Here is a 54558-nt window from a genome sequence, read left to right on the forward strand (position 1 = left end):
AAAGGAGTTGACTCAGACGAGTCAATGTTTGGCACAGTAAACTTTTCATTGACATGGGAAAGAGAACAGAGTTGTTGATTGACTTAGTATGAGGAAACCCGGATTCAAATGAGAATGCGGCCAAAGTAAAAGGGAGTTGACTCAGGTGAGTTGATGATTGACCCAAGGAGTTTTTAAACAATGGGTTAAAACTTTCAAGTAGTCTAAATGCACCTATCACATACATGCAAATCACCTGCCTAAGCTGGAAAAATAGAAAGAGATTTGCATATTACTGAGCTGAACAGCCATCAATTCAGTATAGAAGGACTTAAGAGCCATCAATTCAGATTCTCTGTATTTGTAGACATATACTCAAATATTACATCCATAAGCATGTCAATGTGTATTAGTTTCAAGAGTAGAGCTAAGAAAAAAGGGAAAGCATTTCTCATAAAATAAAGGAGGCACTAATACGGTTACAGGGAAGATAGCCAAATAATCAGCTTCAAACTAAATGACTACATTACACTATTTCATCTTTAAAAAAAAATTACACTATTTCAAGGGGCTAATTTTCAACAGAATATCAAGCAATAACCGCGGCCCAAGCAAGACCGATGCCGACCAGAGTTTCTCTGCACAGCCAATATAGCATAGGAGGAGAATCTCGCCAACTTCTGGAAAACCAACCCAAAATCTGAAGTAGATTTTGAATCAGTTTTCAAGATGATTCAAGGGCTCAGCGAACAGGCTCCAATCTGTTAGTCTCATCCAGCTGCTAGTAACAGGTTTAGATTTATTTTAAAATTTAACCTTTACACAACTCAATCATTTTGATAACCATAATGGGGCTCAATTTGTAAAAACCTTTTCCTTAGTTTCAAATTCAGTATAGCACGAAAAGGCAATGAAAATCAGTCACAAATATCTGTGTAAGGAATTTCTTAGAATGGGAAAATCTTATTAATTTTAAGTTATTTATGTTCTTTTGAGGTGTGTAAAAAAATATAAAAAAGGCAAAAAAATATTTAAAAATACGATCTTTGAGATTTTGTTTTTCATCTTTCTACTTGATTTTAAAACCATAATAAAAAAGAAAAGACTTGAAACCATCAGGATATTGACATTAAGGAAAAAATTGCGATACTATCGATTATATACCAAGTTATTAATGGATTTTCTCTTTTATCAAATTATTGCATTTTTGTAACATTTTGAAAAAAAAAAAGAAAAAGAACAGAGATTGTTACTATGATGAAAAATGGTTTCTTTGACAGTATTTGTTGTTATCAGTAGCAGAGTGAATGCATACCTGGTTGAGACCAAACGAAGCTCGCCCGAAAGCAGTAAATAAAAGTGAATTTGGCCGGATTAAATTATTTAACCATCTGGCTCTCTGGTAGCCAAATTCGAAGAAGCCTATCATAAAACGAGCAAGTAGCTACCAACGAACCTCTTTTACCTCCACCCTCTGTACATAATCTATCAGCCTGCCAATCAGCTCCATACGCAAGAGATTCATGCTTCCCATAACTCTCTACTACTTCGATATTTTCCCTCCCAATCCTCGCAATTGCAAAGCCATTGTGCATGCAAGCTGCCAAAACAAGTCCTGGTATATGAGGATGATGCTTGAGTCTCCACACTCCTCCCCCTAAACTGATAGAATTCTCATTAACGGGCTTTGATGTCGATCTCACATCCCATACCCTGAGGAACTCATCATAGCTCCCAGTGAGAAGTGTATTTGAATCTGTGGGGCTCTTAGCAATGCAGCATACACCCATCTTATGAGTCTTTGTATTTTGAAATGCCAAGTTCGAGGGACTTTCCCGCAAATCCCAACATCTGAATCTACAGTCATCGGAGCCAGTGTATAACAGATGTGGTTGGTGTGTATCAAAAGAAGTTGCCCAGACTTCAAACTCATGGGCTTTCCAGGTTTGTGATATCTGAAGTTGAGCTTCTCTAAGGGTGACTAAGGAGATTGAACCATCAGAAAGTCCAACTGAGATGGATGTGGCTAATGGGTTCCAATCCAGACAGAGGCACATGGAGGAACTGACCTTTTCTCCACCAATTTCTGTCAGCATGGCCCCTGCATAAATTATATACATCCAAGGAAATAAGAAAATGATGGCAGTGATAAAATGAAGGTGACATTTTAAATTAAATAAATATTGAGAGCCATAATAGATGACAGATTTATAAAAACAAAGAAACATCAGATAGTTGAGAACGAATCATGTAATTCTACGAAAAAACAAAAACTTCCTGTACCCATACATTAAATCCAATGGGTATTGAATTCATGAGAATACATACTACAACTGCATGGTACCATGGTAGCTTGCACTTTTGACTTTGTCAGAGGGTGCACCAACTGGTGCTATTGAGAAACAAAGCGGGACAATTTGTGTTTGGGCCTTCTGGTATGCAATAACCAGCATGTTGGTTTTGTATCGAGTATAAAATATAAAATTCTTAGATCAAGAGATAAATGTGTACTATTTTTTTAAAGATGTGAACAGAATTTGAATAGGAGTTGTTTAGACTGAAAATCTACAAAACCCAAATAATACAGTTTTCTGAAAATGTGCAGATTTGACAATACAATATTCTGACAAACATAAGCCAATATCCCTAATCTCTTCCAAAAAATGTGATGTATCAACTATTAAGACTATGACTCCCATTGTTTCAGAACTCAGACTCGGCCAACTTAGAAGGGAGTCGACTTGTGTGTGTTAATGATTGATGTGGTCAATTTTTCATTAACTCGGATGAGTTAAAGGAGTTTTGATTTACTTGGTAGGGAAAAACACGGACTCAGATGAGAACCAGCCCAGGTTAAAGGGAGCCAGCTTGGGTGGGTAGATGATTCACTACGGATTTTCTCAACAGTGATAATTCCAAGTTCTCAGCAAATAGGAAGGTGGTGATCAAGTCCAATATAAAGTACCTGAAGTTTTCCGTGGTGGCTATTTGATATCTCAAATAACACATTCAATGATAATATGTAATAACGGATTCTAGTTCAGAGGAATTCATGAAACGTCAACTATAACTAAAAGCTAGCTCTTTAGAACATCCAAAATTTTCAGAAGCACCATCAAAAGGTGCAGAATGAAAGATTTTTTAAGCAATCAACCAATGTCTCTGAATTAAATCCTTAATCCCAGTGACAACTGCAAAAGAAACACGGGACATTTTCGTTCTTGTGTTCTGAAATCTTTATGGTGATGGACTAAATTCTGTTAAATCATTGTCTGGCTGATTCTCCACCACATATTCAAAACTTATGATCTATTAAAGCCTCAAACAAAGAAAGTTATCGAAGAAGGCACCAGAAACGGATAAAGTACCTAAAGGCTATAGCAACTGAAACACATAAGTTCTGGTATCACAACAAGAAATTAAGACAATTAGATGATTTTGATATTAAAGTGTGGCATGAATTTTAAGCTAATTTCTTGAATCCGAAGAGAATAAGAGAAGGATTTGCATAGATCCACTTGCTTGGCTCTAGAGCACAGCAAACATGATCATCTTGAATCACTTGGCGGCCGTTTGGATATGCGGATTTTAGAATCTTGGATTTCCTCAAAATCCTGGATGGGAGAAGGAGACCGTCCGTCGTTTTCTAATTTCTAGCCCTTCTTTACATCGAGCTAGAGAGTAGGAGATCGTCTTGTGTTTCCAGGTTTTAGAAATCTCAGGATAGGGGAGAGATTTCTAAAACCTGGATTTCTTACTTAAAATCCAGGATAATGGATTGTAAAATCCACAATTTTACACCGCTTTCAAAATAAAACCTGGATTCTAAAATCCACGTATCCAAATAGCCCCTTAGATTCTCAAAGTGACCATAGCTGACAACTTCTCCACAAGAATCTTCAAATTAAAAATTTCCCAAAATCAGATGATCATGGATCAAGAGGCACACTTGGAAGGGTATGGGATTACAAAACTTCCTTCTAGAATGAAGAACAAGCCCATATTTGATGATATACTAATAACAAGTTGAGCAATAGCTTGCTCTGATCCAATGACAATAAAAACATTAGCTGGACTATGCTACGAGACTCACATAGCATCCAACCAGTAGTAGCCAGTATGGGACTCTGCTAGTACATGAGATCTATAACACAGCCAAAATTACCCAAAAAAAGAAAACACATTTATTCTAATGGCAAGATGGTAATATACAATATTGAAACAAGAAACAAGGATAAATGCCTATGATCATGTTGGACAGGGTTTTCCGGGAATTTTTTTTTTTTTGGGTAGAATGGTATCCAGGGATAGATGAACGGATAGAAGCTAGCATCTCACTAGTTCCATTTTTTAGAAGTTCAGGAGGCCTATAGCAAGCCGCCCCCCCCCGGCACCCACACACACACACAGAAAAAAATGATATTTGGAGAAGCTCTAAATAATACATCATGTAGAGCAGAAGAAACTTTTTCCTTTTTTTGAATGGTAAGAATTCATTGATAGAACTGGGAGGGTCAAAAGGTGCAAAGAAGAAACAAAAGTATATACAAACAATATACAAGAAGAGAACCGACTAGAAGGAATCAAGGTGGGAGAAAATCATATTACTCTAGGGCCACCAGGTGAGCTCCTCTTTTAGCCAACTTATCTGCAACTCCATTGGCCGATCTCCTAATTTGACGAAAGGAGATGATATTAGAGCCCACAATATCTGAAATCTCATTGAAGAAGTCCGCGAAACGGCAAGGACAAGAGTGAGATTCGGAGAACCACCAAATGACATTTAGGGAGTCACCTTCCACCATGACTCGATTGATGTCTAATCCCCCCCCCCCCCCCCCCAAAAAAAAAAAAAAAGAAGAAGAAGTTTGAAACCTTGATGAACTGCGCACACGCCTCACGAAGGCCCACCTCACTTAGTACTCCCCCAATGCCGGCCGATCCCAGATTGCCAAGACTAGAACCATCGAAATTAAGCTTGAGAAAACCCGAATCTTGGGGTTCAACACACCACACTCCATCCGTTCCACAACTAAAAAGAGGAAACAAATAAGAAGCTAGGGAGGGATTTTGCCCAAAACACCGTAAAAGCCATCACCTTAGAGGATAGGAAAGGAGCACTTTTCACCACACCTTTGAAAATTCTAGCATTTCTTTACTTCCACAGCACCCAGAGAACCGCTAAGAAGGATTTTTCCTTTCCCCTTCCAAGGAGAAAAGATCCAACTCTCCAACGCTTGTGAAAGGTCCAAGTGGAATACCCATGAAATACCAAACCTCTTTAACACACTGCCCCAAACTTCTCTAGCCACCTTACAGTGGATAAAAAGATGATTAACTAATTCTCCATCCTCGATACAAAGAGAACAATGATTGACGATCAACATCTTTCGTTTTCTTAGGAAGTCCACCGTCTGAATACGCTCCTCAATGGCGGCCCAACCAAATACTCCAACCCTAGGGGAACAGGGATGGGCCAAATTCTAGCAATATCAGGGGAGGCAACACAAGACAGGAGATGAAGGCAAAATGATTATACAGAAAACTCCCCAGAAGAATCCCAAATCCACAGCCTAACATCAGAGCCGTCCCGCTTAATGTAGCAGAAGAAACTATTATAGACTGAAAATTGTAAATATAAGTATAGTTTTAGTATTTAAATCACATAAAATAAAATCGATTGTTACTGTAAACCATCTAAAGTTTTGCTTTTACCTTGGAAGTTTTGCATGAAAGAAGAGTTGTAAACAGAAGTGGAAAGCAAAAATACCTCCAGCTCCTGACGCATCTGAACTGCACTGTAAACCATGAAGTCTCAAACAGCCGTCAGCATCAGCTAGGGCAAGTAAAGGATGCACGTCAACTCCACCCCTGTTCCATTTTATGTCAAAGACACCAGCTGTTTCTATGCAATGAAACAATTCCAGGCCCCTATCAATGTCAACAGAGAAAAGTGATATGCTTCCAGATCGACTAGGCTCAACACCTTCTTGCAGGGTGTATGTTGCTGCGGCAAGAACATGGTTGAACAAATAGTGAGGGCAAAACTCTACTGCATCGGCATTGCCATCTAGACAGTAATGTGCAACATCCATCCTATGATTTTACCCAAGATAAAAAATAAAAAAAATAAAAAAATTAGAATCCAACAGTATCAAAACTTTCATGGAATTGGCCATGTGTGAGTAATAAGCTACTTGACATTCATATCAATTACACTCAAGAACCACACATAGTGATATAACCAGCCTTTCACTAGGGGTTGGGCCTGTAGCTCAATGTTGAGGCATTGTTTCTCAACCTTGAAGTCGCAGGTTCGATCCCAGATTACCTTAAAAAAAATGTCACTAAACTAATCCATTCTTTAACGATAATTCAGAAGCATTACAGAGGGCCTGCGTAAAACCAAAGATTCTCTTTTGCAAAGCTAAAGAATGAGCCCGTTACAGAACATTAAACAATCAGCGTACATTCAACAGAAATTACTGCATCTACACAAAGAAGCACATGCACATGTTGGATTGGAAGCACAAGTTTGTTTCAGACGGTGATTCGAGACATAATCATGGATAGGAATCATTCAAATTTCATGCAAGGAAAATATCCAATAACTGAAATAGTTAGCAAATTTGATAATATTTCTTGTACAAATTAAAATCTGGAAAAGATCGATTTATTCATTAGAGAAATGAAGATTCTAAAACAAATCCATCTATAAAGAGCCAGTGGAAGCCCAAGATGCAAAAGGAATAGCTACAGGAAAAAAAATCACAAGCATGACCTAGTACAAGTATAGCATGCATAGACCAATGATCTTAAACAACGAGAAAATCATTGAGCTACTAGAAAAGCTTCAACAACAACAATGGAACCCAATGTTAAACATCAAAGGGAAGTTAAGTCCTACTTCATCAGTGTAATCTGCATCATTCCACTATAAGGGCCTGTTTGGATTGCAAGAACATTCTAGAAATGTTTGGAAAGGGAAAATATTTCTAAAATTTCTTACTTTTTTCCTCACAAAAAAATTGACTTAAATCAAACCCTATTTAATTTTTACTTAGAGGCACCTACAATTTATGATAATATCCTTCTAAATTAACCATAATTATATCATTTCCCACTAAATTATGGAAAGAAAAAAAATTTCCCAAGAAAATAATTTTGATCAGAAATATTTTTCTTGAAATCCAAACAAGGCCTAAATGACTCCAAAATCAGCATGCAACTAATAGAATTCAACAGAAATTGTTGAATCTACAATAAGAAGCTCATGCACTTGGATTGGAAGCAAAATTTTGTTTCAGACTGTGATTAGAGACGTTAAAATCCATACAGATCATTCAAGTTTCATACTTGAAAGGAAAATATGCAACAACTGAAATAGTTAGCAAATTTGATGATATTGATTGTTAAAAATAAAATCTTGCAAAATTTAGACATATTCATTAGAGAAATCAAGATCATGAAACAAAAAACCATTTATAAAAAGTCAGCAAGAAGAAGAAAAGAAAATGCAAAACTAACAAAAAGCATACCTGGAGAAATAAATTTCAGAGTGAAACCCTAGCCCTAAAAAATTTACAAGAGAAAGAAGAAGTGAGGAGGAGAAAAAAACCCTAGGGAAACGGGATTCCGTTTTGGGGGGAAAACGAGCATCAAAAGGAATGGAGCACAAATCTCCATCAAGCAATAAATACACTTTGAAAATGGTCAAATCAACGGAAATGTTAGGCCCGTTTTTATTTCCAAAACGGAATCCCGTTTCTGTTTTCAAAGTGTTTTTGTTAGATGAAGGTGGGCCTTCTCTCACTGGAGTTTGTACATGAGGGTAAGCCCGTGTATGTGAGTATTTTAAAAAAGGAAAAATTACATTTACACCCCCTCTAGTTTCTGACACATTCAACTCTAACCCTGACTTTCAAAACATGACAAGTACACCCCTGAGGTTTCAAAAAAGTACACCCCCTCCGTCAACGGTCCGTCAGTTTAACCTGACGAAAAGACTGAAACTAACCATGGTTAATATTTTGGGAACAGAAATAGTGAAATACCCTCATTTGCAGAGGGATTAGGGTTACGCCATTTTCCACTGCCGTCGTCGCACCTCCGGCCACCGTCACCACCTTCAGCCACCACCGCCGTCGCCATCTCTGGCCACCGCTGTCACCTCCACCATAGACAATGAAACCCCACCCCATAGCTACATCAAACCCACATTTCAAGAAAAACCATTGATAAAAAACAAAAAAAACCCTAAAATATTAGGGTTTATGGGCAAATCATGATAATGGTGTGAATGAAAACAAATAAAACTCCTAAATCGAGGCTTTATGTTGATAAATAAACAAGGGTTTGAATCAAACTCTAATTTTCAGTTTTCAAGTCTGAAAACCCTAATTTTCTGTTGGGGAAGACGAGGGCATTTTGTTCATTTCTGCCTCGCCGTCTACTCCGTCACATTAAAAAAACTTCAGGGGGTGTACTTGTCACATTTTGAAAGTCAAGGTTAGAGTTGAATGTGTCAGAAACTAGAGGGGGTGTATCTGTATTTTTTCCTTTAAAAAATTCCATCGGAAAAGGCATTTAGCAGAAAGTCTGTTGCATGAGAGAGCAGCTACCTCATGAATAGAGACACAATCTGTTGGAAAGTGAGCCTATGTGGCTGCTCTCTCATGCAACAGCCCATCCCCAAAATGGTTTCTATGATGGTCCTTAGCAAATCCCTTTTCGAAAAGTACTTCACGGCCACACTATAGGATGATCCAAACCGTCCATTTTATAGATCAAGACTAAATAGATTGTGCCCCCAAAAAATGTTAATCCCTTTTCGAAAAGTACTTCACGGCCACACTATAGGATGATCCAAACCGTCCATTTATGATCAGGACTAAATAGATTATGCCCCAATAAAAACATTTCCAGAACTTCGGCAACTACGATCTAACACGCTTCAGAAGAGAAGCTACAACCATTACCTGCATTCACCATGTCAGGCTAACCTAAGCGTACCTAGGGACTTATCAAATAAATAGGTTGTGCCCAAGAAATCATTTTCATTGCTTACAATACTTTTTTAAAAGAGGAATGCTAGACTCAAGGGAGTGTGGACCCCGATCCGAGGACGTGGCGGAGGACGGGTCTCCCTCGCATCCTTTAGATCTCCACATGTGAATGAGAGCTCTACCAAGGAACTCTCGAAATGGTGCCCTCACAGCATGAGTGGCAATATATATGAGATACATCTTGATTCGGAGACAAAGCCCTGAATCAAGATGTACCTAAAAATGAAGAAGAGTCTTCATCCAGGGAAGTCGGCCCTGGAACCCATAAAATATATCTGTTGCAAAGGATAACCAGAGATAACAGGGGTCCGTGCCTGGTTACGAGTTGGGAAGGTGTTAGGTATCCAACTCGCCCGAGCGCACTCGGTCTGTTATGCCATTTTTATTATTTTCGAAGAATTTTAGGCTAAAATCATGTGAAATGGGAACATGCATCCCTGAGAAATCGTCTACCTAAGCATGCATGACCCAAGGATGGGCAAAGAAAGCAAACAAATCATAACTCATCACATCTAATCATAACTCAACACATTTAAGAAAGCAGTAAACAACCACATGCACAGCTAAGCAGAAAATGGCAGATATGATGAGATAAGTAGGAAAATCATGAAAGAGCTACATCTAAGCAAATAATCAAGATAAGATGAATGAATAAATACTACAGCTAAGCATGTGAATGAGTATGTGAAACTATGCAAAAAATAATGCTAAGAAAATAGTAACTAATCTAACTAATCACATGCTAGAAAAGTAAGCAAGCTAAAAGTAAACACATAAGAAACCAAAGACAAGCACGCAATAAGTTAAAAGATGCAAGGAAAGGAAAAAATCGGAAAATCGACGGTACGCAGGGACCAGAAATGCCAGGGAAAAGAAAATGAGACATACGATAAGCTCAGGGAGAGATTCTAAAAGAATTAAGCTCAGCGATCCTAATCCGCTAAAAATCGAACAAATCTCAGTCTCGCGGTCGTCATAGCCTATCGTTGGGCTCAGCGAGGACAATCCCTGTGAAGGGGCCACGCTATGTCGTCACCCATCCCAAGACCCGATAAAACGTAAAAAAACTGATGAAAACCGGAAAACCACGATCAAAATCGGAAATGGAATGAAAAGATTGCTCTGAGTGACCTGGCAATCACCATCCTTGCCCATTTTTAGTTTTTGTATTTTTTTAATTTTTTGCTTTGAAAGATTTGAAAAGATTTATTTACAAAGTTTGAAAGAATTTATCAAAAAAGTTTTAAAAATTTTTACGACTGGACTTGGGATGACGGTCCCAAGTTGCCTACGTACCTCGTGGAAGAGGATCAAGCCAACGTAGTTCGAAACAGCTTTTTCGAAAAACGTTTTAATGGTTTTTAAGTTTTTATATTGTATTTGGATTTTTGTTATTTGATTTTATGCGTTTTTGTTTTTTATGCCTTTTGATTGAAGAGGGGTTTTGGGTTCAGGAGGTTCTCGTCCGTCGTCGCCTAAACCCGAGAGAAGTGTTCCTAAAATCGATGCAATCCCGAAAATCAAAGAGGATCCCTAGGAACATGCGAAGAATGATCCCGAAAGAAGACAAGGTAGAACCTCTGAACCCTATAAGAAGCGAAGGTCCTAAAGAAGGATGAATCCCTAAACCCCATGAGAAATCCTAGAACAAGGAGGACAAGAAGGGTAAAGGGGTTGGCTCAAGAAACATTTTGTCATCGCCATGAACCCCAAAGGAAGTTTTCGAAAATCAATGGAAAGATCAAACGGTTACATATAAATTGATGGAAAGGGTTTGCATTTCTTGAATCAAGGATCACAGGGTCAAAGCAAAGCTAGTATAAAGACAGATGAATGAGACAAAGAAACCTTGTGTAAAGACTAAAGCTCAATGGTGCCGATACCCAAAATCATCAAGTAATACTCACTCTTTAAATTTTTAAAAAAAAATGTCCTGATTGGTGCAATGTTCGTTGCAGTTCTCCAAATAATTTTGACAGGCCAGTTGAATAAAGAAAAGAAAAAACTGATTAAGTTAATATGATCATTAAGACAACACCATACCAATACTACTACTCTCTAAGAGTATTAGCATGAGCACTTCCTTGTCTTAATAACCACATCCAACCTACTTCAGCTCTTACCATAAGAGGTTCATTATGATTGCCTTGAAAAGACCTCAACAGAAACGATATGAGCTAAGAATAATTGACTGATTTTATGCAAACAACTTTTGAAGAACTAGCTTAAAGTAGGGGTATCAGTCTTATACTTTGTATGCAATTACCAAAGTCAGAGATACAAAATTGTAACAGGTAACTAATTTATCACAACTGATTTGAACTCTTGTAGAAATCAGCCATTTTAAAGGCCTTGAAAAGAGATATTGGTATGGCACCATCGCCTTTAATAAACACATGAGATTAACTTGCCCACAATCACCACAGATCATCACAAACTAGCTCTACTTGGGGTTTGGACTCCGATATGAAGAAGATAGAAACAAAACCTTTATCTTATACCATTATAATGAAGACCAAAGATAAAAAATGGTAATTCAAATTGAATGTGAAACAAGGTCTTCATCATATACAATGGTAATCCAAACCAAAAATGATTAACAAATCTATTAACCCTAACCCTGAAATCAGATTACAGAAGAGAAGCCAATGATCATAAGAGCTGGATTTTAATCCATGGGAAGAAAATGCACTAAAGGAAACTTGCAACAGAACAACCAAGGTTAGTTTTTTTTAGACAATCAAGACATAAGGCTTAATGTAAAATGTAAATTTAAGAGAATCTAAGAAAAAGAGTAAATATAATTCACTGAACCCATTAGAATTTTGATGGCATGGAGAAACACAGATCGCTAGCGATAACAACAAAACGCAAATCCAACTCCATAATAATAGGCATGATTCCAACCCAAACATGTATTGAAAGAAAGTAGTATAGATTACCTGAATTTGTGGATACCCTTAAATGAATCGTTGCCTGAGTTGTTCTTCGATGACCTTATGCTGGTGTAGTGTGGATTTTGGGCTCTCCCTCTCCCTCTGCTATCTCAACTCAACGAAATAGGGATCCCTCCCTCCCTATCTAAAAACCCTAGCCCATCTCCTTTATTTAGAGAAATGATAAATTTACACACACCCCTCCAATCCTCCATGGACAGCCACCTCCTAGTGTATTTATAATAAATCTTTTATTTTATGGGGAGTGATCTGGGATGAAAATAGGCCCTTAAAAATGATGTATTCAACCCCCTTTTCTTTCTCTAGACAGACCCTATCCAGTGCATTTATGATTCTCTTTTAATCTCAATGGGGTGACCCAGATAAGAGGAAACCTTAGGGAAAATGATATTTGCACAATTTGTAATGATAAACACACCAACTCCTCTTGTCTTTTCTTCATTTTTTCATCTGCTTTTCCTGAGATTTTTAAGGGGCACACTTGAGAACGGTGGCAACGCCTAAGTAGACAAGACAAGACAAGTTAGCGAAAATATCAAAATGAGGTTGCGATTAAGCATTGAAGCTTAGGAGTGCAAATAAGGAATGCAAATACCAAGAACTCAAGAGTGTTTTATAACCTTTTAGATTTTCAGTAAAAATTAAAGGGATAGGATGCGGGGGCAACTAAACGAAGGCTTTAAGTAGGAGTTTAGGATCATCAAGGTCTCAAAAAGATTTCAACAATAATCGGTAGAGGAGGATTTTTCAGGTTCTTTGCATTTTAGGCCTCGGGTCTTCAGGAATTTCGGGATTTTATTCGACTTCGGGAATTCAATCAGTTTCGAGAATTTATTCGATTTTTGGAAAAAGGGTCCAGTCAAAATGGGGTGTCTGCAGGGAGCCCTAGCAAAAATGAGATGAAAGATTGAAAGGGCTCCACTATTGGCTGCACATTACTCTAAAATGTAAAAGTCAACTAGTGTTAAATGGACTTTGGTAAGGTGATGTGCAGCCAGTTGAAGAGCCCTTTCATCTCATTTTTGCAAGGGCCCCTTCATTCTACAATTCCTCCTTTGAAAAATACTCAACTATGCGGGCTTACACCATATAAAAACTCCAACTCTATAGAACAGAGTGCTAGGATCATCCTATAGAAATGATTTCTTGGGCCCAAAATATTTATCTTGTGGCCCATCAAATGGACGGTTTGGATCATCATATGGTGTGGGTCGTACAGTATAATTTTTTTAAATATATGGGACTACAGTAAGGGATGGAGCCAATGGGGGTCCAGGGGGGGCAATTGCTCCCCCTGAAATCCAGTTTTTTTCCAAAATCTATAGGATTAAGAGTTTTTTATAAAGTTGCCCCTCGTCTATGAAAATCTAGAATCTTTCCATATTTGAAAAATGGTACACCACAAGACGATCAAAACCGTCCATTTGATTAAGGGAGTCACAAGATTTTACATGGTGTAAGCCCGTATTAGAAAAATTGTATTGTACGGGTTGCACCACAGGATGATCTAAACCGTCCATTTGATGGGTCAAGATGAAAATAGGTCGTGCCCAAAAATTCATTTACGTGGGAACATAATATGATGTACACCTCTATATATTAGAGGACTAGGATCATCCCATGTAATGAATTTTTGGGCACAGCCTATTAACGATCAAATGGACGGTTTGGATCATACTACGGCATGGCCTGTACAATACTTTTTGAAAAATACTAGACTATACTGTGAAAACTCTCTACTAGTTAATCATGAGATTTTATATGTTGTATGAATGTAAAGTAAAGTATTTTTTAAAAAGTAGGGCCCAATTCATAAGATGATTCAAACTGTTCATTTGTTGTGCACGATATAAGTAGGTTGCATGCCTACACCCCGTAAATCATCTCCGTAGGATGATCCTAACCCTCTGATCTATAATGGGATTGCCCGCTATAGAAACCTTTATAGATTGAATGGTTAGGATCATCCTACGGAGATGATTTGCATGATGCAACCTATTTATGTTGTGGCCGTACAAATGAACGGTTTGGATCATCGTATGAAATGGGCCCCATAGTATTTTTTTAAAAAATGCTTGACTTTACGTGCATGCAAAATATAAAATCTCGTATATTATTTGGATTTTCATAGTAGAAAGTGATCCTCTTGAGGGTCTTGGAATTTATTAAATCACCAATATTCTTGGGCAATGCATAGTGGGCCCTACTACTTCAAAATTTGAAGTGTAAAATGTGGGCTCCACCTTGTGCATCAGTTAGAGGGGAGTTGGGAGGCCCTTCCGATCAAACATGAAGTGTAGAATGGTGACAACCTTCTTTGCGACTTTGCCCCCCTAGAGCTAATTCCTGGCTCCGTCCGTGACTACAGTCAATAGGTGTTAACACAGTATAAAAATATGGGATTTAGTAGGGATGATCGCAAAAGGCATTTGCATGAGAGAACAGGCACACAGGCTCACTTTTCAACATATTCTGTCGTTTTCAAATGGTCCCTAGCAAATTCCTAAAAAAGATAGATATGGAGAGAGAGAAAAGGGTGCGCATTGCGCACTACAAGACGTCTTTTTTATCTATTTTTGGGAAGAAGTTAAATAAAAAGGGATTTGCTCACTGTTCACCGGTTTGTAAAATGGTTTTGCCGAAGCTAGTGAATTACAAATGCGTATGAGAGATGAGACATGAGGCCCAATTTTGACTTCCAACTCCCATATTGTCAGTTCTTAAATGCCTTCTGAACACACTCAAGACAGTGAAAGGAAATACGGAACTGTTGCCTAATATTATAGTGAAAAAACTTATGGGCATCAGGATAAGAGGAAGGGCCTTAAACACATTAGTGCTAATACCCTACATAACCCAAAGAATCCTGCATTTACCAACCGGGTTTGTATAAAATTTAAAAATTGCAAACCCAATACTACCAAACGAAGCGAACCGATGAACCGGGTAACCTGTCACATCTATATTGTGTCGTGGCTGTTTCATTCTTAAGCACCTAGACAGGTAACATGTCGCATCTATATTTTGTTGGGCCATGTTTGGCAACTGAAATTTTTTCTTCAACCAATTATAATTATAAGTTTATCAATTGGTGTAGAGGGGTAAGGAGGGAGGAGGAGGAAATTGAGAGGGCATGAGTGATGACTGATGAGAGGGTGAACAGTAGCGAAAAAATAGAAAAAATAAATTATGTTTTGAGCAAAGATTTATTTTTTCCTTGTTTTTCAGCCCCCCTCTCTCTCTCTCTTTCTCTCTCCACTGAATTAGCTAATATTCTATGGAAAAAAATTCATGGTCACCAAATATGTCCTTATTGTATTTTGGGTATTTTTGTGACAAAACCCTAGGCGAAATTATACACACGATGAATGAGGTCCATCTGGTAGTTGATCTGGTGTACCCGCCATTAACGAGGCCGGTTAAAACAAGGTGGTCTGAATGACATTTGACCCTAACTGTTAAAGTTTAGAAGATTAGATGTTGCCTTTCTCCAACAACTTAAGCTTTTGGAGAAGTTGGAAATTTAACATGGTATCACAGCCAAAGGTCTCGAGTTCAAACCTCCCAGATAGCAAAAATCCACATGCGATGGTGGGACCACATGTGCCATGTGATATTTTTGTGATAATGGTTCACGGCTCAAGGATAAATTCACCCCCTTTAGGCTTTAACCTTTCTATTTGCTTTGAAAACTTAACGAAGAAGTAACGTTAAAGGGGGGATTTTATGTGTCAAAGGGGGAAAATATCATTACGTTCTAGGTTTTTTAATTTTACCTTTATAACCTTTCTATTTGCGTTGAAAACTTAACGATGAATTAACATTAAAGGGGGGTTTTATGCTTCAGAGGAGGAAAATATCATTCATTTTTAGTTTTTTGACTTTTAAATCAAAATTTTTGAGAGGGAAAATCAGAAAGGCAAATTTGCAACTTTCATTTTTAGTATATTTTATTATTTTAAAAATACAAGTCGGGTTTTGTGTAGTAGGGTCAGGTTCCCAACACCCCAACCCGAACCCAACCGGGTTGAGTTTTTCCAACCCAAATCCAAACCTGGATTTCAGGAAACCCAACCCGACCTGACAAAAGATTGGGTTCAACCCGACCCGAGTTGCACCCCTAGCAAGTACCTTTTAGGAAGGAAGTTAACAACCCCATTCATTGAGTATTTTGTTTAACAATAGCAACATTCAATGAGAGAAGCTTTTAGATGTAATTCATTAACATTCCCCTCACAAAGCCTAATGAATGGCATTTGACCCTACCAACGTATACGAAAAGTGCTTGTTTCCTTTTGTCATTTATTTTCTTTCCATAGAAATTTTTTATTGAAAAACATTTTTTATAGAATTTTTTTACCGAAAATTTTTTAGGGACGATTTTTTTACAACTCATGCATAGCATCAACGGGGGCCCATAAAGGTAGGACCCATTATTCTACACTCATGTGGGGCCCACCATTTTACACGCATATAAGTAGGTCCACCATCTCAACCCAAATTCATCCATAAGGTAGGGCCACTTTTTACATGGGATGGGGTCCACCATTGTAGTTCGTGATCTCCACATAAGTCCATGCATAGGATGGGGTCCACTAGTTTATACCTCATGTTTTGACGGCGTGGCCAAATAATGCTAGTATCATAATAATTCTTCTATTAATGTGAGCAATTCGGGCCCACCAAATGGACGGTAATGATTAATGCGTGGAAGCATCCAAGTGTACGAGAGGATGAGCAACCTTCAATGACTCAATACTCAATACTAGACCTGGCAAACGGGTGGGCCGGGCCGGGTCAACCCGCGGGTCATGCGGGTGCGGGTCAACGTGTCGGGTTATCAAATGACCCGCATTTTTGCGGGTCAGAAATCTCGTGACCCGCGCGGCCCGCGGGTGGGCCGGGTCAACCCGCGGGTCACCCGCAAATTCAAACAGTGGTTAATTTAAATGATTTTTTTAATTTGGGAAAATGTTAAAACTTAAAAGTAGGGTATGGCCCGCACCGTGGGATGATCCAAACCGTCCATTAGATGGCCCACAGCCTAAATAGGTTGTGCCCCAAAAATCATTTCAATAGGTTGATCCCAACCCTCCGATCTATAGAGGGTTAGGATCAAGTGATCAACCCCCTAACATTCAGATCGGAGGGTTGGGATCAAATACAGGTCTTTCAAACATGTAGTTAAAAATTAAAATCAAAAGTTAGAAATTTTCACTATGAAGTATGTGTTGTTACCCAAGGAATACACAATGGAACAATCTCTCTCTCTTGGGTTCAAACATTCTTGACCCCACCACAGTACCAATAACAACAGCAAGCACATTCATCATCACATGCAAGCAGCACTACCAGTAGCAGCAGTTCTTCCTCTTTTTGAGTACCTTTGAACCATACGCAAGTTTGGAGACTTGGTTTTTGTTGTTTGTTGATGACCTGACCGATCCTCAACTTTCCATGAATGAGCATAGCAACAGAAAGTGCTGGAGGCACCATTGTCCCTCTCATTTGTTTCACTGCCTTCTCTTCTTCCATCTGCAAAACATAGACAAATGAATCAAAACCCCTTTAAGAAAACATAGATCTAATCGGCTAATCCACACAAACTAATTGATTCATTTGTCTTGGTTTTCTTAAAATACCACTTTAAGAAAACCAAGACAAATGAATCAAAACCCCCAAAAAAAAAAAAATTGGTAACCACAACTCAAGTCCACAATGATCTAATCGGCTAATCCACACAAACCAATCGATTCATTTATCTTGGTTTTCTTAAAATACCACTTTAAGAAAACCAAGACAAATGAATCAAAACCCAAAAAAAAAAAAAAAAATTGGTAACCAATGATATTTGGGTTTGGGAAAAACCGAAAATAAAATTGGTAACCAATGATATTTGGTTTTCTCAAATTTTCATTTTCATTTTCATTTTTTTTAAAAAAAAGCAAAAATATCGAAGACAGAGACTCAGAGAGAGTACCTGTGCGGCTGTGCTGTGCGGCTGTGTAGCTATGCTTCGGCAGAGAGGCAGAGGCTGAGAGAGGGCGATGACTCGGCCGAGTGTAACTCGTGAGGGAGTGAGTTTGGGAATGGGGTGGGGGGGTGGCCGGTGCCGTCGCCTTATCTGTGTCTTCGACTCTTCGTCGTTTGGGTTTGGAAAAAACCAAAAATGAAATAACGAGGAAGAGGAAGAAAGAAAGTAAGAAACTAGAAAGTAGAAACCCTAGGTAAGTAGTAAAGTAGCTAATAAGCTAAGTTAGGTTTTTTAAAAGAAAAAATATAAACTAAAAAAGCAAAAAGCCCGCGGGTACCCGCGGGTTGACCCGGCCCAACCCATGTTTTTGCGGGTTGGGTTGCCCGCGGGTCACATTTTGGCGGGTCACTAAAACCCAGACCCGTGCCCGCAAATTTGCGGGTGGGCCGGGTCGACCCGCGGGCATGGGTCGGTTTTGCCAGGTCTACTCAATACTTTGTCCAAAAACAAAACCAAACCCCACTAGAGAGTGGAATCAGAATCAAAATCGGAATCGGTATCGGAATCAAAATCACATCTTCAATCAAAAGATAAAAGAAAGGGGAAATGACCAAATGAAAGGACTTTCTACTGACTATGACATATGAAGAGGGGAGACTTGGAAATAACCAATTTATAGTGATGGTGACTGGTTTGCAAGGGTTTAGGACAAAAATACCCTCATTTTTAAAATACCGTCACCTCTCTCTCTCTCTCATGGGATGATCCCAACCATCAATTAGAGGGTCACAATTCCTCTCTCTTTCTCTCTCATGGGATGATCCCAACAGTCCATTAGAGGGCTCTCTCTCTCTCTCTCTCTCTCTCTGGATGATCCCAACCGTCCATTAGAGGGCCCCAATGCCCCCCTCTCTATCATGGGATGATCCCAACCGTCCATTAAAGGGCCCCAATGCCCCCCTCTCTCTCATGGGATGATCCCAACCGTCCATTAAAGGACCACAATGCCCCCTCTCTCTCATGGGATGATCCCAACCGTCTATTAGAGGGCCACAATTCCTCTCTCTTTCTCTCTCATGGGATGATCCCAACAGTCCATTAGAGGGCCACAATGCCTCTCTCTCTCTCTCTCTCTCTCTCTCTCTCTCTCTCTCTCTCGTGGGATGATCCCAACCATCCATTAGAGAGCCCCAATGCCTCCCTCTCTCTCATGGGATGATCCCAACCGTCCATTAAAGGGCCACAATGCCCCCCTCTCTCTCATGGGATGATCCCAACCCTCTATTAGAGGGTCACAATGCCCATCTCTCTCTCATGGGATGATCCCAACCGTCCATTAGAGGGCCACAATGCCCTTTTCTCTCATGGGATGATCCCAACCGTCCATTAGAGGGTCACAATGCCCCTCAGCTTCGTGCACCTCTCTCCGGTATCCTCTTATTCTGAGTGAACCTCCTCTCACAGGTTGGTAGTCTCTCCCTTTCAGTTGTTTAAACCCTTAATTTTTTTAGAAATCTATGGTTTAAAGTAGGGGTGGACATGGTTCGGTTCGATTCGGTTTTGGGCTAAACCCAGAACCGAACCATATATAATCGGTTCCCTGAAATTGGAACCAGAACGGAACCATATATGTATGGAACCGAACCGAACCAGAACCATATATAATCGGTTCGGTTCGGTTCGGTTCTGGGTTTACCCAACCTTCACCAATGGCCCTGTTTATTAGGCCATGTCCACCCCTAATTTCTAACAATTCATCCATACAACCTGATTGTGGATATTACTCTGTTTTTGCAGCTGTCTGTTTGTAGGCATTGATTGGATGTTTGGGATCATCCGGTGAGACTAACTTTCTGATCATGTCATGTTCACAACAGGGTCTACCAAATAAAGGGTTCAGATCACACTATCTGACATGGGTGGGCGCATATCAGGCCTCTCATGCACTTTTTTATTGTACCATTTTCCATTTTTCTGGCAGTCTAGAGTGTTTATAACTTTATATAGATAGTGGGGTGATTTTATCAAATTGGCGGGGGGTGATTTTAAGAACTTAAGGTAAGGGTCGGTTCTCGGTTCGGTTTTCGGTTCCGGAATCCGAAACCCAGAACCGAACCGAATCTGAACCGGTTCCCGGATTTCAGAACCGGAACCGAACCGAACCATATGTGCCGGTTCGGTTCGGTTCCTCGGTTCGAACCGGAACCATGTCCACCCCTAGTTTAAAGCCTTAAAGTTTGGTTTAAACCCCTAATTTTCCTCAAATTTTTCACAAATTATTGGTTTAAACCTCCAAGTTTGGTTTAGAAATTTAGTTTAGAAAACCCTATATTTTTCCAAATTAGTTGAGAAAACCGTATATTTTGGAAAATCAGTTTAGAAAACTCTATAATTTTCCCAAATCAGTTTAGACTCAAACCAATAAGTTAGGGTTGGTACTCTCTCTCTCTTTCAGTTTGGAAAATCAGCAACTAAAACCCTAATTTTTTTTAGAAATCTATTGTTTAAAGCCTTAAAGTTTGGTTATGTTTTTTTAGAAATATATGGTTTAAAGTCGTAAAGTTTTGTTTGAACCCCTAATTTCTTAGAATTGTATGGTTTAGAGCCCTAAAGTTTGGTTTAAACCCCTAATTGTTTCCAATTTTTTCACAATTTTTTTTCGACCCACAATTATGGGCAACTTCTTCCCGCCGATGTATTTAAATGATACCGCATCCTTTATAAAGCCGTCGACGTGTAAGATAAAAGAAGCTCTTCGTTCTACCGTTCTTCTGTTTACACAAAATTAAACCATTGTCAAAATAACCAATTGAAAAAAAATCATTCCAATTAACAAGTAAAGCAGCCATTTTAGAATTATGCACAACTTCAACCACTACTAAATCTCCATAAAACAACATAAACCACTACTAAGACAATTCGGGCCACTTTTAAACACTCTAGACCACTACTAAGTCATGACAAGGAAATATGAACCACTGCTTACCCTATATAAACCACTTATAAATTCTATAAACCACTGTTAAGCCAATATAAACCACTTATAAACACTCTAAACCATTGGTAATCCTAAATAAACAACTTATAAACACTCTAAAACCACTGGTAAGTCTATATAAACCACTTATAAACACTCTAAACCACTGATAGGGTTATATAAACCACTTATAAACACTATAAACCACTGATAAGCCACTTTAAAACCACTGGTAAGTCTATATAAACCACTTCTTACCCTGTATAAACCATGTATAAACACTCTAAACCACTGATAAGCCTACATAAACCACTTATAAACAGTCTAAACCACTGATAGGCTTATATAAACCACTGTTTACCCTATATAAACCAGTTGTAAAAACTCTAAACCACTGATAAACCTATATAAACCACTTACAAACACTATAAACTACTTCTTAGCCTGTATAAACCATGTATAAATACTCTAAACCACTGATAAGCCTACATAAACCACTTATAAACAGTCTAAACAACTGATAGGCTTATATAAGTGTGGTACCCGGATCCCGCGAGAGGGGCGTGGGGCGCGAGCCGCCGCGCGCTCTCCTTTGGTCTCTCGTATCCACGCGATTGGCGTGTGCATTTTATTATTGATTTGAATTAATCTTTCCTGTGAACTTGGGATCACTAAGGCAATCCGAATTCCACACGAAAGAGACTGACAGAGTCGCCACCTAGATGTGGGATCTAGGACCCGTAATTAACCAGAAATCTAGACTCGCTACCTGGTTACGAGAATGGAAGGTATGGGGAGTTATCCACCACATGCACCATTCTTGCCCGATAATCGGTCTTCGATTCCAAAAGCTAACTCTTTTAAATTTATTTTAAATGGCTCATTCAACTCTATGTTAATGTGCGAACTAAGTGACATGCATCCTATGATCTAATTTCAATGTGAATCCTAAATGTGTATCTTGATTTATTAATTTGTCTGGATTCAATCTAAGTGAAAGTTCTCCTAAAATTCTAATTTCATGGAAAGTCCTAAGTGATTTGATTAAGCATTTACAAGAAAATTAATATACAAAACACCACAATTTGTTTGTGGTGCCGACTCGCGGGTGGTATGCCATCAGACATCCAAGCTGCCTACGTACCCAAGCCTCACTGGGATCAGAGTCGACGTAGTTCGGTGCACCTAAGCTAAGCTACTTATGCCTAACTCAACTAGGACACCGACCTAGACGGGATTGACTGTTTCAACAGTTTTAGGAGAAGTTATTTAATTCAAGTTGAGGATTTTATTATCTTAGGATTTCATCTAAGATGCTATATGATTCTCATCTAAATGCAAATGGTCCCTTAGAATAATGCAGGTTTGCCTACATCCTAGTTTACTAGGCTTGTCCTAGGGAAAGATTGGGTGACTAGTGTAACTAGACCTATGGCACGGTTGCTATACATAGCAAACGTCCGTGATGAGACTGGACTCCTAACTCTAGGACTCCTTAAAACCTAAGACTCCCTAAAACTTAGGACACGACACGACACCGGTGTTCCTAAATTGGGCTCTAAGGGTCCTTACGACGGAAACCGTAATCCAACGGTTCCGAGAGACACGAGGTGAATCGATTTCAGCTCTTGAGGTTAGTGAAAAAAGGGATGGAAGAGATGATGAAATAGTGTGAGGGAATGAGAAAGATAGAGAAAGGTGCGACTGAACTTGGGAGTACCAAATTGCCTACGTACCCCGCGATGGGGATCAAGCCACACGTAGTTCCGCTGGGGAGGTTGCTTGGATTTTGGAAAACAGGATTGGTATTTGGATCAGGAATCGGGTTTGTATTTGAGCATTGGACTTGAGATTCAGAAACATTGATTTAGCAATGGGATTTTGGAATTGGGAATTTGCATCAAAGAATTGAGCATACAGGAATCATCAAGGGTTTGAATTTTGGGAATTCAAAATGGGCGGGCTTATGAGATTCGGCCAAATGGATTCAAACATGCGACTCAGATTGTGTTGGGATATGACTTGGTTAGGCAAAAGGGAGGAAGTTCTATTAGGTGTAAAAGGGCATTAGTAGAATAGGGGAATGACTCGGTTGTGACATGGAAGGCCGCAACTTGGTCGAATGCGACTCGGTTGCATTGGGATGGGTTGATTAAGGAATTGGATTGAGTCAACTAAGGGGAGAGTCCAATTAGTTAAAGAGGTTGAGCATACTCGACTAGAGAGTTGGGTCAACTCGACTAGGGAGGTTGGCTAGAGTTGACTCAGTTGAGCTGGGTTGGGATCCCACTTGGTTGGATTGTATTGGGGCGATTTGACTTAAGCTGCAGGTGGCCTGGCTGGGTTAGATTTAATGTAACCAAATTTATGGATAAATGGTGTGCCTCAGTGAGTGGACAAAGGTATGGCTTGGGTTGATGTGTGGCTATGGTTATAGGGTTTAAGGCTTATGGGTATGGGGTTTAGTGAGTCGGGTCTAAGTTAGGAGCAAACCCGAGACTAGCCATGGTCTAACCAGGAGGAAGCAGGGTACAAACCAGGGTGCGGACCAGGGTGCACCAGGGTGCGAACCAGCAGGGAACCAGGGTGCGAACCAGCAGGGGAACCAGGGTGCAACCAGCATCGAACCTGGGTGCAACCAGCAGCGAACCTGGGTGCAACCAGGGTCTAACCAGAGGCTAACCAGGGGGAACCAGGGTGTGAACCAGGGTGCGAACCAGCAGGGAACCAGGGGCTGGCCAGGGTGCGAACCAGGGTGCGAATTAGTAGGGAACCAGGGTGCGAACCAGCAGGGAACCAGGGTGCAACCAGCATCGAACCTGGGTGCAACCAGCAACGAACCTGGGTGCAACCAGGGTCTAACCAGAGGCTAACCAGGGGGAACCAGGGTGTGAACCATTAGGGAAAAATAAAAATGAAGATAAGATGGGTTAAGAGAAGAGGGAAACATGTATAACTTCAAAGTCTACCATCAAGAAGAATATGATTAAGGATTGATCCTAGATGCTTCCTAACATGGTTTTTCTTTTAAAGTAAAAGATATGCATGAAAGCAGACCCTACATAGAATTGAAATAAATGCCTACCTCTTTGAAAATCCACTTTGTGTTTGATTTTTCTTTGATGTTAATTCCTTGAAGATGATTCCTTGCTTGATAATGACTGCTTTTGATATATATCACCCAACGTATAAAATCACCCGATCCGGCAAGGATGGCCGAACCCTTGAAGAGATGAGGGAGAGGGATGAATTTTCTAAGAGAGGGGTTCCTTTTCTTCTTCTCTTGGATGGTGGGATGAGAGGGTATTTATAGGAGAATGGGATAGGAGGTTAGGTGAGGTTAGGTGAGGTTAGGTAAGGTTAGGTGAGGTTAGGTAAGGTTAGGTGAGGTTAGGTGAGGTTAGGTGAGGTTTGAATGGTTAGGATGAGAGGAGAGGTTAGGTGAGGTTAGGTGAGGTTTGGATGGTTAGGATGAGAGGAGAGGTTAGGTGGTTTTGGATGGTTAGACCCAGGTCAAGATCTGCCATTGATCTAACGATTTACGGAAATCGGGTCTCGGAATGGAATCAGGGTCCGGGCTATGAAGTGACCCTAGCTTATTTTGTCCCGATTATTGATCCGTAATGTCAGATCAAGATATTAATGACCTAAAACATATAAATCAATGATAGAGGGGGTTCTCACATGGATTTAACACACTAAATTCACCAATCAGGGTATTTTTCAATTTTTCGGATCTAATCATCTCACCAGGTACATCTCTTTATCATTTTGTTTTTTTCAAAAAATTTGAGGATGCATACTTTACCAATGAAATTCTACGGATCAATATATTAGGTTATTGTTGGTTAAAGTAAAGCAAAATGTGGGTGTCTACAGATGCCCCTCTTTGGTAGAGACGACGTAGTCATCGAATACCAAAGTCAAAATGACAGAACCATTTTGCGTAGCTTTAATCGACAAATGACTCCCTAGACATAATGCAACCTACTATAATGCAAGACCCTAGATGAAATCCTAGAATAAAAAAACTCGATGCGGCGCCGTTCACAAACGGGCAATTAGAGAATGAGATATCATTTTCGAATGGATTCTGAAGGGAAAGGACAAAGATAGTTCTCAAACAGTTTTTAGAAGGAGATGAGACGCCGCTCACAAGCGGGTTCAACGAGGATAAGAAGCATTCCCAAATGGACTTGGACAATGAGGCACCGTTCACAAACGGCCTCAAGGAGGATAGAAAACCATTCACAAATGGACTCGAGAAAAGAGGCACCGTTCACAAACGGGCTCAAGGAGAAGACAAGACCATTCACAAATGGACTCGAGAAATGAGGCACCGATCACAAACGGGCTCAAGGAGGACGATACCATTCACAAATGGATTCGAGAAAAGAGGCACCGTTCACAAACGGGCTCAAGGAGAAGACAAGACCATTCACAAATGGACTCGAGAAATGAGGCACCGTTCACAAACGGGCTCAAGGAGGACGATACGATTCACAAATGGATTCGAGAAAAGAGGCACCATTCACAAACGGGCTCAAGGATAAGACAAGATTATTCACAAATGGACTCGAGAAATGAGGCACCATTCACAAACGGGCTCAAGGAGAAGATGAGACCATTCACAAATGGACTCAGAGAATGAGACACCGTTCACAAACGGGTTCAAGGAGAAGACGAGACCATTCACAAATGGACTCAAAAAAATGAGGCACCGTTCACAAACGGGCTCAAGGAGAAGACGAGACCATTCACAAATGGACTCGAGAAAAGAGGCACCGTTCACAAACGGGCTCAAGGAGAAGACAAGACCATTCACAAATGGACTCGAGAAATGAGGCACCGTTCACAAACGGGCTCAAGGAGAAGATGAGACCATTCACAAATGGACTCAGAGAATGAGACACCGTTCACAAACGGGTTCAAGGAGAAGACGAGACCATTCACAAATGGACTCAAAAAAATGAGGCACCGTTCACAAACGGGCTCAAGGAGAAGACGAGACCATTCACAAATGGACTCGAGAAAAGAGGCACCGTTCACAAACGGGCTCAAGGAGAAGACAAGACCATTCACAAATGGACTCGAGAAATGAGGCACCGTTCACAAACGGGTTCAAGGAGGACAATACCATTCACAAATGGATTCGAGAAAAGAGGCACCATTCACAAACGGGCTCAAGGATAAGACAAAACCATTCACAAATGGACTCGAGAAATGAGGCACCGTTCACAAACGGGCTCAAAGAGGACACGAGACCATTCACAAATGGACTCAGAAAATGAGGCACCGTTCACAAACGGGCTCAAGGAGAAGATGAGACCATTCACAAATGGACTCAGAGAATGAGACATCGTTCACAAACGGGTTCAAGGAGAAGACGAGACCATTCACAAATGGACTCGAGAAATGAGACCCTGTTCACAAACGGGCTCGAAGAATTTAGAGATTTTTTATGAACTTGAATTTGACGTAGGATTGGATTTTTTATTTTTATTTTTAATTAAGGATTTGGATTTGATAAATTTTTTTATTTTTGGAAAATGAGGTACCGTCCGCAAACGGGCTCAAGGAGAAGATGAGACCATTCACAAATGGCCTTGAGAACAGAGGCACCGTTCACAAACGGGCTCAAAGAGGACATGAGAGCATTCACAAATGGACTCAGAGAATGAGACACCGTTCACAAACGGGTTCAAGGAGAAGACGAGATCATTCACAAATGGACTCAAGAAATGAGGCACCTTTCACAAAAGGGCTCAAAGAGGACATGAGATTTTTCATGAACTTGAATTTGACGTAAGATTGGATTTGTTTGAATCGGGGATTGGATTTGATGAATTTTTTATTTTTGGGAAATGATGTACCGTCCGCAAACGGGCTCAAGGGGAAGACGAGACCATTCACAAATGGCCTCGAGAAAAGAGGCACCGTTCACAAACGGGCTCGAAGAATTTAGAGGTTTTCATGAATTTGAATTTGACGTAGAAATGGATTTGATGAATTTTGGATTTTTTTTTTTTTTTTTTGTTTTTTTTTTTTTTTGAACTCAATGAAATCGGGGACATTATAGATCGTGCCCAGTAAAGATATTGGAAACCAAGACTTTGACGAATGATGAGACGACCAACCTTATGAACGAAGAACCATTAGTAACAAGAATGGATTAGGAACACTTTTATGAAACTTCAACAAGATTTTTCTCAATGAGACTGTTGGTCTTGTCTTCTGGGGATTTTGATAACTGAAACCTTGAACAAGACATTTGAGATTGGTAATTTAGAACAATGGCTCTCTTGGATATAATCATGGAAAAGTGGGATTTGCCTCTTGACAGGTGTTTAGATAAACATTTCTTGACCAGGATAGTGTTTAACAAACTGGAAGGAGATTCCGAATTTTAATGGTTCATCTTTCTGAGAAATTGGCTCAACCACCATTGCATCTGGGGCTCTTCCAAGCTTAAGGTGCCTTCCTGAGGTATGATCTTTTTACGGAAGCTGGGCTTTCTGATGTTTCTACTTCTGAACTCTTCTGAGTTGATCTTCTTTGAAATGTAGCTGTTTGACTAGATTCTTGAACCCTTTCAGGTATAATTGCAGGGAGCTGCCTAGGCCGGGCCTCCTTCACCAAGACAGTTACATCATTTGGACATAGGAACGACGATTGACTCTTTCTAAAGAGAAAACTTAGATGAAAGGCACTACTCAAAGGATTGAGCAGCCCTGAAGGAGTGAACTTAGAATGACAAAGATTGACTAACTACACTGACAGACACAGTAATGCTTCTGACTTAGTTAACGTTTTATTTGGTAAGTCTATCCTTTCGAGGAATGCTTTTTTTTTTTTTTGAAATAATAAACACTGGACTTCTTCCTTGAAACAGTAATGCCTCAAGAATTTAATTACGACCCCTAAGATTGCTTAGCTTCAATGCCCCCAGTTTTGAGGATATCACTTGAATTTGCTTGAACTTCAGTTGATCTTCAGTCTTGATACCGGCTGTAGCCTTCTTGTAATGATTCTCTTACCGTGACCAAGTCACCTCTTCGGGGTTTTTAACTTGGCGGACCGCGCTAACCTTAACTTTTGCCTGAACCACCTTTCTAGGTTTTCGATCCAGCAGGCTATCCCCTTAGCTTTTGCCTAAGCCGCCCTTTCGGGTTTTCAACTTAGCAGGGGAATGATCTTAAATTTTGCCTAGACCGCCCTTTCAGGTTTTCAGTCTAGCAGATCTTCAAACTCCGTTATTTTTCTTATTCATCATCATTTCATTTTTTTATTGTATCTCAGGACCTAGCTCATTAGTTCTGAACACCAGAAGGACTTTTATAGGTAGGATAGGGCTTTTCAAAGAATGGCTTAAGGCTCAACAAAGATTTCGACCGAACCTGTGAACATGTCGCCTACATATCCCAAGGTAGAAATCAGGTCGTGTGTAGTTCAGGGCGAATGCCCCTAGTTTGAAGATAAATTGTTTGATTTTTTTTTTCCTTTTTTCTTTTCTTTCTGGAACAATTAACTTCTCTTCTTTTGGAACTTGTCCCTCTCTTTTTTTTTTTTTTTTTTGAAAGGATTGAATTTCTTTTCCTTTTTGAATCGACCGAACTCGGTTCAACCGAGTTGCCTACGTACCCCAGTATAGGGATCAGGTCTCGCGTAGTTCGGGGAAATGCCCCGAGTTTGATGGGTTTTCAAGAAAATTTGATTCAGGCTCGGAGGGTTTGCAAACCGGTATTCTTTTGACGTTGGGTTCTGATTTTGGGATTTATTCGGCCAAAGGAGGCCTTCCGATGTTCAGAATGAGAATCGATCTAGGTTACTAGAGTCTCTCTGGTACTGATTATTTATTTTTTTTTTCTTTTTTTTTTCATGGAGTTTGACGGCATTTCCAGGTAAGAGATAATGTATCTTCTTCTTCCAAGATTCTAATGCGTACTTTCGACTTTCATAAAGCGAAACTTGTTCTTTGACATCCTCCATCTATGGATTTTTAACTCTTGATATCTGATGATCACTTTTCAATGCTTGCTCTTGAACTTCTTATCTTGAATTTGTTGGCTTTATGTTATGAATTTGAGAACCAAGGTCATTGATTGGAAATATGAAAGTTGTTTCCACTCTATGCCCCTTGTATAGCATATATCTTCTCACTTTCTTCATTTTCTTTGAGCTTTCCATCTATGTCTTGCCCCTGGTATCGGTTGTAGCTTTTCTAGACAATCTTCTTATTCTTGAAATAATTTTATCAATTCTTCACACTCTTTAGAGGGTAATGTATTTTCAATCGGCATTCACTGAATCAAAGTTTCAGTGCCAGTGTTTATCATTTCAATTTCATCTTTGAAAGGTTGGGATTGGCGCTCCTCCTCTCGTTCAAGTAATTGCTGTGACTCAAGTGGAGTTTCGTCAATTTTGTCCTCATTTGAGGAGGGAGTCTTATTTTAAGATCAGAAGCACACTTAAGAACAGACACAAGTGAACTTTTTGGAACTGACTGAAATTTTATTTAAAGAAAAGCTATTACATCAGACGACCTATCCTGAACATGCTCACGATTCACAACTCTAAATAAGAAAGAGAAACAGAAGATAACTTGCCTGGACTAGGCATTGACCTTTAACTGTAAGACCGGACTCAACAATTATACTGACCATGATGACTGACTCAACATAAAATAGTAAGTGACTAAAACTTTAACTGCTGCAACTGTTTGGCGTTGAAGGCTCGGCGAAGGCTGGTTCGTTCTGAACATCATCATGGCTGATACTTTCAATTTTGGACAATGATGACTGATTCGCATAGGGAAATACCCCTAGCTCAAGGATTCTGAGAGTGAACTCTGAAGGACTTAGCAAAATAATCTTGAAAAAGGTAGCCCCTAGAGGAGGAACAGACCAGGGGTACAAGCAAGATTGGATTATCTGGACCAGGCATGATCAGATCATGAGAACGCATAATCGAAAGATTGTGAGATTCTGCATCTGCCAGTTAGGGGATGGCATGAAGATACGATCGAATCGTATGACAGAAGAACGAAAGACGCACGATCAAAAGATTAGATGAGATAGCATAAGATTGCTTTCAACGGATAGATCATGAATGACTAATCCTATGAGATCTTTGAAAATTATGGGATTTATATCCTAACCCAAAGGGAATTTTTTTTTTTTTTCACATTTTATCAGTGTTACCTGAAGGCATCAACCCTAATCCTAATCTATCGGAGTGGAGAGAGAATCTCGACTCATGACTTTGTTCGTGTATCTAAGGACCGATCGTGACCATTGGAAGATGGACCACGGCCTAATCTAGACACCAATGGGTAGGATATCCTAAACTAGGCTCACACACGTGATGCACATGTGTTCGTATACTACATGCATGTGTGGGTTAATCTAGGGGTAAGGCCAAGAGTTCCCTTAGCGCGAATCCATGTTCGATATACTGTACCAGTGTCCGGCGTATCAGTACGTGAACAAGAGATCCGTTTACGTACCATAAAGGTACTAGGCTAAGGGTGGAATGCTTCTCTAGCACAGAGGCACCAGGTGATGAAATCCCAGTCAACCATGCTAGATAACACTCCGGGTTCCTAAAATAGGATGTGTGTGCACGTGAGATGCAAGGGTTTAGATGCAAGTGATGTAAGTGTATGCAATATGTTTGCGCAATCTACGATGCCTTCAGGTTTTGTTAGATTAAGTTCAAGTAAAATGTGATGAGAAAATAAAACAAGACAAAGTAATCTATCAAGTATAGAGTTTTTATGAGCCAGTTAAATTAAATTCAAATGAATTATCTTTTGAAATTTTAATGAAGTTAGGTGATCCCCAGCAGAGTCGCCAGACTGTGGTACCCGGATCCCGCGAGAGGGGCGTGGGGCGCGAGCCGCCGCGCGCTCTCCTTTGGTCTCTCGTATCCACGCGATTGGCGTGTGCATTTTATTATTGATTTGAATTAATCTTTCCTGTGAACTTGGGATCACTAAGGCAATCCGAATTCCACACGAAAGAGACTGACAGAGTCGCCACCTAGATGTGGGATCTAGGACCCGTAATTAACCAGAAATCTAGACTCGCTACCTGGTTACGAGAATGGAAGGTATGGGGAGTTATCCACCACATGCACCATTCTTGCCCGATAATCGGTCTTCGATTCCAAAAGCTAACTCTTTTAAATTTATTTTAAATGGCTCATTCAACTCTATGTTAATGTGCGAACTAAGTGACATGCATCCTATGATCTAATTTCAATGTGAATCCTAAATGTGTATCTTGATTTATTAATTTGTCTGGATTCAATCTAAGTGAAAGTTCTCCTAAAATTCTAATTTCATGGAAAGTCCTAAGTGATTTGATTAAGCATTTACAAGAAAATTAATATACAAAACACCACAATTTGTTTGTGGTGCCGACTCGCGGGTGGTATGCCATCAGACATCCAAGCTGCCTACGTACCCAAGCCTCACTGGGATCAGAGTCGACGTAGTTCGGTGCACCTAAGCTAAGCTACTTATGCCTAACTCAACTAGGACACCGACCTAGACGGGATTGACTGTTTCAACAGTTTTAGGAGAAGTTATTTAATTCAAGTTGAGGATTTTATTATCTTAGGATTTCATCTAAGATGCTATATGATTCTCATCTAAATGCAAATGGTCCCTTAGAATAATGCAGGTTTGCCTACATCCTAGTTTACTAGGCTTGTCCTAGGGAAAGATTGGGTGACTAGTGTAACTAGACCTATGGCACGGTTGCTATACATAGCAAACGTCCGTGATGAGACTGGACTCCTAACTCTAGGACTCCTTAAAACCTAAGACTCCCTAAAACTTAGGACACGACACGACACCGGTGTTCCTAAATTGGGCTCTAAGGGTCCTTACGACGGAAACCGTAATCCAACGGTTCCGAGAGACACGAGGTGAATCGATTTCAGCTCTTGAGGTTAGTGAAAAAAGGGATGGAAGAGATGATGAAATAGTGTGAGGGAATGAGAAAGATAGAGAAAGGTGCGACTGAACTTGGGAGTACCAAATTGCCTACGTACCCCGCGATGGGGATCAAGCCACACGTAGTTCCGCTGGGGAGGTTGCTTGGATTTTGGAAAACAGGATTGGTATTTGGATCAGGAATCGGGTTTGTATTTGAGCATTGGACTTGAGATTCAGAAACATTGATTTAGCAATGGGATTTTGGAATTGGGAATTTGCATCAAAGAATTGAGCATACAGGAATCATCAAGGGTTTGAATTTTGGGAATTCAAAATGGGCGGGCTTATGAGATTCGGCCAAATGGATTCAAACATGCGACTCAGATTGTGTTGGGATATGACTTGGTTAGGCAAAAGGGAGGAAGTTCTATTAGGTGTAAAAGGGCATTAGTAGAATAGGGGAATGACTCGGTTGTGACATGGAAGGCCGCAACTTGGTCGAATGCGACTCGGTTGCATTGGGATGGGTTGATTAAGGAATTGGATTGAGTCAACTAAGGGGAGAGTCCAATTAGTTAAAGAGGTTGAGCATACTCGACTAGAGAGTTGGGTCAACTCGACTAGGGAGGTTGGCTAGAGTTGACTCAGTTGAGCTGGGTTGGGATCCCACTTGGTTGGATTGTATTGGGGCGATTTGACTTAAGCTGCAGGTGGCCTGGCTGGGTTAGATTTAATGTAACCAAATTTATGGATAAATGGTGTGCCTCAGTGAGTGGACAAAGGTATGGCTTGGGTTGATGTGTGGCTATGGTTATAGGGTTTAAGGCTTATGGGTATGGGGTTTAGTGAGTCGGGTCTAAGTTAGGAGCAAACCCGAGACTAGCCATGGTCTAACCAGGAGGAAGCAGGGTACAAACCAGGGTGCGGACCAGGGTGCACCAGGGTGCGAACCAGCAGGGAACCAGGGTGCGAACCAGCAGGGGAACCAGGGTGCAACCAGCATCGAACCTGGGTGCAACCAGCAGCGAACCTGGGTGCAACCAGGGTCTAACCAGAGGCTAACCAGGGGGAACCAGGGTGTGAACCAGGGTGCGAACCAGCAGGGAACCAGGGGCTGGCCAGGGTGCGAACCAGGGTGCGAATTAGTAGGGAACCAGGGTGCGAACCAGCAGGGAACCAGGGTGCAACCAGCATCGAACCTGGGTGCAACCAGCAACGAACCTGGGTGCAACCAGGGTCTAACCAGAGGCTAACCAGGGGGAACCAGGGTGTGAACCATTAGGGAAAAATAAAAATGAAGATAAGATGGGTTAAGAGAAGAGGGAAACATGTATAACTTCAAAGTCTACCATCAAGAAGAATATGATTAAGGATTGATCCTAGATGCTTCCTAACATGGTTTTTCTTTTAAAGTAAAAGATATGCATGAAAGCAGACCCTACATAGAATTGAAATAAATGCCTACCTCTTTGAAAATCCACTTTGTGTTTGATTTTTCTTTGATGTTAATTCCTTGAAGATGATTCCTTGCTTGATAATGACTGCTTTTGATATATATCACCCAACGTATAAAATCACCCGATCCGGCAAGGATGGCCGAACCCTTGAAGAGATGAGGGAGAGGGATGAATTTTCTAAGAGAGGGGTTCCTTTTCTTCTTCTCTTGGATGGTGGGATGAGAGGGTATTTATAGGAGAATGGGATAGGAGGTTAGGTGAGGTTAGGTGAGGTTAGGTAAGGTTAGGTGAGGTTAGGTAAGGTTAGGTGAGGTTAGGTGAGGTTAGGTGAGGTTTGAATGGTTAGGATGAGAGGAGAGGTTAGGTGAGGTTAGGTGAGGTTTGGATGGTTAGGATGAGAGGAGAGGTTAGGTGGTTTTGGATGGTTAGACCCAGGTCAAGATCTGCCATTGATCTAACGATTTACGGAAATCGGGTCTCGGAATGGAATCAGGGTCCGGGCTATGAAGTGACCCTAGCTTATTTTGTCCCGATTATTGATCCGTAATGTCAGATCAAGATATTAATGACCTAAAACATATAAATCAATGATAGAGGGGGTTCTCACATGGATTTAACACACTAAATTCACCAATCAGGGTATTTTTCAATTTTTCGGATCTAATCATCTCACCAGGTACATCTCTTTATCATTTTGTTTTTTTCAAAAAATTTGAGGATGCATACTTTACCAATGAAATTCTACGGATCAATATATTAGGTTATTGTTGGTTAAAGTAAAGCAAAATGTGGGTGTCTACAATAAGCCACTGTTTACCCTATATATACCAGTTGTAAACACTCTAAACCACTGATAAGCTTATATAAACCACTTATAAACACTATAAACTACTTCTTACCCTATATAAACCAATGATAAACACTCTAAACCACTGATAAGCCTACATAAACCACTTATAAACACTCTAAATCACTGATAGGCTTATATAAACCACTGTTTACCCTATATAAACCAGTTGTAAACACTCTAAACCACTTATAAACCCTATAAACTACTGCTCACCCTGTATAAATCATTTATAAATCCTTATAAACCAATTATAAACACTCTAAACCACTGGTAAGCCTTAATAAACCACTAATTACGATTATAAACCACTACGGAGGATTCTTAACCAAAGAAGCTATATAAACCACTTATAAACACCCACTTCAGTACCGGTTTATGGTAGTGAAATACTGGTTAAACTTAAGAAATTAATGGTTTACAGAAAAATAACAATGATTATAAAGTGTTTAAAGTAATTTAAATAAGATTAAATAGTGATTGAAGGCTTTCTGCAATGGAAGACAGTAGTTTAATATGGAAAACTTTCATTCAAGTTTATAAACATGCCTTATAATGGAAAGAGAGAGGAGAGGGGTAAAAATACACACCTTTCCATTAAATGGAAGCTTTCTGCAATGGAATGGTGGTTTATAGTGAAGATTTTTAAGATTTCCAAATCCAATAACGTTTTTTTCCAATATTTGTTGAAAATGGAGGCGTGCAATGCAATGAAGGGTTAGGAAGGCTTTCACATCTAAAAATGAGGTTTTCAGCAATAGAATGGAGCTTTTGGCATCTAACAATTGAGGTTTTTGGGTTTCAAAAATGGAGGTTTTTGGGTTTTTCATACGTACGTTTTTTGGTAGGTGGGAGGAAGAAGAAGAAGAGGGAAAAAGGTGGGTTTTGGGATTTGTTTTTTTCTAAATGTAATCATTTCAAAAAGGTGATTTGATAGGGGGAGAGAGAGAGAGAGAGAGTCAAGAGCATTTTAGTCATATGCACTCTTGATGGGTGATTTAGAAAACACCCCTCTTGAAATGTCATAGTCAGTAGAAACCCCTTCTGTATGGTCATTTTCCCTAAAAGAAAGAAGGGGCGGAAATATCACATCAATTTCATTTTGCACACTAAAATAATCCAAATCGCTCAAATTTCAGTTACAGACGTTTGACCCTTTTCCCTCTCGATCTCTCCCTCACAACCGGTGTAAAAGTTTTCCGACCAGAGAAAGACATGGAAATGGCGGATTTCTCTTCGGAAAATGTTTCTTCCTTCTTTCGAGATCTGATTGTGTGGAGACAACGACGAATATGATGGTCTAAGACGGTTTTTGCCAAAAGTAAACCTCAAATTTGTGGAGCTAGGGTTTGTTGAGGCTATTTCTCAACAGATATGTTATTTTCTAGGTTTTTTCGATCTAGAGAAGGAGTTTTTGTGCAGCTTCAAGGGTATTTCACTTTTCTTTGCTGGAATTAGGGTTGTCTACCCTTGTTTTGGTTGAGTTTCAGAAATTCCAAGCTTACTCTTTATTTGGTGCTTGTGGAGGGTTTTTGTGGAATTTGAAGGATAGGTAGGGTTTTTGTGGTCGACAAAGACGATTTGATGGATTTCGAGGGTTTTTACAAAGAGTAAGCTTGGAATTTGTGGAGTTAGGGTTTGTTAAGGGTATTTCAACAGATCTGGTATTTTCTAGGTTTTTTCGATCTAGCTAATGGGTTATTGTGCACCTTGAAGGATATTTCACTGTTCTATAATGAAATTAGGGGGTTTTCTACGCTTGTTGTGGTTGATTTCGGTGTTTTCTAGGGTTTATTTGGTGGATGTGGAGAGTTTTTGTGGAATTTAAAGAATACCTAGGGTTTTCGTGGTCGAGTGATGGATTTTGAGGGTTTTTACAACAATTACGCCGGGGATTTCTAGAATTAGGGTTTCAGATAACAGTTTCTTAGTGTGTTTGAAGTGTATTATGTGAATGATTGGTTCGATGCTGTTTTGGGGCTTTTTGGAGATTAGTATTAAAAGCTAGAATTTCAAATTCTTTACAGTTCTTGAATTGCAGTTAAAGCAAGTAGATTTGAGAGTTCTCTATGGCAGCTGGGAGAGAATTAGGGTTCCCAAAGACAGGTGGTTGCAGTCTGAGAGAAGTCATTGCAAGGGCGACCCTCCGCGGAATTCGAAATCAAGGGCATCTATACGTCGAGCTAAGGGAAGATGGTAAACGGTTCATCTTCTTCTGCACACTCTGTCTCTCTCCTTGTTATAGTGATTCAATACTTTTTGATCACCTAAAAGGAAATCTTCACCGTCAAAGGTACGCTGCTGCGAAAGTTACACTTTTTGGAACAAATCCATGGCCTTTTAATGATGGTGTTTTTTTCTTCCATGATTCGTCTGAGAAAGAGAGACAGCAGCTTGTGGTTTTGGACTCTCATGAAGATAGGATTATGAATACTAACAGCAATAATCATGGAGTTATTGTCAGTAGTCAGGACAAAAATACAAAATCCAATGGTAATTGTGCAACAATGCTTGATGGGTATGGGTGTGATATGGGTTCAACTTCTAATGGCTGTAGTTCTGAACTAGTTATGAACGGTCATGACAAAATTTCGAATGTTAACTATGATAATCACCAGATGGTAATTCCTGGGGTTCTGATTAATGATGAAGTATCTATTTTAGGGATAAAGTTTCTTGGGGTTGGGCACATTGCGTCGAGGATCTTCGAAACTAATGAGATTAGTGAGAAGGTTAATAGAATATGGTGTGCTTGGTTGGGAGAGGGGGAGTCTGGTGACGGGGACATGTTCTTGGCTCCTGATAGTGATTTTGCTATCATTAACTTTTCTTACACGTATGATCTAGGCAGAAAAGCGGTTATGAATGATTTGAGCCTTCTGTCCTCTTATAGTCCTGATGAGGAAATGAACAACAGCCGGAGCAATAGAAAGAAGAGAACAAAATCGTTCTCTGAACCTGAGGATATGCTTGAGGCTTTCAGTGATCATTGTGGACAAAGTCTAGTTTTGAGTAATTCCACGGAAAAAGCTCTAACATCTAACAGATATGATGATCAGCTTCAACATTCAACATTTAGATCGAACAAGCATGTTAGGCGGGAGTTGAGGAGACAAAATCGGTTAGCGGCTGAAAGAATGTGTGATGTCTGTCAACAACGGATGCTTCCTGGTAAAGATGTTGCCACCCTTTTCAATAGGAGGACTGGGAGCCTTGCTTGCAGTAGTAGAAACACGAATGGGGTAAATATTGTATTTTCAAAAACTAAGTATTGTTTCATTCCTTCTTTTTTTTTTTGTAATTTTACCTTTTTCTTTCTTTCTCAACATGCAGGCATTTCATGTATTTCATGCTTCCTGCCTTGTACACTGGCTTCTTCTTTGCGAGTTAGAAATGTGGACTGGTCAGTCAAGTAATGCAAAAGTCTCCAATAGGAGTAGTGCTCGGGGGTGTAGGAGAAAAAGAGGAGCCAACTCCAGCAAAATGCGAATGAGCAATGGGAAGAGGGCTACAAGAACGCATATTTCTTCTGTACTTTGTCCAGAGTGCCAGGGTACTGGTATGAACATTGAAGGAGATGAGATGGAGAAACCAACTATCCCTCTTTCCGAGGTTCGCACTTTACAAATTATTCTACCATTTTGATAATCAATGTTGCTTGCTTACTATTGAGCTTCTTTTTTCTTATAAATATTTATCTGGAGCCTTATTTGGCCTTTTGCTGGCTCATTGTTATTGTTTCAGATGTTCCTTTATAAGATAAAAGCAATTGAATCACACAAGGCATGGATGAGAAATCCTGAAATACTGCAGAAATGTTCGACTGGTCTTCATCTTCCTTGTGGTTCTGGAGAAAATTTTCAGGTTTGTTGGATGGGGTTTTCTGATTCAACACCTTTTTGCTAAAACAATTTTCTAGATTATCAGTGATATATCTACCTCCTACATTTCAGGAAAAGGTGTTGCCTTTAAAGTTGCTGCATTTCTATCGAGCCATTCAATAGAGCTTGACCCGAAGTTTGTATAAAATGTAAAGGCTTTGTTTGATCACGAGTAACTCTTTTCCAAAGCAACGTCTAGATGTGATGGCTCACAGTACATGCTTCTTCATGATGCTGTTGTACTGGTACGTTGATCTTGTTTCTATAATAGTTGACCTGTTTGCCAAGGCGTAGAGAATTAGTCTCCAACCATTGTAAGTCTATAGTCTCTCTTTTCATCAAGATCGGATCCATACATCATAGATACATAGGCCAGTGACCTTGGTTGGTTACATGCTAATGTAACTGTGTACATACCTGTTGTCTAACATAGGTCAAAGCAGTGTTCAGTGTTGGCATTGTAAGCATTGTAAATGACTTGGAGGGCTAGATTGATTTTGAATGTAGATTTCACACAATTTCTCGTGTATTTTTTTACTATTTCCTCATGGAAAGGCAATTTTATTAATCAAGCAAAATGTGCAAGGAGAAGAAACTGAGAATTACGAAGTGATGATACCTGTATCCATTGATAGGGGCAGAAGCTTCGGAAGTGAGAGCAGGAGCAAGAGCTAGCGGCAGCATGTTGGATATAAAATTCTTTTGCCTTGTAAAACAATAGACATTACTTTTTTAGTTGCATATCTGATAAGCTTGAAGTAGGCACTGCATGATAGCATAGTTTGGTTGCTTAAGCTTTCTTGTGACTTTGTGCTTGCACATATCTTCTATCGACGAGGCACTACTTTGCTTTGATACGAGTATGGGTATTAGAAACAACACATTGTCACATGTTTCTTCCCTAATGTAATTTCAGGTTTCCTAGAGCATTCCCTCTTTCTATATAGAGATGTCGAGTTATTGTCACCGTCAATCTTGTTGTACTTGCACATATCTTCTATCGACGAGGCACTACTTTGCTTTGATACGAGGATGGGTATTAGAAACAACCCATTGTCACTTGTTTCTTCCCTAATGTAGTTTCAGTTTCTATATAGAGATGTCGAGTTGTCACCGTTGATCTTGTTGTGCTTGCACATATCTTCTATCGACGAGGCACTACTTTGCTTTGAATACGAGTATGGGTATTAGAAACAACCCATTGTCACTTGTTTCTTCCCTAATGTAGTTTCAGGTTTCCTTGAGCATTCCTTCTTTCTATATAGAGATGTCGAGTTATTGTCACCGTCAATCTTGTTGTGACAACCGACGTATGCCAGATCACACTTGTATAGGGTTATCTAGAAACTGGAATGAGGCTGACAGACTATCAGGGGAACATGCAACTCTTATGATTTGACCATAGAAATATGATTAAACAATATAAATTTTAAGAGTCTTTATGAGTAAATTTAATTATCTAATCAATCTACACATACGCATGCAAGTAGCTTAAGATTTCAACATAGCACCTTGACAAACAATTGCAGATCTTCTCAGGTGGTTGCTTTTTCTGTCCTCTGTAGATCAGTGGGATTGATAGTGAGACATTCCATTGTTTTTTTTTGAAATGGTAAATGATTTAATTAATAAGGGAACCGAGAAGGTCCATAATATATACAAGAGAAAGAAACAGAAACAAAAAATACAAGGGAAGTCTCACAGCGGCAAAAAATCAAACCACTCTAACCCTAGTCTAGGAACATCAAATCTAGCTAAAGAATCCGCCTCCCCATCGGCCGATCTTGTTCAATGCTTGAAAACAATTGAAGATCCGGAACAAGAGTCCTCAATTTCCTCAAAGAGACTAAGGAACCTCCACGGAGGGTTCGCCAATCCTGACAACCAACTAATAACATTGGCCGAGTCTCCTTCCGCAAGCACCGAATCCAATTGATCTAAATCTAAGCGCATAATGCCACTGAATGCCGCTTTAACTTCAGCTTCAGATGAGTCAGTAATACCGATTGGGCCTGAGTAAGCCCACACCACCTCGCGAAGACTATCTCTACATAGACCACCAATTCCGGCCAGATTTGGGTTTCCAAAACAAGACCTATCAAAATTTATTTTTAGAAATCCAGGAGGCGGGGGAACCCAGTTTTGAATAATTGGAGCCCTTCTCTCCGCTTTCGAACAAATTATCTGCCAACCCTCCCAGAGATCGAAAGCTGATACAAATCTAAATAATTGAATACTCCTCGCCCATAAAATAGTTAAACCGATAATTTTAATATAAAGCCAATATGGCGATTTGGCCTCTCCCACAAATACCCTGTGATTCCTTTCTTTCCATATAATCCACCACAATGCCACAAGGCAGAACCTCCATAAGACCGTTCCTTTCTTCTTCCACGGAGCGAATTCCCAGCTACTAACAACTTCAGGAATAGATTTTGGAAATACCCAACAGATACCAAACCTCGATAAGATATGCCCCCAAATCTATTGCACTACCTTGTAATGAATAAATAGATGTTCTATAGATTCTCCATCCTCCAAACAAAGATGACAATGATACATTAGGATCATGCTCCTTCTTAAAAAATTGATGGTTTGAATTCGGCCACAACAAGCCGCCCAACCAAAGAAACACACCCGAGGGGGGCAATGCAATTTCCAAACCTTAGCTGCCAGAGAATCTCCAGAAAGAGGAGAAAAATGGAAACAGAAAGATTTAACGGAAAAGTACCCGGAAGAATTTCAAGTCCAAATTCTTATATCCGAACCACTTCTCTTAATATAACACTTTCCAATTAATTCAAGAAGCTGAGATATAGAGTCAAGTTCACGATAAAAAAAATTCCTCCTGAACTTCAGACTCCATATCACTTTAAGATCTATACGATCAAAGCATTTACAAACTAGCGCATTCTTATTAGATGCCACCAAGAACAAATCTAGATACAGAAGCCCTAAAGGCTCAACCGAACACCATGCATCTAACCAAAATCTAATACGGTCCCCGGAATAAACCTTAAAGCAAATCCCCTTCTGGAAATCGTGAGAAATGTATAAGATATCACGCCACACCATTACCCCCTTCTTAACCCATGCATCATCAGGGTCCCACCTGCCTTCCATTTAGCCATACTTGCTTTCAATCAACCCACATAGATGCTTGTTCCTCCCCAAACCTCCAAAGCCATTTGCTTAATAGAGCTCGGTTAAAACCTTTAATTCTTCTAATACCCAGACCTCCAGACTTTATCGAAAGACAAACTTTCTGCTATTTTACCAAAGAAATACCTTTCTTGGAATCCGACCCGCCCCATAGAAATCTTCGTAGAATCTGTTCAATTCTCAAAGCCACGCTAACCAGACATTTCAACATAGATAAATAATAGATTGAAATATTGGCCAACACCGTCTTTACAAGAGTCAACCTCCCCCCTTCAGAAACAAGGTTTTATTCCAAGTTTCCAATCTTTTCTCAATTCTTTCCACAATAGGGACCCAAAGAGATTTGCTTGCTCTACCTCCAAAGGAAGCCCTAGATACGACGAAGGGAGACTATCCACTTTACAACCCAAAATTTTTGCAAAGGTGACGGCCTCATCTGGAGATGAATCAATAGCATACATTCTCGACTTCTAGAGGTCGGTCCGCTGCCCTGTAATCAACTCGTAACATCTAAGAGTTGCCTTGATATTCAGAATCTTTACATAATCAGGCACAGTAAATACAAGAGTATCATCAGCAAACTGAAGGATCGACACTTCTACATTTTCACTTACAATAGATAATCCTTCCAGAAAGCCCTTAGCAGACTTGAAAAAACCTTTTGGAGAGCCATTAATAAAAATAGAGAACCAAGCCGACGAAATACACTTCCTAATCCATCATCTCTACCGACTACCAAAAGCCATCCTCCCAAGAAGATAGTCCAGACAATCCCATTCCACTCTATTATACGCCTTCTCCATATCATCTTGCCTATTGGAATGTCTCCATAGGCAAGAGACATTCCAATGTATCTTGCCTTTTAAAGCTTATGACTGAACAACTAGTTGGACTTTTTTTTGGGTTTCATTACAGAGAGCCTGGAAAGTACAGCCACAATAAAATCCAGAGCTCTTGTTGTTCTCTTTCACCAAACTTTCCCTCCAGTTCCTGGTTCAGCTGATGGTGGCAGAAAGCTCTTCCACGCTGTCAAAGATGTTACCCCTCCTGCTCCAGCTCTACTTTATTAAAGGGTAATATTACAAGAACAAGGAAAACCCCATAATAGTAGTCATCCTAGCAAGAAAACAACTATAACAAAAATTAGAATAACTGTGAAGCAACCATGCTGTAGAACAGTACCTTATAATCCCTGCTAGCTTCCAAGGTCCTGCTCATAATCCTTTTGCGATTGGATGAGTCACCTTCAACTATTGGATTTCCACCCAAGGAACCAATGAAGATTTTCAATCCATATAAGAGTGCTCTAGCTTCTGCTTCATTGGAATCATAGATGCCTGCTAGTGGTAAGAAACCTTGATGATGCTTCAATTTACGCCACGGAACACTCCCTCTATGCTGGCCAAACCTGAGATTCTGTCAAAGTTAAACTTTAGCCAGCCAGTCTATGGTTGCAGCTATTTGGGGCCGGCCTACAAAATGATCTCTGTTGAATAGAGATATAACATCTGAATTCGTCACTCCGTCAGGATGCGGTTGAGGAACTAGAGTTCTCTCTTCATCATTGAAATCCGCCAAAAACTCAGTGTGGTGCTCTCAAAAAGCTCAATCCTCTACGTTGAAACAAATAGATCAGGAATTCGACCTTTGATCCGCCCGTTCCGATCCTTGCTTACTAAACAGTTGCACCCGTGGATTTTTATGTTGGGAGAACTCCCTGATCCTTCCGCGTGGAAGGGAAGAAAGAAAGAAAACGAACACGGAGAAACGAAAGCGGTTCATAGGGCCCTCAAAAAAGGGGATAGAGAGTGCGGAACAGGATTTCTAAGCAGTTTACAATCTCTACCTATACATTCCATGGCAAACAGAAGGCAGTTTTGTCGTTGGGCTGGATTGGTTGTTTTGTATCTACTTCAAATTCAAAAAGTGTCTTTAAGGTCTTCTCCGGTATTCATGCCCGATGTCAGCCATGCCTACCTATGCCCCAACATAGGTTGCTGTTGCTACTAAACACATGAGTCAACTGGTTATTCAGTGAAGCGGGAACTATGTAAGAGGGCTTTCAACTTGCAAGAGGGCTTTACACTTCCGGCTAAATTGCTGCCACAGCAGAGAGAGAGAGAGAGAGAGAGAGAGAGAGAGAGAGCTTGGGGCCGAGTGTGGGCTGGGGACAAAAACGTAGAGCTTGGCTTCGAGCGTGGGATGCGGAGCAAGAGGGAGCTTGCGGTGCGGAGCGAGAGAAGTATCGTTAGGTTTTTTAAATCTGGGTTTTAGAAATCTTAGGCTGCTACAGGGGTTTCTAAAACCTGGTTTTCTCACTAAAAATTCACGTGCGTGGATTATAAAATTTAGGATTTTGAGTATCCAAACACTATCATCAAGCAAAATTTTTGACCAGCTTTGGGTGTGGATTTGGCCTTGAGCTCCTTTTCCCAAATTATTTTCCTCTAATTCTTGCGTACCTCTTGAGAAGAACAAGAGCAAAGTTTTTGACGAGCTTTGGCCCAAGCCAATATGTCCAATTTAATGTCAAGAGTGACCCATGTCCAGTGATTTCCCTTTCTCGTTGAAGATTCTTCTTGCGTACCTCTAGAGAAGGACAGATAGCTGATTCACCTCAGTCACGACCAAGTGTGGCACGTTAACTTTCATGTGAATGGGTGAGATTAGTTTAACTAAAGACCGTTTTTTTAATCAGTCATCCCTAGAAAAGTGATCGGGCTAATTTTGGGTGAGTCACTTAATTGAGATCGAGGTGAAATCTATTTTGAATGTTGATAGCATCTCGGGTCACATTCACATAATGGCGTAAAATAATGTTAGTTGTGTCATTATTAGAATGAGGAGTGGGGATATTAGTCCTTTTTTCAAAACAAGACGCAACAAAAAACATGGAAAGATGGTTAAGTGTCTATGTTTTCTAGAACCGATTTTCCTAGCTCTATTTGGTTGCTTGTTTTGGGGGGATTGTAGGAGTTTCAAATGCATGAGATCTCCCAGAGATCTCCCCAAAGCTTTGTTTGGTTGTCATTTACACCTTTGACCACTAACAACTTCTAGACATCATTATTGGTTTTTATCCTAGGTGGCGCCTACGTGGCGGAGATGTTCCCCCCCCCCCCATAATCTTCTCTCCTTTTTTCACCAAAATGGAAAAATTTGTTGGGAGAATTAGGAGAAATTCTTGTCTTATTCTTTCTCTCTCTTACTTTTCTCTCTCTTCCACCTATATTTTGATAATGACACCCTACATCTTCCGCTAATTTCCTCGCACAACCAAACACTACTCGTAAATCTCCCTCCTAATATTCTCCCCATCTTCCATTCTCTTCCATTCTTGTCTAATTCTCTTTGACTTATTTTTTTCCTATTCTCCCAGCCATCTACAAGCAACCAAACAGAGCTGAGCTTAAGTCAATTTGATGTTACGGCGAAAACCATCTGTTTAATCCCCTTCTCAGTGGTACTCTCAGTCTCCCTAGCATCACTCTACAAAAATATATGACAATTGATGAACTATCCTTTAAATTCATGTTTAATTTGAAAATTTCAAATTTATTTAACTTAAAAAAGGAGATACTTTAAATTAGAGATTGACTAGTAAGACAATCTCATTTTGATGAACAAAAAAGACCAGGGCTCGGTACTCGCGTGACATATGTGCATGGTGAGATCAGGGCCGTTGATCTTATATTTGAGATTGTCAATCCGCGTTGGACATGGACCCAAGGGTCTTCCCCTGATGGTCTATAAGATTGAGGCGTACAAAATCAACGGCATGAACATACATCTTTCTCATCAATCATGATCAACGATCTAAAATCATCCAATGAGGGTGGGACCATGGGCAATAGGCCAGACTTGGATCATCATACATGTAGCAATGGGTTTTGTTCTTTAAATTATGGATAGAGATGAGTAAATTTTCATTTTGTTTTTAGAGAATTTTGAAACTATTTATGATTTGGACCGTCCACCATATGACATCAACGTGATCCATACCATTCATGTGATGGCGGGAGCCATCGGATTAGCATAACCGTCAAATTAAGAAGATTTGAATGAACAAATTACTATGGGACCCACTTGATAAACGGTAGAGATCACAAGTGCCTCAAAGATTGTGGACACCACCTAAGATTGTCTTTCCATGATCCTTATCACATCCAGTCACTAGCTGAAGACCCGGAATCACACAAAACAAAAAGCACTGATTTTATGTCCAATCACCTATCGCCACGTGTCAAATCGGTGCGCGATATCGTTTAAAGGACGAGAGAGAAAGAAGTTTTTCTTGCTAATCTCAAAACACAGAGAGGGGATAAAAAGTTAAAAAGAGGGAAAAGCAGGAACCCTAACCCTAATCGTCTGTTTTTTTTTTTTTTTTTTCTCGTTCCTTTTTGAAACCCTAATCCTAATCTTGTTCTTGTTTCCGATCGATGGCGAATTTTGGGCAGCAGGTGAAGGATCGAGCAAAGGATGTGAAATCCTTCTTCCAGAAAGGGATGAAAGTTGTGGGAGAATCGTTCAAGAAAGGATGGTATAAGGTCAGGAAACTCACGGGATGATCTCATAAAACCCTAATCCTAAGTTCTTGCATGATCCTTATGTATGTAAATCTCGAATCTTGTTTTTACTTCTCTCTAAGATTGCTTTTAGGAATGTAGTTTTCTTGTTTGATCTTTCTGAATATTCCTCAAGACTGTAATTTCTGGATCTGATATCATGTAAATTCTGATCTTTTTTATCGTTCTTTTTCTTTCTCCGTTTTCCTTTTTCTAGTTTTAGTTTGATTTTCTGCTTTTGTGTTTGAACTTCCATCTCTTTTGTGAGATCTTGTTGCTGTTAATTTTAGAAATTCATGGATGAAAGTTCTGTTTCGAAATTGGAAAATGTAAAAAAAAAAAAAAGGGTTTAATTTTCATTTTTCTGAAACCAACACACAAAAACAGCATCCTCTTGAGGCTGTCAAAACTTCAATGGAAGAAGTTTAAAATGTATGGGAAGGGGTGTATCTATCAAAACGAGAGGGTGTAATTATGGAAGGGAGTATAAAAATAGGGAAATGTTATCGGCACTACTGTATTTTGATGAGGGCACTCCTCACTTTATTTAAAGTACGGTATGGCCCGCACCATAGGATGATCCAAACCGTCCATTAGATGGGCCACACACTAAACAGGCTGTGCCCCAAAAATCATTTCCATAGGTTGATCCTAACTCTCTGATCTGAATGTTTGAGGTTGATCCTAACCCTCTATAGATCGGAGAGTTAGGATCAACCTATGGAAATAATTTTTGGGGAACAACCTATTTAGGCTGTGGCCCATCTAATGGACGGTTTGGATCATCATATGGTGCAGGCCATACCGTACTTTTAATAAAGTGAGGAGTGCCCTCATCAAAATACAGTAGTGCTGATAACATTTCCTAAAAATAGTGAGTCATTAAGGGCTGTTAAGGTCCAAATCTAAGTGGACTTAAAAAAAAAAAATGGTCCAAATCTAAGTGACACAAGTTGTGGGTCCAAAGGAACATAAAATAAGAAGAAACTCCGACTGTGATTATATAAAATATCTTTCAGTATATTATATAAAATATCTTAAATTTGGAAGCAAACATAATTTCACTATATTATATAAAATATCTTTCATGATTTGGCATGAATTGACACAATTTACACCCTTTCATTTTCTTCTTCGCCCTTCTTACAAAGCACTCACCAGGTGAAGATCAAATCTGTCTCGATCCCGATAATAATATATCTATCCAGGTCGATCCAACGTTCGGCTTGCTTCTCCCCACCCTTTCTGTGTTCTAGGGCCTGATTCTGGATTGGCTTTCAAGGATTCCATCCAACCTTTTTACCATTGGTCATTCTTTTTGTTGTTGTCCATCACATTTTTGCTTTGCTAGGCTAGTATTACTTGTATTTGCTCTGCTATTTTGCCTAAGCTTGGCTGAGAAAGAGTTACTGGGAGTAAAACACACGATGGAATTATTCATGATAAATAAAAAGAAAAAGTAAGGCCATTCCATTTCGACAAAATACCCATGCCCAAGTTCCATAACTTTGGCTCCGTTACCACGATCATGATTTTCTTACCCCTTATGTAAAGGACAGGTCCTTCCCTTTTGGCTGGTTGTGGGCAAGGAGGGATTCGAACCCCGACACCATGGTTCGTAGCCACATGCTCTAATCCTCTGAGTAGAGTATAACTTAGGACACTTTGATGGATGGCTTGATTTGAAATGGATCATGACCCAGACCAAGAGGGTAGATTTGAACGATCGTGACCCAAACATAGGTTAAACTGATCATGGTTGAATCAATTGACAACCCTACTAGAAGTGAAAGGAATCTTATATTGACAACTCCTGTTCTTTCTATAGTCACCCTATCTTCTTTGTCTTTTTATTGGCATCTCATGTTCTTTTTTATCGTTCTTTTATTTCTCTCCTTTCCTTTTTTAGTTCTAGTTTTATTTTCTGCTTTGGTGTTTGAACTTCGATCTCTTTGTTGAGATCGTGTTGCTGTTAATTTTCGTTTTTCATGCAATTTCCTTTGAACCTTTTTTGCGTTGTTTGTAGATCTTACGAATGTAGGATCTTTTCAACGGAGATTGAGATTATCTCCGTTGGATTTCCATTTTTCTGTTCAGTTGTCCAGATATTTGGAATAAAGTTCTATACTGAAATTGGAAAATGTATATAAAAAAAGTTAATATTCATTTTTATGAAATGAAACTAATATTTGCATGCCCCAGCCAACACGCAAAAACAGCCTCTTCTTGAGGCTGTCAAACTTCAATGGAAGAATTTTAAAATGTATAGGAAGGGGCTTTATCTATCAAATGAGAGGGTGTAATTATGGATGGGATTTTAGAAATAGAGAGGCATTAAGGGCTGTCAAGGTCCAAATCTAAGTGATACTTGTTGTGGGTCCAAAGGAACATAGCATAAGGAGAAACTCGGACTTTTCTCTAAGCTCTCACATGAAACATATTTTCGGTATATCATTTAAAATATCCTTCATGATTTGGCACGAATTCACAGGATTAGTTAATCCTTTCATCGGTCACCATCTTAATTTGGTGTGGTTGTTCGTATTTCATTTTCTTCATTTTTCTTAGAAAGTACTCACTAAGATACTTACCGAAGATCATCTTCAAAAAAAAAAAAAAAAACTTAACGGAAGATCAAATCTCTCTTTTCCCTAATGATAATTTTTGTCCAAATTGTTCAGAGGCTCGGTTTGCTTCTCCCTTCCCTTTTTTGTGTTCTGATAGTTATGGGCCGATTTTCAAGGCTTCCATCCAATGCTTTATCATTGGCCATTCTTTCTTGTTGTTGTCCGTCACACTTTTGCTTTGCTTCTAATACTTGTATTTGCTCTATTGTTCTGCCCATGCCTTTCCGAGGAAGAGTTACAAGGAGTAAAACACAAATATGCTCGATTCTGACCAGACATACTATATTTAATGATGGAATTATTCAAGATAAATAAAAAGAAAAAGGAAGGCCATTCCATTTTGACAGAAGACCCACACACAAGTTTCATATCTTTGGGTTCGTTACCTCGATCATGATTTTCCGACCCCATGGGTAAATAGGTAAAGGAAATGCTCTTCCCTTTTGTGCTGGTTGTGGGCAAGGAGGGATTCGAACCGGACTACGTGCTCTAATCCTCTTAGTAGAGTATTACTTAGGACACTTCGAGGTACGGTTTGATTTGAAATGGATATTAACCTGGACAAAGAAAGTAGATTCGAATGATCGTGACCCAAACATTGTTTGATCTGATCCGGGTTGAATCAATTGTCAGTTCGTAATTGCCTTCTAAGTTCTAAACACACTCAAGACAGTGAAAGGAAATACGGAACTGTTGCCTTATATTAAAGTGAAAAAACCTAGGGGCGTCAGGATAAGGGGACGGGGCCTTAAACACATTAGTGCTAATTCTCTACGGCTCTGTTCACTTGTGTTCCCGGGAAAGCAAATCTCTGGAAAAGAGCGTCTTTTTTCCTTGACAAGACCTTGACAAGACAGATCTCTTGTATTCACTTGCTTTCCTGAGAAAGTAACAAGCCTAGGTGGAAAATGTCAAATGATGACATGGAAATTGCCAAAAATAATGTAGAAATGTCTCTTTTCTCACAACTGTGGGAAATCAAATTCCACTATTTTGGTCGGATTTGCTTTTCCGGAAAAACTAGTGAAAAAAGGTGGGCAAGCAGTTTATCGGGAAACATTTTTCTGCACAGTTCTTGCGCACATAAACAGGCGCGGGAAACTTTTTCCTACACAGTTTTTCTGAATTTTTTTTTCTAATGCCACGTTAGATTCCCAGGAAACCTTTTCTTTTCCTTTCCCGGTAAAACAAGTGAACAGGGCTTACATAACCCAAAGAATCCTGGAGTTACCAACCGGGTTTGTATAAAATTTAAAAATTGCAAACGAAGCGAACCGATGAACGGGGTAACGTGTCACATCTATACTGTGTCCTGGCTGTTTCATTCTTAATCACCAAGACAGGTAACGTGTCACATCTATATTTTGTTGGGCCAATTATTAGTTTATCAATTGGTGTGAGAGGGAGAAGAAGGAAATTGAGAGGGCATGAGTGATGGCTGATATGAGGGTGAACAGCAGCGAAAAAATAGGTAAAATAAAGGGTGCTGATACCCCCAGACGGACGGCTGGCTAACGTTTTCCCACGATTTGACCACTCTCTCTCTCTCTCCACACACACACAATAGGAACAGTTGGTGGGCCCAACAGAAACCGTTGGTGGAATGGTGGGCCCATCTTTGAACAACGTAGGCCCTGCTCATACCACACCATAGGATAATCCAAACCGTCCATTTGATGGGTCATAAGCGTAAATAGGTTGCGTCCCGAAATATTATTTCCATAGGCTGAACCTAGCCCTCCGATCTAAATAGAAACTACATCATATGCAACCTCTATAGATTGTAGGGTTGTGATCATCCTGCGGAAATGATTTTTGGGGCACAACCTATTTACATTGTGGCCCATCAAATGGACGGCTCAGATCATCCGATGGTCTGGACGGTACACTTCATTTTCAAAAATATGGGTGGGGCCTAAATTGGTACGAACCACACCATAGGATGATCTAAACCATGGACGGCTTGGATCATCCTATGTTGTGGACGGTACGCTTCAATTTGAAAAATATCGGTAGGGCCTACGATTGGGCCTTAATGTTAGTGTACGACCAACTCCATAGGATTATCCAAACCATGGACGGCTTGGATCATCCTATGTTGTGGACGGGCCTTAATGTTACTGTACGACCATAGGATGATCCAAACCATTCATTTGATGGGCAAACCCTTTTTGGGGCACAACCCATTTACGTTGTGGCCCATCAAATGGACGGCTCGGATCATCCTATGGTCTGGACGGTACACTTCATTTTCAAAAATATGGGTGGGGCCTAAATTGGGCCTTAATGTTACTGTACGAACCACACCATAGGATGATCCAAACCATGGACGGCTTGGATCATCCTATGTTGTGGACGGTACATTTCAATTTAAAAAATATCAGTGGGGCCTACGATTACGCCTACCATGGACTGCTTGGATCGTCCTATGTTGTGGACGGGCCTTAATGTTACTTTACGACCAACTCCATAAAATGATCCAAATCATTCATTTGATGGGCCACAATGTAAATAGGTTGTGCCCCAAAAATCATTTCCATAGGATGAGCACAACCCTATAATCTATAGAGGCTGCATAAGATGTAGTTTCTATTTAGATCGGAGGGCTATTTAGATCGGAGGGCTAGGATCAGCCTATGGAAATGATATTTTGGGACGCAACCTATTTACATGGCCCATCAAATGGATGGTTTGGATTATCCTATGGTGTGGTATGGGCGGGGCCTGTGTTGTTCGAAGATGGGCCCACCATTCCACCAACAGTTTCTGTTGGGCCCACCAACTGTTCCTGCTGCGTGTGTGTGTTGTGTGGAGAGAGAGAGAGAGAGAGAGAGAGAGAGAGAGGTCAAATGGTGGGAAAGTGACATATACGTTAAATCCTAACGTTTAACGTTAGCCAGCCGTCAGGAGGGGGGGGGGGGTTGGAATATCAGCGCCCAAAATAAATTATGTTTTGGGGCGCTGACATCCCCCCCCCCCCCCCCACCACCATCACCACCATTCCCCTTCCCTTTCACGGCTAGCAAACATTAAAGTTAGGATTTAACGTATATGTCACTTTCCCACCATTTGACCGGTCTCTCTCTCTCCACACACACAACAGGAACAGTTGGTGGGCCCAACAGAAACCGTTGGTGGAATGTTGGGCCCATCTTTGAACAACGTAGGCCCCGCCCATACCACACCATAGGATAATCCAAACCGTCCATTTGATGGGCCATAAACGTAAATAGGTGGTCTCCCAAAATATTATTTCCATAGGCTGATCCTAGCCCTCAGATCTAAATAGAAACTACATCTTATGTAACCTCTATAGATTGTAGGGTTGTTATCATCCTGCGGAAATGATTTTTGGGGCACAACCTATTTACATTGTGGCCATCAAATGAATGATTTGGACCATTCTATGGAGTTGGTCGTAAAGTAACATTAAGGCCCAATCGTAGGCCCCACCGATATTTTTTCAAATTGAAGCGTACCGTCCACAACATAGGATGATCCAAGCCTACGAAATGATCTCTATTGAATAGAGATATAACATCTGAATTCCTTACTCCGTCGGGATGCGATTGAGGAACTAGAGTTCTCTCTTCATCATTGAAATCTGCCAAAAAATCACATTGCGGTTCTCTAAAAAAGCTCAATCCTCTACGTTGAAACGAATAGATCAGGAATTCGACCTTGGATCCACCCGTTCCGATCCTTGCTCACTGAGATCCTTGCTCACTAAACAGTTGCACCCGTGGATATTTATGTTGGGAGAACCTCATGATCCTTCCGCGTGGAAGGGAAGAAAGAAAGAAAACGAAGATGGATAAACGAAAGCGGTTCATAGGGCCCTCAAAAAAGAGGGGATAGAGAGTGCGAAACTGGATTTCTAAGCAGTTTACAATCCCTACCTATACATTCTTTTCTTTTTCTTTTTTTGATGGGTAAGCAGGGGTTAGGCAGACCCCAACTAGAATTCATAAAAATGGCAAAAAGTACACTAAGGGGGCTCGAAAGCCAACAATTTTAGGGGGGCAATCCGAGAAGGGCCCCTAACAAAAAAACCCAAAAAAATACAACATGAAAATAGAGCGGAGCATCCAAAGTAAACTATCCCTAAAGCTAGAGGCGATGTCCACAAGAATAATCAGCAACCACAGGAATTAAGTCACTACTCAGGAAAGCAGAGCAGCAGCTAGACCGATCCGGAATGAAGAAACCAGCCTTCCGAGAGCTAACTTAAAATCGAATATAAGACTTCCCATCAGTAACATCAATAGAAAAAAGGATTACACATGAGCATACAAAGTTGCCCCCCTATCTTCCTCAAGAAAGGACAGAAGGGGAGGAGGGCAATCCACAGAGGTCATGCAAGAACCTTTACAGGGGCAATCAATTTTAGATAGAAAATCTGCAGCCCTATTTTCTTCACGCCAGATGTGGGATAATTTCCAAGAGGATAGTGAGGCTAGGACTTTTTTGATAAATTCAAGAGTTTGAATTTTGCGCCAAGAGCAGGTTGAATTTCCTAAAATCATATTCTCAGCATTTTTTGAGTCTGTTTCAATCCAGAGGTGTTGGATCCCTTGGGAGGAAGCAATTTTGAGGCCATGAGCTATAGCTTCGAGTTCAAGGTCATTGATGGAGCAGGTTTTCATGTCTAGCGAGTATAGGATTGAGGGGATACCTCTGCAATCTCGGAAAATCCCCCCTATTGAAGCTCTGTCTTATGAGATGGATGCGTCTGTATTCAGTTTAACTGAGTTCCCTTCAGGAGGAACCCAGATACAAGTTTGAATAAGCTCCTCTTTCTGAAACAGTGGGATATTCAGGTTCATTGCAATCTGATTGTTTCTATCAGATTCAATGTCATTGAGATTCAGATTAAGCGTTCTGACTTTGATAAGGGAGAGGATATGCCTGAGTATAATCTGCTTGTGCGTCTCTCTTTTCTCAAAAATTCTTGTGTTGCGTTCCAGCCAGATGCAATAGATGGTAGCCGAAAATGCAATTTTCATTGCTATTGCAGATTGCCTCCTTCCTCTATGAGTGCATCTAACCCATTCCTCCTCAGCCAGAAGAGTGCTTGCAGGATTCCTCCTGTGGGAAAACCTCCAGAGAATGGTTCTTCAGATCCAAGAAGAAAAAGAACAATGGAAGAATAGATGATCATGGGTTTCCTGAACTTGCTTACATAGGACACATCTTGAATCTCTGTTGGTACCAAGAAAAAACAAGCGATCAGATGTACTAAGCTTACCTTGCAGAGCTTGCCAAGCTATGAGGTTGTGTCTAGGGATATGGCCAGGGAACCATATTGTATTTGCCCAAACAATTTTGGGAGATTTTAGTCTAATTTGATCCCAGGCACTGCGAAAAGAGAATATGCCACTGTTTTCCAGTTTCCATATAGGGTAGTTTTCTGTGGAGGATTGGAGATATATTCCTTCTTTCAGAATTTTCGAGAGATTATAGGGAGGATCCATCAGGGTAAGATCCCAGATGCCGTTGCTTCTCAGTTCTGCAATGGTAGGCTGTCTGTGAATGTTGGTGAGGGATCTCCCCACAGGGATTTGGTAATTAATGGGACCATTTGGATGCCAGGGTTGTTCCCAGAAATTTATGTCTTGCACAAAGCAAATGGCATAACAGATATGATTTTTTGCCTCAGTTCTCACTTTGAAGATGGTTCTTGCAACCCACGATGGTTTAGAGGGCATGTTCATTAACCAAATGTTTTTCTTCTTTACGTACTTCCCATAGAACCATTTCACCCAAGGAGTATTCCTTTGCTGAATAATGTGCCAGAATAGTTTGAGCTGAGCAGCCTTATTTATATCAGTGAGCCTCCGGATGCCAACTCCACCTTCAGATTTTGGCTTACATAGCGCTTTTGAAGCAATTGGGTGGTATCTTTTTTGAAGAGAGGATCCAGCCCAAAGGAAATCACAAAATATTCTCTCAATAGAGTTCAGTACACCAATTGGGATACAAAAAGCAGAAGACCAGTACAACTGAAGGGAATTCAACACGGTTTTGATTAATTCAATTCGACCTGCTCTCGAGAGGGATCTGTTATTCTGGAGGAGAAAAGTGGTAGACCCAGATACCTTATAGGAAGTTTTCCTTCATTTATC

At 40.1% G+C, this 54558-nt stretch overlaps 2 protein-coding genes and 1 long non-coding RNA gene across 4 annotated transcripts; 1 reads left to right on the plus strand and 2 right to left on the minus strand.

Annotated features, from left to right (window-relative positions):
• Nucleotides 1-301: 301 nt before the first annotated feature.
• On the minus strand, nucleotides 302-12142 carry LOC143882182 (uncharacterized). 2 transcript variants are annotated; one of them, XM_077385643.1, is made up of 4 exons: nucleotides 11987-12142; nucleotides 5750-6075; nucleotides 1295-2080; nucleotides 302-757 (listed from the first exon to the last, which is right to left on the minus strand). In XM_077385643.1, the coding sequence occupies exons 2-3, from the start codon at nucleotides 6072-6074 to the stop codon at nucleotides 1359-1361; spliced, it is 1047 nt and encodes a 348-aa protein (XP_077241758.1). In that variant the 5' UTR covers nucleotide 6075; nucleotides 11987-12142; the 3' UTR covers nucleotides 302-757; nucleotides 1295-1358. The 2 variants fall into 2 exon arrangements, with proteins under 2 accessions (XP_077241758.1, XP_077241759.1); XM_077385644.1 differs by having other exon boundaries at nucleotides 302-760.
• Nucleotides 12143-17192: 5050 nt separating this feature from the next.
• On the minus strand, nucleotides 17193-18011 carry LOC143881109 (uncharacterized). The gene is made up of 2 exons (XR_013251858.1): nucleotides 17982-18011; nucleotides 17193-17536 (listed from the first exon to the last, which is right to left on the minus strand). It is a non-coding gene; the product is annotated as an uncharacterized LOC143881109 (long non-coding RNA).
• Nucleotides 18012-35281: 17270 nt separating this feature from the next.
• LOC143882183 (acyl-UDP-N-acetylglucosamine O-acyltransferase) lies at nucleotides 35282-38854 on the plus strand. The gene is made up of 4 exons (XM_077385645.1): nucleotides 35282-37440; nucleotides 37532-37810; nucleotides 37943-38062; nucleotides 38152-38854. Exons 1-4 carry the CDS (start codon nucleotides 36268-36270, stop codon nucleotides 38200-38202), a joined length of 1623 nt encoding a protein of 540 aa, XP_077241760.1. The 5' UTR covers nucleotides 35282-36267; the 3' UTR covers nucleotides 38203-38854.
• Nucleotides 38855-54558: the final 15704 nt, after the last annotated feature.

Source organism: Tasmannia lanceolata, unplaced genomic scaffold (genome assembly GCF_043159265.1).
Source record: "Tasmannia lanceolata isolate RefF3 unplaced genomic scaffold, GAP_Taslan_0.1 ptg000007l, whole genome shotgun sequence".
NCBI lineage: Eukaryota > Viridiplantae > Streptophyta > Magnoliopsida > Canellales > Winteraceae > Tasmannia > Tasmannia lanceolata.

Bases quoted from the DNA above. Each gene is read 5' to 3' on its own strand.
- LOC143882183 (XM_077385645.1), top strand. From the start codon at position 36,268: ATGGCAGCTGGGAGAGAATTAGGGTTCCCAAAGACAGGTGGTTGCAGT. The intron at 37,811-37,942 runs GTTCGCACTTTA...TTATTGTTTCAG, and splicing joins CAACTATCCCTCTTTCCGAG to ATGTTCCTTTATAAGATAAA. The intron at 38,063-38,151 runs GTTTGTTGGATG...CCTACATTTCAG, and splicing joins GTTCTGGAGAAAATTTTCAG to GAAAAGGTGTTGCCTTTAAA.
- LOC143882182 (XM_077385643.1), bottom strand. From the start codon at position 6,074: ATGGATGTTGCACATTACTGTCTAGATGGCAATGCCGATGCAGTAGAG. The intron at 2,081-5,749 runs GTATTTTTGCTT...TAATTTATGCAG, and splicing joins AGATGCGTCAGGAGCTGGAG to GGGCCATGCTGACAGAAATT.